At 34.6% G+C, this 72,089-nt stretch overlaps 4 protein-coding genes across 4 annotated transcripts in view; 2 read left to right on the plus strand and 2 right to left on the minus strand.

Annotated features, from left to right (window-relative positions):
- Nucleotides 1-291: 291 nt before the first annotated feature.
- On the minus strand, nucleotides 292-3,717 carry ox (ubiquinol-cytochrome C reductase complex subunit oxen). The gene is made up of 2 exons (XM_088241005.1): nucleotides 3,486-3,717; nucleotides 292-397 (listed from the first exon to the last, which is right to left on the minus strand). Exons 1-2 carry the CDS (start codon nucleotides 3,618-3,620, stop codon nucleotides 359-361), a joined length of 174 nt encoding a protein of 57 aa, XP_088097131.1. The 5' UTR covers nucleotides 3,621-3,717; the 3' UTR covers nucleotides 292-358.
- A 1,424-nt stretch (nucleotides 3,718-5,141) lies between these two features.
- Usp32 (Ubiquitin specific protease 32) lies at nucleotides 5,142-53,053 on the plus strand. The gene is given in 25 exon segments (XM_088241009.1): nucleotides 5,142-5,321; nucleotides 5,407-5,641; nucleotides 14,761-15,088; nucleotides 22,871-23,099; nucleotides 24,644-25,252; nucleotides 26,654-26,774; nucleotides 26,776-26,849; nucleotides 27,862-28,007; nucleotides 29,259-29,399; nucleotides 30,424-30,514; nucleotides 30,681-30,841; nucleotides 32,119-32,321; nucleotides 33,212-33,329; nucleotides 34,986-35,111; nucleotides 35,386-35,592; nucleotides 36,543-36,629; nucleotides 36,963-37,065; nucleotides 38,491-38,742; nucleotides 40,215-40,312; nucleotides 45,115-45,863; nucleotides 46,209-46,360; nucleotides 47,695-47,882; nucleotides 49,075-49,260; nucleotides 50,604-51,197; nucleotides 51,549-53,053. Coding segments are annotated over 25 exon segments (5,535 nt in total). The 5' UTR covers nucleotides 5,142-5,263; the 3' UTR covers nucleotides 51,828-53,053.
- Nucleotides 53,054-65,213: 12,160 nt separating this feature from the next.
- Nucleotides 65,214-69,244, minus strand: Hsc20 (iron-sulfur cluster co-chaperone protein HscB-like protein, mitochondrial). The gene is made up of 3 exons (XM_088241011.1): nucleotides 68,376-69,244; nucleotides 66,647-66,732; nucleotides 65,214-65,646 (listed from the first exon to the last, which is right to left on the minus strand). The coding sequence occupies exons 1-3, from the start codon at nucleotides 68,804-68,806 to the stop codon at nucleotides 65,345-65,347; spliced, it is 819 nt and encodes a 272-aa protein (XP_088097137.1). The 5' UTR covers nucleotides 68,807-69,244; the 3' UTR covers nucleotides 65,214-65,344.
- Nucleotides 69,231-72,089, plus strand: part of unc-45 (unc-45 myosin chaperone) — a 3,251-nt gene continuing 392 nt past the window's right edge. The window contains exon 1 of the mRNA XM_088241010.1: nucleotides 69,231-72,089. This exon is cut by the window's right edge and continues 392 nt beyond it. Coding sequence (XP_088097136.1) covers nucleotides 69,451-72,089 — 2,639 coding nt within the window. The 5' untranslated portion in view covers nucleotides 69,231-69,450.

The following is a 72,089-nucleotide window of genomic DNA, read 5'->3' on the forward strand; positions in this document are numbered from 1 at the left end:
TCTTCATACAACGCCAGGTCCAAATTATGTCCTAAAAATCATTGAATGCCAAGGAAAGCGGGGAGGCCGCATGCCGCACCAACATCGCCAAGTAAAATGCGCAGTAGAGTAAAAAAGATTCACTGTCTATGCCAGTTTAACGTGTTTTCAAAGTTGCATGTCACACCCTTTGACGTCTACGCGACTTCAATCTTGATTTGCCAACAAGAATTCCGACTTGGCCAGTTTTCGTTGTATGCTCACGATCAATGTGTTTCGAGGGATTAATAAAAAATCAGAAAAAAAAGCTAATTGAATTAAATAATAATATATTTTACAAAGTACATTTTCTATACAATAATATCAGCAAAGGAGTTATTTAATTTTCGTATTTATCCTTGATGTGCTTCCATAGTTTCTGAAAGAAAAAAAAAAACAATCATAAAACTTCAATTTGGTAGGTGTGAAACATTTTAATTAAGAACTGTGAGTAAAGCGCTGAAATATTTATCTAGCTATAGGCAGCTCGCTAAGCTAGACTTGTACTAGTGTAGTCTGTTGCATTAATTGCTACTCAACCCTGCGGGGTATGGCAAAGACCGTGAATGGAAGCTAGACTTGTACTAGTGTAGTCTGTTGCATTAATTGCTACTCAACCCTGCGGGGTATGGCAAAGACCGTGAATGGTTCCTTCACTTAAAGAGAAATAAATATACAACAACTTTGTTTTTAACTACTTATTTTTTATTTTCTCTACGCACCGGTTTCAAAGCTACACAAGTTTCTTTATCAAGGCATACTTAACTAACGAATTCTATCCTATTTTATTTTTACAGTGATTACTAAATATTACATTATTAATACATATTATGGAGCTAATAAGTCAAGCATTTTTGTCATGTTGTTCTTTTAATGACGGGAAGTGTGAAGTGAGATGGATATGATCTTTGAAACTAGACAGGAGTGAACTAAAGGAAATTTTGTCTATTTGTTTCTTTTTTGGGTGATACAGTGTGTGTTGGATTTGTTCCGAAGTTTCGGCTACCGTTGGAGGAGCCTTCTTCAGGGCAAACCGAGTGAAAGTCGGAACAAATCCAACACACAGGGTATCACCCAAAAGAGAAACAGATTGATAACAATGACCGTGAAAACCTTCGCACCTATGAAATTTTGTCTATTTGTTTTTTTTTCTTGTTACAAATTGCTTTTTTCATTTCTAAAATTTCCAAGTTGCCTGATTTTAATACTTTATTTTCAACATGAAGAACATTTTAATGTAGTTATGCAGAAAGCAGCTAGCCATAGAAAAGTGAAACTGAGATAATAGCACTTTTAGACTGTATAATCAAGTCTGCACATTAGTTGGAATGTTTTAGACTTTGACAAATGATAAACAATTAATTAACAACAAAAAATGAAACACTGTAAAATGAAACATTTGTCAGTGTGTAATAAGTTTATGTTCCTTTAATTATGTTTATTTTATTATAATATAAAAAAATTTAATTGGTCAGCTATATTATGAAAATCCCTCTCCTCCACTTTCTCCTTTCTCCTCATATTTCCTCATCCCTTAACATTCTTACGAGCTCTTTTTTTTTCTCATGTCTTATATAATATATTATTTTTCTCTTTACCGTGTAACATGTTCTCTCATTATATTTGTGAAAAACTTAAACTGGATGTATGTACAATTTTTTATAGTTTGTATTCTTATATAACAACTGTTGTTTTTTCTTAATAAATAAAAATAAGATTTTTCTAGTGCTGTGGGACCTGTGGGTGTTTTCTGCAAATTGAGAAATGCCGTTTTTGTGATTGACCTATTTTCAAAAGATGATAATTACAGTTTTTCGTATGAAAGCGGTCTGGCTATTTTAAGCAGAAAATAAAATTGACCTTACTGCACGCGATAACACCAATATCTATTTATTTTTTTTAATTGTGGCCTGGGCGCTTTCTGCATAACTACGTTCATTTAATCTCCATAATATGTATCAATAATTCAATTTTTAGCTATCACTGTAAAAATAAAATAGGATAGAATTCATTAGTTAAGTATACCTTGATAAAGAAGCTTAAGTAGCTTTGGAACCGGTAGTTAGAAAAAATTAGTGGATGAAAACAAAGTTGTCTCATATTTATTTTAGTGCTTTAAACACAATTTTTTTTTCTCAATATAATAATTTAAATCAAATGACGAAACTGTGACTTGCAAAGCTTGGATGAATTTGGTAAACAACACAACAACAACAACAAACCATCACGTCGTTTCTCCGTAGGGGTAGGCAGAGAGGATAGAACGCCATATCACTCTATCTTTGCATGCAGACCTCGCTTCCTCTACATTCATACACCTTCCCATGCACGCACGCCGATTATTCCTACTTTTGACATGTCCATCTTCAGGATTTAGATGGACTTGATCATGCCATGTCTTTCTCAGTCTTCCTCGTTTTCTGCGTCCATTAACATTCGCATCGTAGATCCTTTTAGCAGTTCTTTCGTTGTCCATTCGCTCTACATGTCCAAACCAACGCAGCACCCCTTTTTGATTCCATCAATAATGCATGTCTCAGCCTTACACAGTTCACGGATCTCGTCATTTGCGCAAATATCATACATCGTTTTACCACACATTCACCTGAGGGATCGCATTTCGACCACATTTAACCTACTTTCATCACCAATTTTCCAATTCCATACTTCACTCCCATGCATTAGAGTTGGCACTTGAACTTAATTGTGAACTGCTAGTTTTGCCTCCTGAAATAAACATTTGTTTGCCAAAGTAGATTTTAGTGCACCGTTCACCCTGTTCCCGGCACTCACCCTCCTTTCCATCCTTAGTAAACATACTTCCTACATACACAAATTCTTCTACCTGATTCAGAATATCTCCGTTCACACTGATCTCACATTTAGTTACATTTTCATCCCTTTCAAAAACCATCACTTTCGATTTATCAACAGCAAATCGCTTATGAATTTATGTAAACAACACTTCATTCTGAATGTCAAATTCGCCTTTTTTTGTCAAATGAGAATTACAAATAATGGATGCGTTGCAGCCGATTGTTATTTTAGAAAACACTTTAATTTGGTCGCACATTGGGAAAAGGATATAGCATCATTCTACTCATTCGCTTCCTTTAGACTCATCTTCTCACAGTTCTACATAAGTTATTATTCAAACTTTCGACATGCCAGCTCTCAAGAAATTGTTAAGACTTGATCATGCCATGTCTATATCGGTCTTCCTTAGCTCCAGCTTTTATCTGAATTACACTTAATCTTTACCGTTATTTAACTATTCGCCACATGGGTAAATCAGTGCAGAAGTATTTTTCTAACAACTTTGTCAGTAAAGTTGATTACATTATGGACGCATCTCGCCATTGGTGTATCAATCGTACATAATAATGTCGATACCAAAAATAATTTAAAGCGAAAACCCTCGTATAAAAGCAATATCGTCCCCAAGTTACATAATGAACGACACTTACCCCTTCGTTTATTTTGTCGAAAAGGGCTTCAGCTCCAACGTCTGTGGCCCTTTCGAAGAAGAACGATGATACTACAATCGTGAGAAAGAACACTGAAGTTCTTTTGAATAATAAAGGATTTAGTTTTCCCAACATTTTGACCGATTTGCTGAAGAAACGCAGATATACGATATACGTCAAAAAGCAAAATCCAACAAATGGTAGAATGAAACCACAGATAAAAGTATCACGACCGATCACAATAGACAATTATTTTTTATTTATATGACACCGCATGAACCTATTTTTGTTTTTCTGAAAAAGAAATAACATTATAATTTGCAAGGTACTAGTACATTTACTCATATATTTATGGATATTTTTATATTGTAATCACACCTGAAGAAATAAGTTCTTTTCTGCCTCTAATTTTTTTTCTCTCTTCTATTGAAGAATTATAATCGTGATAATAATTCACGTCTTCAAAGAGACTCCAGGCCTCTCTGTCAGCCACAGCTCCTATGCATCCAGCAGGTCAGGTTTTCATATCATAGTTTCTATGTGAACCTGAATGTAAAGTAAGCATGCGTGGTTAAGACTTCGTCAGTGTGATTCTGGACCCTCTCTACCCTCCTAGCATATGGCTCATCCAAGCGTATTGCCTAAGCTTGAGGACACACAACTGTCAACTTATTTACAGTATGAAGTAAAGTCATTATTTGATTTAACAGAATTTTATTATAAACGATTAAATCGTTGGAAGACACTACATTGTTATCCATTTGTCTTGAAAAATTTTCTGTAATGTAATATTTTATGCAGCTGTATACAAATTGACTGCGTTTTTTTGAACAATTGCTATTTTATCAATAATTTGACAGACTAATTTGAATTAATATCAGTAAATAGAGCAATGAGACATCTCGTAGATAGTTCTAATAAGACCACACCAAAAATCCAAAGAATTGACTATATGTAGTGAAAAAATGGAAAAAAGAGTGATGGCAACCATGTATGAGTGTTAAATAGAAATATTACATTACATTTTATTACATATTTTATTAGTACGAAATATTCCCAATCAGCAAAAGTGCTAGTATGAGAGGATATTATATATAATAACACAATAGTTTAAATAAAAATTCAATAAAATAACATCACATATCACTCGTCACACGGGCTGTAAGAACTGTTTTATTTAGGTGTTTTTTAAGTACGTACATGTTTTGTATATTTTTTAGATCATTAGAAAGTGAATTGTAAAAATTTATTGCTGTATACAAAAAACTGTTTCTTTTTCTGTTGGTCCTAAGTTGTTCGCAAGTTAAATTATTTAATGCTCTTGTATTTATTTTATGTATGTTGTAGTTAAATATTGAACTATTATTAATTTGTGCAAATTTAAACAATACTAAAAAGCTTTATTTAATTATAAAATATCAGTGTTTATTTAATAACATCAGTTGTAATCAAAAATGATATGTAATATGCATATTTTAATTTTTTCTTTCAATTTATCCAAAATAAAATAAATTCATAAATAATTATTATTTATCAATGTTTCGCGGTACGTATTTTTATGTGCCCCATTTTCCTCTTGGCATTTTTTATGACGTTGTTATGTTTGTAATGAAGTAATAATAAATAATGTTGCCAGTAATAATCAACGTAAATATTCAATATGTCTGCTGATCTTTGCTGATCATCAGGTTTTCATCTGTCATTTCATAATTTTCGCGTTGTTTTATATCTAAGAGTGCACAAATGTGAAACAATCCCGTGTTGTTATTCCATCGGAAATGGGTGCTAAAGGTTCAAAACCTTGTTTCATCACGTACGAAGAAGCTGTCAAGCGCGGTGCGTAATTTTTTTCGCCTACGGAAAAGTGAAATGTAGTCTAAGGTGTCAGTGAGTGAATGATTAATTTGGTATTAATTTGCAGTGTCCGAGAGCGAGTTGAAGCGGATCGGCGAGGCTTTCAAGAAGTCTGCTGGATCTGCCGGGGTTCCTTTAAGCAAGAATGGTTTCGTTCAGGACGTGTTGGGCGACGGGGTGCCGACCAGCGTGTCCGACCTACTCTTCTCCGCCTGCGGAGGGACTCGGAGAGGAATAGCCTTCAAAGACCTGGTCTGCGGTCTCGTGGTGTTGACGAAGGGATCGCAGGAAGAACGGATTAAGTGAGTGTTTGATTTCTCTGTCAGGGCTTTAAATGAAGTCACCTTTCTGAAAAAAGACGTATTTTTTTATGATATTATGTAAGCTCTCTTAACTTGGCCCCGGTGTTGTTCTCTTATCTTCAAAACACACAAATCACTGGTTGGATTGTGTTGTCAGGATACATCATTTGAGATAAAACATGTGGAGTATGGACAATGAAGAATAATCAATTCTTTGTGTAACGTAATAAAACAAATCAACAAAAATGTTTCGTGAATCTTAAAATCTGATTCAGTACATAAATAATGATAATTTACTAGTTTATCTATGCCTAAGTAGCTAACTTTATCATTTGAATGATTGTAGATACTAACAAGAATCCTATCAGATAACAATGCGCTATTAAAATATCCCCATTGTTCTTTCTATTATGTTGTACAGTGCGTATTTATTTTTAATTATTTGACTTGAAAAATAATGTTCTCTAAAACCTTATCTTACTAAATCAAACAGGTAGGGCTCTAGGAGAAATAAAAATAAATACCTACTTGGCAAATCCATACTAATATTAAAATGCGTAAGTGTGTTTGTTTATTTGTTTGTTTGTGTTTCCTTCACGTCTTAACAGAGGACCGATTGACATTTTTTTTTGCATAAGGATAGCTGTAGATAGTTGTAAATTGGATAATTATTTTTCATAAGGAATTTTTTAAAAAATCAATAAAAAATAAAAAAAAACAATATTGAGCATCATTGATTGAAAATGAGTAGGCGGTTAGGTGGGATTTCAAAAGAAATCAATTTTAATAAAATAAATAAAACAATTTTTTTTAAATTTAAAAAATTGACTCGATTTATCAGTTGTATTGTATACTAAGTAGGTACTTTTTTTCCCTTTATTAGGGCCTTCTACCAAAACACGATAACACCGGCCAAAAACAATTTACATTAATTTACAATAGACATAAGAACAAAGTAGGTACTTTTTTCCCCTTTATTAGGGCCTTCTACCAAAACATAAAAACATCGGCCAAAAACAAGTTACATTAATTTACAGTAAACATAAGAACAAAGTAGGTACAAATGTTTAAATATAGAATAAGTCCTTTGTCATTAATACAAAATAGGTCTATAAAACATGTCTAATTATTATAAAGTCAAGTTCCTTATGAACAATTAAACATTGGTTAGTTTATTTACTTTATATTTTGGTTTTATAGTAGGATTTTGGATTAGTATTAGCTTGAGTCGTGGCGAAAGTGTGTTTGTGTTTTCTTCACGTCGCAACGGAGCAACCGATCAATGTGCTTTTTTTGATAAGGATAGCCGGAAAGGTGAGAAGTGTCAAAGGCTACTTAACGTCCTGAAAAAATACAATTCCTTTGGGAAAATTCTAAAACAGAATAACGATGCTACGTTGCCATAGACATAAAGATTGTAGTTTTTTGCATAACAATAGTTGAAGAACTGGCAATTGATACAGGCTACTTTTTATCCCAAAAAAATATATCATTTCACCTGGAAAATTCTTATTATCATTAACATATTGTTTAAGAGAACAGAAGTCTAGGCATCTACAGGGCTTATGACCTCTCATTGGCTGGTTTAAGTGGCCACTTTACACACTGTGTAACATTCACCATTCTGCCTATCTTTGAACATTATTCCTTCAATTCTTCCATCTGTTGTGGATTTTTATCAACAATGTTTTGAGTTTAAACCAGCCAATGACAGGTCATAAGCCCTGTAGATGCCTAGACTTCTTCCTTCCCTTTTCTTAAATGTTCTCCATCTCTGTTGTAATACGTAATGATTTTTTTCATACATTTTTTTGAGGCCCAATTACAGTGGTGAATTACAGCACAGTACACCCAGGCTTGAGAAAAATCACATTTATTTTTTTTGTGTTCTCACCGGGAATCGAACCCAGAACCTTCTGTGTGTGAGTCAAGTGTCTTAACCACTAAACCACAGAGGCCGCTGTTATATTTCAATATTAACTGCTCCCTAGGGGGTTAAAACCATTTCTTGTCTGCAAAAATTTGTACAAACTCAAAACATTGCCTTATTATCAAATGACAAAACTAATTAATTCGTTTTTTCCCTAATACAATGCGAGCGAAGCTACTGGCTAAAGCTAGTTTTTAAATAAAAGACAAACCATTTTTTTTTAAATATGTACTACTGTGAAATCCATTTGTGTTTTCCAAAATGATGCTTTTTCAATCTAAAAGAAATTTACAAATACAGTCTCACATGCTTCATTAGTACTTAGACCTTCAAACACTTATCTTAATATTTTATTATTGCTTATCATGGGATTAAAATATTTTGATTTTATGACGTATTAGAATGATCGCCATTATAAATATTGAGATTATGAATATTTTACGTCATGGGCTATCCAGCAATCAATTTAATATAATTGAAATCTAAATTGTAAAATTGTATAGCACCTAAAAAGAACATAGTTGAGGAGACTCAATATAATAATTATGTTACCAGTTTCAGAACTTTTCAAAGTATCAAAATTAAAAAATGTATATTTTTATGTATCGTATTATCAGCACTACGATTTTCTAAAGTTTTGTGATTTTGAAATTACTCCGCCTGTGACGTCTCAAGTTCTCCACGGCGCGTTGTCCTGATCGGTGGGTTGGCTTCCCGGTAACCGGAAATGTATCGCAACGCTCTGTCGTTGGTTGATTTCGGAGAACTAGTGACGTCGTCCTAACTAGTGACATAGTAGTTAATTTTTATTCATTTTTGAGAATCTTCGCCACACAAATAATGCTCTAATTTAGATAATAAAGAATTAAATTAGCCTAGCCAAGTCTACCAAATCGAAGAGAGCTCTGTCGGTCAACTTTTCTCATTCAGCAATAAGAAATTTTTCCTTGTATTTGGGTACCATCGAGGAGACCTACGTCCTCATCAAATACCGCACCTATAATGAGCGGTATTTGATGGGGGAGCTGTCTCTAGACTAGCACCCGAAGCTTAAAACTGATCACCTTAATTTTATGTAACAGGTGATCAATATACACTTTATTTGGTGAAACACACCGTCGGGTATGATAACCCTACAATGCCTAATGTAGAGGATCTGCTACATACCGATAGTTGGTGTATAAAAGTGATTTCATTTCATTTGATGTTTATACTCGTCGACGAGTTTATTATATTGTATACATTTACTAGTCATTATAATTTATTTTTAAAATCGCGACCAGGGTAAAAAAAAGTTATAAAATTAACTTACAAACGTTACAAAAAGTGACTTGCACATATTCTATCGAAAGAGTAATTTAGCCAATGTTCAAAGGGTGATTTCTATGTTTTTTTTGTTTTAAGATTTGAAGTTATAATTGTTTGTGCAACTGACATTATTATATAAAAAGGTGTTCATAAGAATCGTTATTTCTTGTTTTCCTTATATTCTTGTATTTTTTAACCTTTTAATGCATGATGTAGCGTATTGTCCACATAAACTAAAATATGAAATTAAAACTGAAAAAATTAAACTTTTTTTTTTCAATTTTTTTCCTAGTATTTGCATAAAAACATACATAAAAATCTTTTTTTAGTTAGGATTAGTTAAATTTGGCATTGAAGGGGTGATAGAAATGAATTTTGGTTTAAATAATATATTTTTATTAATCAGGAATATAGTTGAAAATGTTTTAAATGTTTAAAGTGGATTTTTACAATTCTAATGATATTTAAAAAAGAAAAAAAAGAAATAACCTGCTAAGCCTCTTAATCGAGGCTTGTAAGCAAGTGGGATGGAGGGGATATGGAAGGAGGTAATGAAAAATACACCATCAATATATAAAATCACAATATATAATAACTATCGATATATAACTGTTCTTCTCAATGTGTTACCCTGACCGAAAAATCTAAGATGAAATATCTGGGAATAATAATCGACCAAAATATTAAATGGAAAGAACAAATAGATTCAATGTGCAAAAGACTAAGAAAATTATTCCACATATTTTTAAAGCTTAGAGGTATTTTATCGACGGATCAATTAAAGGCAGTTTATTATGCTCTAGTACAGTCAATCATTCAATATGCAATAGTTGGATGGGGAGGGGCTTATAACGCTCATCTTAGACCCTTAAAAGTTCTACAGAAAAAAATCATTAAAATAATACTTTATAAACCATCCTTGTTCTCAACTACCGAAAAGAATTGAATGTTTTAAGAGTAGAGGATATCTACGAAAAGTGCTGTATGCTCCAGGTGCATAAGGAGAGCCTCCCATCGGACCGTATTACGGGAAGGTTGAGAACAGGATGCCTCGCTCTACAGAGAATTAAAACTACCATGGCCAAACGTCATTATACTTACATAGGACGGAAGCTTTTTAATAATTTACCACAAAATCTACATCAAGAAATGAATTACAGAAAATTTAAGGATAAATTAAAGAAAAGCTTCTTGACATAATTAACATTAACTGTATTTTGAAAAAAGAGATGTATGTTTAATATGTGCCTGTGTTTATAAATTTAGTGTTTTTATTTAATATTTTTTAGTGTTATATTTTCTCAATTTTTAAAATTGTTTAATTTTTTATTTATTTTATTATTTTGTTTTGCATTTTATGTTATTTTGTAAACTTGCCAAACACAAGAGCTAGACTCTTTTTTGGCAAGTTCAACCTTAAGTGTTCCATTTTTTTACTGAATGTATTGTTTATTTATGCTAATAAAGGTATTTATTAAAAAAATAAAAAACGAGCTTTCATTCATAACTTTTGGCTTTAAGCATTGCGTACAAGTATGGCGCTCTAATGTAATATGTGGCGTTTGTCCCATAGGGCGCAAAACATCTTCTTTTCGGGTACAATAAAACTGCAATTATCCTGGTTAATGAGTGCCAGACGTTATCCGGGTATGCAGATGTCTGGTTAATTGGACTAACCATTAAATTAAAGCAATGTTTTGACAGAAAATGCAAAATTTACTATAATTATTAATACAACAAATTGGAATTACGTTAAAAATTTTAATATGTCCAGCAAAGTTAATTGCTTTGACGAAGAAACTCCCCGGCCGCCAGTGCCTTTTTTTATTTGTTATTATAACATCTCCTGTATTTTTTTATTTCCTGATAACGATCCAGATATTTGGCAACCCGGATGACTGGAGTTCGAGTAAACGGAGTTGGACTGTTATTCAAAATATACGTTAAACCATTGTAGAAAATTTATCCAATGTTGGAAGAAATTATTATACAATTGCCATCGTAATCTTTTGCTTAATTTAAAATGGTAATGAAAAAAAGCGAAAATACACTATTCTTTTTGCTCTCCTGAACATTAATTTATTATCGGTTCTTCTATTATATTCATACACAAATATTTATCGTGTCTTCACGCTCATTATAGAAAATCACAGTATTAACAATTTAACTATTACTTAATTATAAACTGATGTTTGTTGGATTTTATGGCCTGGAAAGATAGGAGAAATCATTTTTCTCTTGGTGTATTGTTTAAACGCACATGTTGGCACCATACTCGGCTCGTATTGTGTTCGGTACGCTCAGTCAACATGGTGACAGATAAGATAAGGCCCATCACAGATTCCCGTATCCAAACACAGCCAGTGCAAATAGTAAATAGATTCTCAACCAATATCAACTGGAGTTTGCGCTGACCAAGTTGTAATGGCTAAATAAAGGCTCAAAACTCATCCCTACAATGGTTAAAATTTGTATTAATAACTTGAAATAAAACTCCGATTATTCGGATTAATGGGTGCCAGATTTTATTGCTTTTGAAACAATATTGGGAATTGAAATCACATTAAAAACTTACTAAAACACATTTAGCGAAGTTAATTGCGCAGTTAAATTAAAATGAAAAACTTCTCCCTTATTATTTATTTCCTGTTAACGATCTTGGTTATCCAGTAGCTCAATCACAAATAACTATCGACGTGCTAATAAGGGGCGAGATAACAATTTCTCACTATGGTTGTTTATCATATTCGCGATCGCAATGGGACATTCGTGAACACCTAATATTAAATGTCAAAATATTTACGTTTCGCGATGTATAATCCTGCTGCCCAATCACGTATTTGAATTTCACCGGTGTAAATATGGAAAATATTCCAAAACTGTCTGCCAATCAAAGATATATAAATGAAGTAGTGTTGTGGTCCTGTAGCTAGTGTCTCGGACTCACGGACCAATGGTCCGTGGTTCGAACCCCACTCTACTCCAACGTGAGTTATTTACAACTCGTTGAAAATGCCCCTAAAAAATTAATATTTGAGTAAATCATAAGAACGCAAATATTTATTTTATGATTTGCTGATTTTCGGTATTTCTATTTATTTTAATATAATTAGGCCATTGTTATTTATTTTGTAATGGTCGAATGCAGTTCATTCCAAAATATTTGCTTCACAGGTCAAATACTAAATAATTTCCTTTATTTAGCAAAAATTAATACGCTTCAAATAACAATTTATGCTATCGGCATATTTTTATGCTTATCAATGATTTATTTCTAACCATGCTCCTCTTTATTTCACACATTGTCAGGACCGTTCGAAAGTTGTGTTTAGGTATATTATTATGGTGTATTAAAAATATTTTATTATTCCGATTTTCAGCGTCGGATTGTTGAATAAAATTATTTTGATAGAACGAAAATATCATTTAAGTGTTAGCACAAAAAATTTCATATCAATGTCAACCAAAGTATGGAATTAATTTGTTTTAAATTAGGATTCAATAAAAAATATACTTCGTAGTCGCCTAAAAGTCCGAAGACTGTTCTAAAAAAAAAATGCTATAAGAAGCTGATTTGCAAAATTATAGATATTATAATTCTATTTTTAATTGACCTTCTGATTAGAAACAAGTCAATAACTCTAGAAAAAAAATAATTGATAGGTTTTCTCAAAAGACAATAAACAGATCGCAGCTGTACAAATCTATCTTCTTTTTCTCATGCCTTCAAGCTCATCAGGTTCTTTTTTTAATTTATCTATCAAGCCTCGATAAAGACACAGTCTTATTCTGAAACGGATCGGCACATTAAATTTATATTAGTGATTTTACGCAAACTTAATACGTTGTTAAGGAAAGTATGGTTAAAGAACTATACGAAGACAATTATTGGTCTTGAAATGAATATAGACAAGTCCCAACACCTAACAACATATGTACTCAAAATAAAACCATTGGTGCTGTTGACGAGTTTTTATTTAATTTTTTAAAATGGGAGTTGCAGTATCATTGACCTTGCTTATTGATGTGTTTTTTTTTCATCACAACAAGCCAGGAGGCCCAATGAGGAAGTTCAGTGTTTTTTTTGTATTTGTTAATAGACTATTAATCTAAGACAAAAAAAATATTCAGTTTTTATGTATCGTATTATACAGCGCTACGATTTTTAAAGTTTTGTATTTCTGAAATAACTCTACGTGTGACATCAGAGGTTCTTTTCTGCTTATTCTCGATCAGTTCTTCCCATTGGTCCATCCACGGCAAGCAAACCGGAAATCTCCCATAACTCTCATATCATAGGTTGATTCATATGAATCAGTGGCGTCATTCAAAGTAGTTCATTTTTATTAAAATGTTTTTTTTTTCTCATACATTTTCAGGAAACTTTGCCATACAATTTAATGCTCCATTGTATCCACTTTCCCGTTGGGCTGAATTTCCCCATTGCAGTGGTGAATTACGACACAGAACGCTCAAGACTTGAGAAAAATCGCATTATTTTTTGCGTTCTCACCGGGAATCGAACCCGGAACCTTCCGTGAGTGAGTCAAGTGTCTTAACCACTACACCACGTAGGTCGCCAATGTACGGTTTATTTTCACAAGTGGATTCTGGTCCTGGCTATCTATATCTAAGAAGTGTTGAGAAAGGAAGGGAATTTCGGCTGTGGACCTTTATAGGAACTTCTCCGCATTCGCTTAATGAAGAGAAAACCACAGAAAACTCATTCAAGAGAAGTCGGACTATTGATAGACATCAGGGCATTTTGTATCCTGTTTTTTATTTATTTATTTCACATAAAACTTTTATTTTTTCTTTAAATAAAACTTTTATTCCAGCAATGGAGTGAAACAGGGTGATATGAAGAAGGAAAAATATGTAGTTATGTTTAATGGTGATGTGATTTGCAGTGCCGTTCTTTCAAATAAAGTTCTGTCATTTACTCAGATTTAACATAATCTTTATGGTTATTGCATTGATAAATAGTGAAATTTGTGACAACAGCATCATGTTTATAGTTTCTAATCATAGATAAGTGATTGCAAGAATATTACACGGCTACCTTATCTCCTGATAATGTTGATGCTAAGCACTTAATGTTGCGATTGCGCCCATCAGCAGTCAATAACAGGCGCATTATCTACTCTCCATTCTCAATGTCTGGATGCTGTATATAAAATGGCACCTCCATACAAAATTAACCACCGACGCCTGCAACCATTAAGGCTGTAGTCTCATAAAAAATTTGCTTGAACTTGTGCTGCATTTTATTACTAGAACAACAGATATATATATATTTTTATCTTTCCTCAAAAACTACAGTGACATGCCTTTTTATTATGACTCTAGATATTGTATTTTGGACGCAAAAAGTTAATATAACTCATTTTATGTAAAATTGGAGATGCCACTTTCTTCCCAAGGATGGCTGGCAGTATAATGAAGGTGTATTGTTGGATTTGCATGTTTACGCAATTAGTGTCTTGACCTCGTATAATAATAATTTGCTAGAGAAGCCCTTTAGCTCTATCGCGTATAATAAAAGGGTTCCGAATTTTTGGTTTGGTTTTTAGTTTAACAACAACCGTGTAACGGACAGTTTCGCCTTGCGCTTGCAATTCTCAACCTGAGTACCTACGGCTCGTTGTATCGCTGTAAACTGTAGCTAACTTTGTGGTTGATAATTATAGAATTGTTTTTGTCCACATGGGTGTTTCTATTAACCAGTGGCGTATTATTGCTCTACTCTAAGGTCCTAACAAAACCGTTGGACATAGGAAAGTCGATATGTGACTATACACAATTATTTACTCACATTTAATAAAATGTTTGACCGAAAAGTTAATGTTGTCAGTATAAAAAATAATAATATTTTTTACAGATTTTTATGGACGCTGTACTGCAACGAGGCGGGTACGCACATACAGAAATGGGACTTCATATGCGCGCTGCAGGCCGAGAACGCCTCCCTCCATCCGCCGGGCGTGCGGCCGGTGGCCATCGCGTCCTCGGAAGCGCTGAGCGCACTGTTCGGGCGCAGCGGCGACCGCGCGGACTTGGAGCAGTTCCAGGCCTGGATACAGCTGCGCGCCGACGCCACGGTCCTGTCCCGCTGGATCCTGCTGGAGCCCCGGGTCAGGCTGACCTCGGATCTGGAGACGCCCACCTTCTACCAGACCCTCGCCGGTGTCACGCATTTGGAGGAGAGGGTGAGTCTTTTACGAAGCGTATTTTTTTATGCGGGTAAGCTGTATACCTCACGGTGTTTACCGCTGGAAACCGCCGCCTAGCATACCCAACCCTGAAAGTTCTGGGCGATGGGCTGCGGAAGTTTAATGTGAGGTAAGGTCTGTTTGACGAGAGGTATAATGGTGACTCACTTATAGCCAGGCTATTAGGGTGAGTTTGCATGGACTTAGTACTTGTCGTTAGTACTAATCACTTAGTGATATGTGAGAAGTAGCCGTTTACACGTTGGTATAAGCAGAATGGTATAGTGGCCTGACATGCGTTCGAACGTTCATTCAACGGTGATATACGGTCCCCAAAACCCCCCGTCCGGCGGTTGCAACTATGGCTCTCTCAAGGCATTAGGTACACCAACATCAAGCCTATTACCATCGCAGAGGGAATGTCTGAGGGCAGAAACTTCAGAGGTCGCTCAAGAGACGCCTACATGGACCGAGTGATCATGGACTGTGCTCTCTAGCAGCTACACGGATACGAAAAGTGTTCACAATGTCTTTTATTTCCCTGTCATAATATGATCTGTGTCTAGTATACGAGATTTAGGTATTATACTTGAGACTAACCTTTCTTTTACAATTCATATTAAACATGTTATCAATAAATTCTTAAAACTCCTTGGATTTATTAACAGAAGCACAACTAACTTCAAAAATATCAATACCCTTAAAATTCTCTTCTGTTCCCTAGTTCTCCCGCACCTAAAGTATTCCTCTGTTATCTGGTTTCCATATTATGATGTTCACATCAAAAATATTGAATCAGTTCAACATCGATTTTTAAGAAATATAAATCCGACCTTCTAGTCCTATTTAAAATTCTCAACTCACTCTTTGACGCGTCTGAACTACTGAGCTCAATAAAATTAAATATCCCAACTAGAAACCTCAGACAAAACTTACTCTTTCATACCGATAACTATAGAACTAACTATGGTTTTTATTCCCCTATGCCCAGAATTCTTAGGTCTGCCAACAAACATACCAGTCTTGATTTCTTTGATAGCAAGTTGTCTTCTTTCAAACGATCACTGAATCAAAATCAATTATAAGCACCTCTCTCCCGCTTCCACTCCCACCAAGTCTTCTATAAACCATTGTGTCTTTCTACTTTCCTTTATAATAATTTTCTATGCACAAATATGTCCTTATAAATGCCCATTGATACTCCAACTATCCGCATTAATGAGTTTCAGACATTATCCAGATAAGCAGAAATCCGGAAAATCGGAATAACCACTGAATTATATTTATATTGATTTATTTTTGCACCACAACAGGCCAGGAGGCCCAATTACAGTGGTGAATTACATCACAGAACACCCAGGCTTGAGAAAAATCACATTTTAATTTTTGTATTCTCACCGGGAATCGAACCCGGAACCTTCCGTGCATGAGTCAAGCGTCTTGACCACTACACCACGAAGGCCGCCCGTGTATATATAAATAAATGTTGCTCATTTTCATACATTAAGTGTATCCTAATTCAACAATGTTTTGAGTATGTCCAAATGTTTGCCGACTGGCTGGATTTCCTCTCCAGGGAGTTATTTAGTCTCTCTGTTGCAACAAATTTACATCCTAATTCAGTTTACTAAATGCAATTTCTCTTATCTGAGAAAATAATGTCTAAAAGCAATTGTTTCCTTTATCACTTCTGCATTCCTGTCAATATTTATAAATAATTTGAAGTATTTATGTTTCGCATAATGTAGTGTTTATCACTATGTAATGATAACAGAGTTTACTTGGAAATTTCGCCATAGCGCAAATCCTAATCAGGAATGTTTATTTGTAATCTTGATTTCACGCCAATAAACATTTTTATTTATTTTTTATCCAGGAAACATCTGTACAATTTCATAGTTTAAGAGTATACACAATTAGATTAATTCTAGACCAGTGAGTTTTCCATAATATTATATTTCATGCTGAGGTTATCAATGAACTATTTTTATTATTTTAAGTAAAATAATATTACTATAAGGCAGCGGTTTCCAACCTGGGAGGCGCGGACTATTGCCAGGGGAGGCGCCAAACATAAAAAAAATTGATAGAATTATCATGCGATAGCTCACTAAAACAAATGTTTCAAAACGAAACCTTAATTAAATTTTGGATGAATCTTAGCGGAGAGTGAATCTTTGTATTGTAAAGAAATGCGGGTACTTTTACCGTTTGTAACGTCTTATTTATGCGAAACGGGCTCTTCGGCACTGGCTGCAATGAAAACCAAATATCGAGCCAGGTTAGTAGTCCAAAAAAGAGACGAGAGTGGCACTCTCCACATTGCTCCCAAAAGTTGATAAACTTTGTGCCAATAAACAACAACAACCCCCGCATTCAATTTTTAGATTATGTACCATCCTCCAGAATAAATATATATGAACGTATATGTTATAGCATAATCTTGTTATTTTTCTGTTGATTGTAATTTACAGTTTTTCTTGTTGTTATAAAGTTTTTATAATTTAAAATGTGTCTATATAATTATAACTATTAAAAAATTAAAGATAGGGAGGCGCGGATTGTTTTTTATTTTTCGGGGAGGCGTAGTAGCATAACGATTGGAAACCACTGTTATTTATTTATTAATTTACATGCCCTATGGGCTTTTACATTTATTAGAAATACATTCAAGTGCAGGAGTGAAACATAAGTATGTACATTTAGTTAAAATTAAAAATAACATAAGAAAAACTAAAAGATACAATAATAAGGATTTGTACCAACATAGGTATATGGGTATTTAGAAAAATATTTAGTATATTTCCATATAAAAACATACACACATACCCACACATGCATATGCATACATACACACACACATATACATACACATATATGCATATACATATACATACACATATATGCATATACATATACATACACATAAGTATATACATTATTATAGAGATACATTAGAAAAAAAAAGTAAATAAAGAACAAACTAAAAAATTCAAACATATTCATTTAAAACCTTTTGAATACATAACCCATAATTATATAAAGACATACGAAATATATCAACTTCACCATACTCGTTCATACCTAGCCGGTGTAGTCTAGGTATTATTGAATTGTAATAATAATTGTGAATGCCAGGAGATTCAAAAAATAACTTTAGCCGCCGAGTATTTTGAACAGATACATAAGGTTATAAGGGAAAAAAAACACAACTGAAAGTAATTTAAAGATTAAATTAAAATTATTAAAAACATCAAATTAAAAGCCCACTTTTTTTTTTTTAAATTAACCAATAGTGTAACGTTCAACCACTTAGCCCCTCCCATTCACAACCGCCCCCCACACATTCTGCGACATATCGCTAAATATTATTAGCCTAATTTTATTGCATGTTTGGACATGGTGGTGTTTGCAGCCCCTTTAACTCTGCATGTAATTAATGTATTTTTACGTAAATACTAAGTATTCTACAGTGACAGTAAAGGTGAAATTGTATTTTAGTACTTGCATGTTGGTGTAGTGAGTGTCCTGACGAAGAGACATCAAAAGTCGGTATGTGGTTAAATACTAATATTTACTAACATTAACTGCCGTACCTTTGGGTTAATATTAAAAAAGTAGATAAAAATCTTCGGGTTTTTTTTCATAACAATACTTGTTTACAAATGTACCAGACAACATTTTAAAACAATAGACTCATTTATGACCCTTTTTTATATTCTTTGCAAGTCAGAGGTTCTCAACATAAGATGTCACCGGATAATTTTTTAGTGATTATTTTTTCAAATATATTTTGTATTGAATGTAATGCAAATGAGGTAGCCAGCGATTGTTGGTGTTCAAAATGAACACCGACACCTTTCCTTGGGCCATTTTTCCATTACACACAAGTTGAACTGCTAAATATGAGGAGGCTTGTGAATGATGACTTTTTACCGATTCCTTCCTCATACAAACAAAACACGAACCAGAACACAGAAACCACGTCCGTCTGCAACCACCAAACGGTCGGTATGAATGTAATAAAAACCCAAATAAGACATTGTTTAAAATTGAATATTAAAACTAGAATTATCGTATTGAAAAAAAAAAAATACAGTTCTATAAAAAAGGTTTTAACTAAACTATTTCAATATTTTTAAATTTTTTATGGTATTACCGATTGCATAATTTTACGTAGAAATAAAGGAAAATTTTACAAAAATTTATGTGATTTAAAATGCTTATATTTCTTTTAAAAAATAAGATTCTGCCGCGGCCACTTCCTTTTAAAATTTATTATCTTCAAATCATAATAATGAATTTTAGTTCAATACTTAATCTTTATTGAGATCCCAAATTAATAAGCTTAGTCTAAATTTGAAATGGCGTAATCTGCCGGCCTAAAAGTAATTATATTTTAGTTATATGAAACTTTTAAGTACATTTTTTGATAGAAATACCTATAAAAATATTGTTTTTATCTAATATATAATTTTTATTTATTTTTTATTGCGCGATTTTTAAAAAACATTCGTTTTAAAATGGCAAAATCGTATGACTTCCTAATTTTGCGTTCGTTTTACCCGACTACAGCCTTAACTTATGGCTTGTAGCATTCGAGCGATAATATCGCAGACGTATCACATACATTCGTATGGGTAGGGCGGTTAATTAGTTTTTTTTTTTCGGTCGGGTTTTGAAAAATGCCATCAAACTTTGTATCACATATTATTTGCCTAAATGTGAAGATAAACAGTATGCAAAGTGAGAACGAATGTCAGCACGTAGAGATAAGTGGAACATTATCAATATGATCAAAACACGAATAATGTATCAATATGTTACAATCAACCTTCAACTTAATTATCATTCAATAATGTCTAATCGTCCATTTCATTAACGCTATTATTGTATTTATGAGTCAATATAACACATTATGAAACAGAATGTCAACACTTCGAGTTGTTTAACTAAAATTTTCAAAACAATGCTATTTTCAATAAATTTTTATTTATTTATACTTTTACATTGTTTGCATTCTTTTTTTTATACAGAATAATGTTCCCTCACTGGGGTGTCCCGTGCCGAGGGAAACATTTTACAAAATGTGAAACATGCCTAAGATTAGCTATTTAACAAAGTTAACAAAATAATAACAATAAAAAAAACGTAATTAAACCAATTAACCTAATTATAATTAACATAAAAAACATAACCAATTTATATAGACTAATCAAAAAAATTCATAAACCGTGTAACAATAAAAAACAACTTTGTTTTTAACCACCTATTTTTTTTTCTACTAACCGGTTTCAAAACTACACAAGCTTCTTTATCAAGGTCTAATTAACTAATGAATTCTATCCTATTATATTTTAACAATTTTTACTAAATGTTACATCGAACCCATGGAGCCAATAAATCAAGTCTTTTTCTCTTCTAAGGATAGAAAGCGTAATGTGAGATGGGTACGATTTTTAAAACTAGACAAGAGTGGACTAAAGGGAATATTGTTTATTCGGTTATTTATAATTTTTTTCTTATTATGAATTGCTTTTTTAATTTCTAAGATTTCCAAGTTGACTAATTTTAATATTTTATTTTCAACATGAAGAACTTTTGATCCAGTGTCTTTATTGAAATTATGATTACTTTCTATCAAATGGTTTGCGAAATCAGAAAAAATATTACTATTTAGGCACCTTAAGTGTTCTTATTTATTTATTTATAGTTTTAGGATGTTTGTATTATTTTTTTATACAGAATAATGTTCCCTCACTGGGGTGTCCCGTGCCGAGGGAAACATTTTACAATAAGTAAAACATGCCTCAAATTAGTTATTTAACAAAGTTAAAATAAAAACTTAATTTATCTAATTAACCTAATTATCATTAACATAATAAGCAATATAAACTAATATAATCATAAAAAACATAACCAATTTATATAGATATTTATAGATTCTATCACTTATTAATTTTAGAGTCCCAGTAATGCAGACCAGAAACCAATCTCTTTTTAAAATTTCTAAATGTTCCACTAAATCTTTTCAAAATTCATTTGTAAATAGAACTTGCAATATGTGTAATCAGAAATTAAATTGTATTGATATTAATAACATATCTTTAACTTCCTTTAAAAATGAAATTTCCAAAATTAATTCAAGTTATGATATTGGGCCTTGAATCCGCAGCCTATATTATGAAGGTTATGTGCAGTTCTGTATGTAGGCACATAATAAATGTTCACTGTATGGTCAACTATAGTTGTATTATATATTATAATGTACAACTGTGTGACCAATATTCAAAAGTAGATATATTTTTAATAATATGTATTACATTTGTATTTACAATAACAATATTATGTGGAAGCCTCTAATTGAACTTTATGATATGTATTTATAGTATAATTGTTTCTTATAAATGTATAAATGTCTGTTGGCTTTCCAATGAAATAAAATAAATAAATATAGACCTGTAGATCAAATTTCATAAATAGTACACAAATTTTTACCTATTTGGCTTGATCCACTCATCGACACGTGCGCAACCCACCTCCACTGTCCATTTCTTAATAGCAATTTTATATTGTGAGTACTTACTAATTGTCCTTATGGAAGTAGATTGTACACTTTAACCGAGTAGTAGGCCAATCCTCTTTGACCGAAAGTCGCAGCATCAGGGTGGAGTATCTAGTAACTATTGTTTGTTGAAGGAGTTATGGAAGGTAGAGAATAATGTTTGTGTGCAGTAACGGAACTTTTACATAAAGTTGTTTTACAGATGTTACATTAAGGTTTACGAATGTACCGAGGTAGCTAGTTCTGATTGGGACTCTTAAGATAATTTTTATTAAAGCTTTTTGTGCAATTATTATTTGTTTGATCAATGTGTCATTCGCACATCCCCATACAATTATTCCATATTCCAAAACTGATTGACTTATTGCGTAATATATTTTTATATGTATAACGAATAACCACAAAGTTAGTGCTTCGAATATAAAAAATAATAAATTATGATACTATTTTCATTTGGTGCAACTTTTGACTGTGGAAAAATAATGCAATGAGGAACTTCAGCCCTACGGGAAATTGGATACAAAAAATGATTTCTTGCACCCGGTAAAAATTAGAGCATTAAATTGTACCGTGAAAATTCTTAAAAATGCATGAAAAAAAAAATTTATATATTTTGATAAAAATGCACTACTTAGAATGGCATCACTGGTTTATATGAACCATCCAATGATATGAGAGCATTGAAGGATATCCAGTTTGGTCACCGTAAACGAACCAATCGGGAAAACTGTCATAAAACAACCTCTGACGTCGACGCGGAGTTATTTCAGAAATACTAAACTTTAAAAAATCTTAGCACTGATAATACGATATAAAAAAAGAAATAAAAAAAAAATTTGGCTCAGTTTAATATTCTATTAACAAATAAAAAAAAGACACTGAACTTCCTCATTATGTGCGTTTTTTTATAACCGTAGAATTTAGGCGGCCTCCGTGGTGCAGTGGTTAAGACGCTCAATTCACACGTGGATGATTTCGGGTTCGATTCCCGCTGACAACGCAGAAAACAAATGTGATTTCTCTCAAGCCTGGATGATCTGTGCTTTGTAGAGCTAAATAATAAAATAAATATCGCCACAAAAATGGCAAATGAATACAATTTAAATTGTGTTGTATTTTGAAATACTTATAATTTTTAAGAAAACTGCTGTAATAAAATAATAGTGAAAGTATTTTTATTTATACATTAGTCTAAATAAATATCTCCATTCCAGGATATCTGCGGGCTGGAGAAGTGCTTCTGGTCCCTGCAGTCGCGTTCGCCCAGCGGCCAGCTGGACGCGGCGGCCCTCGGGCCTCTCGTGTCGCCGCCCGCGCCGCGCGCCGCGCTGCACGGCCTGTTCCTGGCGCTGGATGAGAACCGGGACGGCCACGTGGACTTCAAGGAGCTGTGCTGCGGCCTGAGCGCTGCCTGCCGGGGGCCCACCTGCGAGCGGATGAAGTGTGAGAGAGATTTATTTCTATTTAGATATTCTCAAAAAGTGGTATTTTTGATTGAAAAAATAACTGCAAATCAAGATCAGAGGTGCAGGGTAAGAACCACAGTTGGCTCCTAACCAAAAACACTATCAGTGTAATTCTTTACATTTTGTCTACTTGTGTTTTACGTTTAATAATATTATTATTATTTTGTATTTTATTAACATATTACAACAGAGATGAAGAACATTTAAGAAAAGGTAATATAGAAGTCTAGGCATCTACAGGGCTTATGACCTGTCAATGGCTGGTTTAAGTGGCCACTTTACATACTGTGTAACATTCACTATTCTGCCTATATTTGAACATCTTTATTCCTTCAATTCTTTCATCTGTTGATGTTTGTGAAGTTAAAGAGCTGAAACCTTTATTTATGCGGGTGAGATTCATCTAATTGAATTATTTCACCTACATACTAGGCAACGCCTGAAAATGTTATTTTTTAAGAATTGAAGGAATATAGATATAGATGTTCAAATATAGGCAGAATGGTGAATGTTACACAGTGTGTAAAGTGGCCACTTAAACCAGCCATTGACAGGTCATAAGCCCTGTAGATGCCTAGACTTCTATATTACCTTTTCTTAAATGTTCTTCATCTCTGTTGTAATATGTTAATATAAACATCTCCCCAAGGAGTTGAATCCAGTCCTTGTCTACAAAAATTTGGACAAACTCAAAATATTGTTTATATTTTATTTTATTTAATATAATATAAAGTTACAACATGTTAACAAAAAGAAATACATATTGAAGCAAAAGTACAAAAACAAAAAACGAAACGGAATACCACACCAAAAAAGAAGCAACTTCTTGTGCTTGCTGTGGGATTACAATATTAATAATTTAAGTACAAAATACACATATACATATATTAAAAAATTAATGAAAGTATATTAATCATTTTTTTATAAATAAGTGCATATACATATGCATGCAAATGAGCATGTATAATTACACACACATATACACGCACACTCACTCACACGCACATACACATAAAAAAATCTACCAGGATATAATGAAGACTAAGTATGTAATTGGGCCATCTGGCCTGTTGTGGTGCAAAAAAAAAGTATTCTCCAGTGTGAGTATCATCAGAAAATTCAACAAAAATGTAGATAAATATATTTTGAAATACCTAAACTCTGTCGGCCTTGTGGTGTAATGGTCAGCGCATTTGCCTACCATGCAAGAGGTCTCGGGTTCGATTCCCGCCATAGGACATGAAATATTGATTTAAAATTATGTTTTTACACTAGAATATTTCGTAGTCCTTGGACTGGCACCTGAAGCGTAAGACTGATCATCATACCTTCATGTAACAAAAAAAATGATCGAGGTATGCTGCAATTGGTGTACAAATGTAGTGCCCTGCTCCATTAGATGCGAAAAGAGAATAATAATGAATAAATAAAAGTACTTGAAACACTCGTGTGTGCTTCATATTATAATTAGACTTTGATTCTGTAGAAATATTTCACCTAATGTAAAATTATTTATTTCAGTTTCCTTCAAAGTGTTCGACACTGATCGCGATGGCTTCCTCAACGAGACCGAAGTCCGACAAATGTGTAACATCCTTTGCTCCGTAGCCACCGAATCTCTTCTCCAGCAAACCCAATCCTCCGGCTGTCAGAGGCCCCCAACTGACGCGGGACCGCACGATCCCAAGCTCGTGTTCAACGCCCTGAGGAAAACAATATTCACAGATAGAAACGAAATTCCCAGGCGGCGATCGAGAGAAAAGACTAAAAAAAACAGTACGGAGAAGTTTCAACTCGGAGACAAAGTCAAATCGGAACTGAACGAAGATGTCAACAACAGTTTGTCCTCGACTAGTTTTGTCACCTCAGCGAGTAGAGAGAATCAGAATTCTGACGCGGTAGAGCTTGCGGACAGTGGTAAGGTATCAGTTGTCGAGGATGGCTCGGCTTCCGAGGAGAGGGGCAAAGAGTGCGCGGACGAGGAATGGGGACTGTCGCAGGAGGAGTTCCTGATTTGGGGAGTTGAGAAAGCGGAGAACTTGGTGACTCCGTTCATGAGACTGATTTACGACGTGTGCCATATTGTATTAGGACTGAGACCGCAGTGCAAACATCAGGAGCATGAAATTGGTGAGTGTGTTTGTTGTATCGTATTCTGATAATACTCCTTAGATCCTTAGAGTGATGCTTCGATGTCCCCCCACTTTTCCATCTGAGACATTGTTTCAATTTATAAAGGTACTGGACAATAGACATTTTTTTTTGAAAGAGCTATTGACACATTTCTGGTCATGCAGCTACAAGAGTAGATCACAGCAGAATGCTCGTACGAGGTTTTCCTGTAATTTGAATTTTTAATACCTAAAACACGTAAAATTGTTGCTCAGAGAAATTTCTCTTTTGTGGCCCCGAGAGTGTTCAATGTCCTGGATATATTAGGTTCTCCAAAACGAAAGACATTTTCAGGAGAAGTGGACAAGTTTAAATTTTGTCCAAGGGAAGAGACCATTGCAGGAAACTGCTGCGAGATATTGCATAGATTTATATCCTATTAAGCTTGTTGTCCACATGTTTATTGAAATATATGTTCATGTAATAATTGTTATTTTTGGTACTGTTCAATAATATGCAAGCTATCACTTTCTATTATGTTGTATCCCAACTCAACACAGGGCTCTTGGCCTCATAGAATTAGGGATAAGTTTTTGGCTTGCCTGCCATTACCTTGGAAAAAGACTTTTCATTGAATCGGGTTGTGGTCCTGTGGCTAGTGTCTCGGACTCACGGACCAAAGGTCTGTGGTTCGAATCCCACTTTACCCCAACTTGATTCCCATTTTCTAATAGTGAGTTATTTACAACTCGTTGAAAATGGCCCTCAAAATTAAATATTTGGGTAAATCATAAGAACGCAAATATTTCTTTTTTCAAAAAAAAAAAAAAAAAAGTAGGAACCTAGGTACTTATTTATGGTTGAATTCCATTACATAAAATAATTCATTTTCAAAGATAGAATTCTTTTTGCAAATGTCAAACTCGGCTCTTCTCACCAACAGGGGTGCACTTTATTTGTGAATGCGATTTACAAAAATGTATTGAATGTCAGTTAATATTATTTTAGTATTCCCAAAAATTCAGTATAAAGAAATAAATGGGAAGAAATTATATGGAATGTAAGGAAAGAATCTGATTGCGATCCACAAAAAGCGAATGTTGTTTGTAAACATTAAAATAAAACTTTTTTTAAACACAAAAAAACAACATCCTTCCCTGGTAGGTTGATGAAAAAAAGATTTACGCTTGTACCTTTTTTATTACAGAATCGATTGAATATTTTCATATTTACGAACACACGCAACGCAATGATCTACATTTCGCTGAAAACCGCATGTAAATCGGTAAAGCCGTTTAGGAAGAGTTCAGTGACATCACACGTACAGAAGAGTTATATATATATAAAGATGTATTTGTTAAAATATTTTTTTAAATGCGTGAGTGTGATATTGCAGTTTGTACATTTTTCTGTTTTCAGTTTTGCGCTGGCTGGCGCGCGAGGTGTCTCGCGGGTATGCCGTGGGGCAGTTCTGGTACCTGGTCTCCAAGGCCTGGTGGTCGGGTTGGCTCGCACACACGGGGGCGCCAGGCCGGGGTGCCTGCGCGCGCGTGCGGACGGAGACCGCCGCCCGTGGACGAGGCTATCGTCTGCGACGAGAGCTTCAACTCTGCCGGTAACACTCGTTGAAAGATGTAATATTCCGGTAACCGGTTGAAAGCTGAAAATCATTTTTAATATTTTTTTCATACATTTTCAAGAAACTTTGCCGAACAATTTAATGCTCTAATTTTTACCGCGTGTAAGAAAACACTTTTTATATCCAATTTCCTGTAGCACTGATCTTCCTCACTATACTATAATTGATATTTTTATTATGAAATAATCATCTCGCTTAGTCAAAATTTCAAACCCAATACTTGCTACGCACAAATGCTTATATTTTTTTAGTTTTCAATTTCAATTCTGCCTTTTTTTGAGCATCTATCTTTATTCATTTCTATCTGTTTTTATGAATGGTGGTGACTTAATGTTGAATAAAATTTCTTGTAATTTCACAGACACTGAGATTGTGATTTATGAATACATTTGGCAAGATTACCTAAAAATACTCACCGTGCGATTGACGGTGCATTGTCTGTGGTCAAATTTATTTATTAACGGACACTGTCCATGTATACAATTTATAAGGTTTAAATATTACAATAAAAGAATAGTTTAAAACATTAAAAAAAAAGAAAGAAGCATTGACAAACTTAAGGGACATCGAGATAAGATCTGGACTATTTATTTAGTGCTCGTTTAAATCGTTGTAAACTTAAACCAAAAAAGTCCAGATCTTGTCTTGAGTTACGACAAAGACGGGTCATTGGAGAATTTAGGCCATAGTTTGTTCTATGCTGATCGATGAACAGTACTTCATTGTTTCTCAATCTACGAGTCGGAATATTGAATTTTACTTGTCCCAGTAATGATGGAACATCGATTATACCATTTAGTATGCCGAACATATATATGGAGTCAATATTAGTTCTACGTTTTTGTAGACTAGAAATATTTAACATTGACTCTATTTCAGCATAAGAATAATTATCTCTCTCTAGTCTGAGCATCCACGCTATTAAACAATCATTCCGCTATCAAATATAATCATTTCGCTTATTTATAATTTATCCTTGGCTCGTTAGCGGAATCCATGAGTGACCAGCTGGTCCGCGAGGAGACTGTCTCCCTGAGCAGTGGATCATCGGCCAGCGGAGTGTCGGTGTCCAGTAGCAGTCGCCACCCCGGACCCATAGACAACTCGCACCTTCTGCAGCCCAACCCTTATAAGGTACGAACGACGAACTGTGTAAAGATGTGGAAAAGTGAAGCCAGAACAATTTAAAATATGGTTTGCCCGACTGATAGAATTATTTTTTTAAATTGTAGTATCATGTGAAACAAATACAATAATTTCATAATTTTTAAATATGGTAAACGTTATTCGTCGTTCGAAAAAAAATTCCTGCTCTAAAAAATATTGTGTTTGCATTTACGTTACATATTATTTGTTTATTTATATATACGCCCAATGGGCATTTTTAAGGACAAATGTATACATAGAAAATTATTATAAAAGAAAGTAGAAAAACACAATGGTAAATAGTAGATTTGGTGGGAGTGGAAGCGGAAGAGAGGTGTTTATAATTTAATTTGATTCAGTGATCGTTTGAAAGAAGACAACTTGTTATCAAAGAAATCAAGACTGGTATGTTTGGTGGCAGACCTGAGAATTCTGGGCGTAAGGGAATGAAAACCATAGTTAGTTCTACGGTTATCGGTATGAAAGAGTAAGTTTTGTCTGAGGTTTCTAGTTGGGATATTTAATTTTATCGAGCTCAGTTGTTCAGGCGCATCAAAGAGTGAGTTGAGAATTTTATACAGGACTAGAAGGTCGGATTTATTTCGACGGTCTTGAAAAGAAGATATATTTAAGCTAGTTTCTACCTCATTATGCTATATATTATAATATTATATTATTTTATTACAAGCCTTCAAAATGGAACGTCAAGTACAATGAAAGCATCCAACCCTTTCCCGAAACTGTTTCGCATAATACTATCAATTTAAAAAAAACTAATTAATAAAAAATTTAATATTTCTTTTCAATCAAACTGCGAAAATAACAAAACAAAGAAACTTTAAAAACTTTCATTGTACCCCTCACTGCAGTATTGTCAATTTGTGATCAATCAAATACACATGGTCAGCACAATCACCTTTTTCTAATTTCCCAGTATGACAGTGAAGGAATATAGTGTTAGTTCCAAATTGAGACCGCGGCCGCATGCTCCAGATCCCGGAATGTCAAGTGGACAAAAGTGAGCATTTTCGACACCTTCTGTTCGCATTCAGTTGAGAGAATAAAGGAGAAAACGAATAAGGAGAATACATTATTGGCTAATTTGAAGTGACCGCCGAAGTTTTGGTTTCGAACAAAAATTCGCCGAAACTTCGACATGGCAAAATTTGCAGTCAAAAAAGCTGAAAAATTTTCAACCAAAGAGTTCAATTATTATAATCTCATCTTGAATCTTCTCAGGTGAGATCGCTGACTGGCGAAGGGGGCCATTTGAGGAGGGACCTCATGTTGGCACAGCACCGGGACTTCGAGCTCGTCCCCGACTCCCTGTGGAAGGCCCTCGCCCAGTGGTACGGCGGCCCGCAGCCTTTACCTAGACAGGTAACCAATTACATTACTTTTAAAATACATATATCTATATGGGAACAGTAATTCAAGTCTTTAAAAAAAAAAATATTTGCTTATCTTGTAGTATGTAACTATGTTCATTCCTGTTCCAAAACACATAAGTCAAATAACGTAATTAAGGAGAATATTATCAATGTACTTTATTACACAAAATAAATTTATTAGTTATCGACTACAAAAAAGTTTTCTCTAAGAAGAACCTTTTCTAACTTTATGCCTTAAACGGCGTAACATTGAAGAGTTATCACCTAACTGTGTATTCCCGATTATTGGCAATAATACAATTCCTAGAAGTATGGAGAAAAAAAGGACATTCTTTCAATGTTAGATTTGATTTTCGCAATGTTTGACACAAAAAACTGTCTCCTGAAAAGTTAGACATTTTGACTAATGTGATTGATATATTATAGATTTATTAGATATATTAGATTATTATTACTATCAATAATAATACACTAGCAGCTATTAAGCTGATGCGCGTATATCAAGTGTACATGGTTATTAAACATTATAAATTGATGTGGGCATCTAGGCGGTTTTTTAATACAATAACTGAACTAGCACCAATCACTTTCTCAGGAAGGCCATTCTATTTCTCCATGACTCAGTTTGTCAGGAAGTTCTTCCCGGGGTTGGATGAGAAGGAGGTAGTGTTTAGATTTAATGAATGACCTCTGAGATGGCGGTTTTCATTCATAGGGAACATTGATTTTAACTTGGGTACATTATATTGCTCAATTAAGATCGAGTCACCACGCTGCCTCCGCTCTTCCAGTGAACTTAACCCGAGCTCCCTTAAGCGGTCCTCGTATGATTTATTTCTTAGAGAAACTACCATTTTTGTTACTCTTCTCTGGACTTTCTCCAACAACTCTGTTTTTTTTTTAAATAGGGACTCCAGATTATATATATATTAGATATATTATATGCTATACAAGAGCAGTATTAGATAAAGCACATGTTTTATTATCTTTTAAACTTATATTTATTTATTTAGGTTATTCAGCCACCAAATTCTGATGTTGAACTGGAACTTTATCCGAGAAACTTGAGACTGATGAGACACACAACGCCTGGACAGCAAAATAGTAACTATATTTTTATTGACAATGCTTTTTCAATCGACATGTCGATACATGTTTTCGGTATGATGAAAATCGATGAATAAAATTAAATGGTAATATTTCTTTCTCTTTTTAATATGGACTCCAGTAGTCAGAACCAGGTTTTAAGCGTGACATTGAATATCCACAGACTCCGGTCCGTCATCTTCGTGGTCGGGTATGGTGGGGGGATACGGCGCAGCGGCCTTGTCCAGTGTGGGCATGGCCTCCTACCAGTCCACGGCCACGGCGCAGCCGGCCAGGTTCCTGGCCTACACGGCGGCCTTCTCTCGCCTGGCAACAGTGCGCCAGGTAACAAACAATCTGTCTCCCAATTCAATATTAACTAACCCTGCCCTGTGTTGACCTTTTCTGTGCTTGCTATAATATATTTTGTATTTTTTTTCGTATAGTGTTATAATATAAAAAAATAAAAATAACACTCTCTCAAAGTGATAGTAAATCAATAAAATTTATGATACTCGCTTAAAATTTTCCGTAAATTTAATTTAGAAGGAACACGACGGTCCTGCCATCAACCAACCTAAAGAAGAAAAATATCACTAATATTGAAAGCATTACCTTTGTGGTCAAACATTTTACTAAATGTTATTAAATATTTGTATGTAACCACCACTTGCCGACTTTTCTATGTCTACCGGTTTCGAGACGTAACCGTCTCTTCGTCAGGACGCATTAGGAAAGCTTTGAAAAATCATGCTACTTTGATCAATAATCAAACAACCTTTCAATATAGCCAATTATTACATATTCCACTGCGATGTTCACCCTATACCCATGAAATTCACGCCTCTTCCTTCATCCCCTCCCTCTTTTTCACCTGCCTGAAAACAATTTTTAAACTTCTTCTTGGACCAGTTGGTTTCATTTCAATATTTGAGTTTGTCCAAATGTTCGTAGACAAAAGACTGGATTTCACCCCCTCGGGAGTCATTAAGATAAACAAATTACAACAGGGATGGAGAATACCTTAAATAAATCCAGTATTTTGTCTACGAACATTTGGACAAACTCAAATATTGTAATAAAACATGTTGTACTTAACTTTTTAAAAAATTCCCTAAATATTGGGATAAAAAAAATTCCCTAAATATTGGGAAATTTTATTTATATGGTATCACTTTTTTTAGTATGGCACCACAGAATTCCAACTGTCATTTACATCGCGGCAAAACTGTTTCACACTTTTATGATAACTTTTTAAATTATCTTCTTTCCGTATTATGTTTATAAGTTCAATTAATATTACTATTGCCAAATTGTTCAACTTTCTGCATCGTAATTTATTGATGTAAAGACTATTCTTCCTAAACATGCGTCAAATGCATGTCACAATTCAGTAAAAAGTTAATTGGGGGAATATTTGAATGTATGGAAAAAAATGGGACCCAAATATTTTGGCGTAGAAAAGCAGGAAAACGTAAAATTGAGGAACGTAAAAATGAGGTATTACTGTAGTTTGAAAAACATTTTACTTTCCTAGGTAAAATATTTTTCCTTGGTTTTTTTTCAATAAAATCAATTTTACGAACAAGTAGCAGTTGTCTGATGTTGAGGCCGTTTCCCAGGTGTCGGACTTCATCTGCAGCCAGCTGGGGTTGGCGCGGGAGGAGGTGCGGCTGTGGCTGGTGGGCGGCGGCGCGGGGGGCGGCGAGCTCCTGGAGGAGGAGGTCTGTACCCTGGGCCAGCTGGGGGCCGAGGACGGCCAGAGGCTGCTGCTGGAGGTGCGCAACAAGGACCTCACCTGGCCGGAGGAGCTCGGGGCGCTCAGGTCTGTACGCACTGCAGAGAGAGTGGAAGCAGTAAGAGAGATACTAGGATTCGAATGAGGAAGTTCAGGGCTATGGAAAGTTGGATTAAAATTAAAGCATTAAAGCAAAATTCATAATAATGAACTGCTTGTAATGAAATTTTTTGGTGGCTACCATGAGCAATCATGATTGCAACCGGATTTCCAATCTTACCAAGGGTTTTCGACGTTCAACATGTTTGTGGCACAAATTACAATTGTACGGGGTTCAACTTTTAAATGTCAGAAACAAAAATAAACCATTTATCGTTCCTACAAACTAATCCGATCATGTCAAACGATGCTGTAGAAAGCCCGCAAGTCAGCAGTTTGTACAGTAAATGTCAGTTAAATGCATGTTTTCTTTGCTTCTTGTCAGTTATGTTTCACCGTTCGGACGTGGATTTCGATCACTCGCCGACCAGAACTTGTGACGTCGCAGGCGGTGTAATTCCAGAGTTTCTGTTGGGTTCTTTTATCAAACCTCATACATAGTAAGTTGTACTACTGAATGAAAAAAAAATTTTTTAGGTGTTAACATAAGATGTGTTTTTTCCAAATTTAAAAATAATCACAAAAAATGGTGTAAGTCATTTAAAAGAAAATTTTATGGTCTACAAGATTATGTTTGCTTTTAAGTTACATATAATATTTAATTTCATAATAATTCTTTAAAATGGAATGTAAAGTAGGCGAAAGTGATCATTTTCGACACTTCGTTCGCATTCAATCGATGAAATAAGTTGCTTGCGATATTTGTTTGTTTTTATTCTCTTTAATTGTAAAAAAACAGATACAGCTTTTAGCACCCAATATATTCTTACTGACTCTCTGGAAACCCCGTGCTCATGTTGTGTGTATTCTGTGTATAGGGCCGTCTCGGAAGGGCGCGGAAGTGTAGTATCCGTGATGACATCAGTCCAGCCGGCTGGAGCCACGGGGCTCCACAACCTGGGGAACACTTGCTTCATGAACGCTGCACTACAAGCGGTGAGACCCTATCGTGCTAGCTTTAATTAAAATTATCTTAAGAGTCCCAATCAGAACAAGCTCCCTCGGTATATTCGTAAATCTCAATGTTACATCTGTAAAACAACATTATGTAAAAGCTCCGTTACTGTTCGCACACAAACATTACTCTTTACCTTCCATTACAAATACAAGAGTTACTAGATACTTCACCCTGATGCTGCAAAAACAATTAAAAATTAATACAACTTTCGGTCAAAGAGGATTGGCCTACTACTCAGTTAAAGTGTACAATCTACTTTCATTATCCATAAGGACAATTAGTAAGTACTCTCAATATAAAATTGCCATTAAGAAATAGTTATTATTAAATTATTTTAGTTTATATTGCTTATTATGTTAATGATAATTAGGTTAATTAGATTAATTACGTTTTTATTTTATTATCATGTTAACTTTGTTAAATAACTAATTTAAGGCATGTTTTACTTATTGTAAAATTTTCCCTCGGCATGGGACACCCCTGTGAGGGAACATTATTCTGTGTAAAAAAAAGAATACAAACATTGTAAAAGTATAAATAAATAATAAAAATCTAAATGGGCCATATACTGCGGATACCATATACCTTAACCACGCTTGCCTAATTTAAAAGGCATCAGGTTCTCGACGTCCTGGACGTCCACTGCTGACTGTTCATAGGCAGTTTATATTTTATATTTATTTATTTATTTGGTTCTATGTAACATAGTCTAATATATATTTACAACACAATATTTACATCTATACTTATTCTAACATTATTTATCACTATTATACACTTAATATCCTAATTTATAATATTAACTGTTTCATATGTACATTTTTATTAATTATATTCACTATTTACACTATATACTACCTAATATTTTTCACATATATACTTTTTACATTTAATTTTAAATATATTTACATTAATTTCATTTTTTATGCTTTCTGGCATATCTTCAAATAGTTTTATTCCCTTGTACATGCGACAGTTCGGGGACATTGCTTTTGATTTCTTTTCCAGTCCAATTATTTTTTAGTTTATTTTGAAAATATCTCGGAACTATTCCTTTAATAATTTTGTTTATTTCATTGGCAACATTGAATTTGATTCTTTGATCAATTGTCATGATATCTAGAAGTTGAATCATTTTCTTAACTTTTGTTCGTCTCCCACATCTTAATATTATCCTCATCGCTTTGTTTTGTATTATTTGGAGTCTCTTTAGATCTCCTTCATTACTTAAATATAAAATACTGGAGCAATAATCAATGTGGGGAACGATAATACTTTTAAATATCAGCAGAGAGGTTTTAATGTCTAATTTATTCCTTATCCTTCCTAACAGGGATACCTTTTTTGCGATTTTCTTACTCATATAGTCTGCATTTTTTGAAAAAGATAATTTATAGTCAATCCGAACTCCTAGATATTTTATTTATTTAGTTTATGCCAAAACTACGAGACGGTAACCTGACTAAAAAAGGAGCTGGCAGCCGATAGAGATGCACGGAGGCTCTTTGCGAAATACCATATGCTCCAACTAGGGAACGGACATGGAATGATGATGATTATTTATAATTTATTTTGTTGTGACCGACATCATCTGACGAACATCCATATTGATTTAAATATTTGTATAATTTCAGGTTTGGAATACTGGTCCCCTTACAAATTACTTCACTCAGGGCATGCATTTGTATGAACTCAATATGGACAATCCGCACGGAACAAGAGGCACCCTGGCACAGAGATATGGAGAGCTTTGCAAAGAGGTAATCTTCTTCATTTTTATATTTTTATTGATTTTTTTTACTCACCTTTGCCTGCCCGAGGTTTAAAAAACTTTGTTTCATATTAACATATTACAACAGAGATGAAGAACATTTTAGAGAAAGTAATATAGAAGTCTAGGCATCTACAGGGCATACGACCTGTCATTGGCTGGTTTAAGTGGTTATTTTTATTTATTTTTTCTTAAAGCTGAACCAAATTGTTTTATTCATAAAAAAGAATACAGCCAAAGAACATGGAACAATAACATTTCAGGTGTGGTCGGGAGGGGTGCGCTCTGTGGCGCCGCTGCACGTGCGTTCGTGCGTGCTGCGCTACGCCGCGCGCTTCACGAGCGGCGGCCAGCACGACTCGCAGGAGCTGCTGGCCTGGCTGCTGGACACTCTGCACGAGGACCTGAACCGCAGCCCGCGCCAGGTGCCCTACCGGGAGCTGGCCGACTCCAACTGCCGCCCGGATCAGGTGAGAATACCCACCGACTCGATCCGATGAGTGCCGTTATTCATATTTTGAGATGCCTTAAACCATTTCATAATTTATTTTAACACATTTAATGTCTATATTATACATTATCCACACAAAGTTTCATCATCATTCCCTTTCTGCACCTAATGGTGCATAGGGCACTGCATCGGTACACCAATCGCAGAGTATCTTGATCATTTTCGTTACATGAAGGTAAGATGATCAGTCTTACGCTTCAGATACCAGTCCAGAGCCCCGATTACAATGGGAAGTTAACAGAGTTATCTTCGACTGTCCATAAAGAAAAACCATTATCACTTTTTTTTCTATGGCATCACTAAAAACAACTGTCATACAGATCGCTGCAAAATTGTTTCCACTTTTATGACATCTTTTAAAACCATCTTTTTTATAACTTTAAATATTTCTATTATCTTTTAAACATCGCAATTTAATGATATTAAAACTTAATTGTTTCTAAACATTTGTCAACTGCGTATCACGATTTGTACAAGTCAATATGACGTTTTTGTTCAAATGAAAACTAAGACTAACCCTAAAGGAAGACACTTAAACAAAAAGGTCAATTACACTGCACCTGCTTTGAATTTAGGTTAACACAATAATTTATCCTTTTTTTTTTTTTTACTGTTTTACGTTTATCTGTTTTTATTCTTCATTCGCGTGGCACACGCGGTGGCGCGCGGGCCGCGGCATCATTATTACGACATAATTTTGGATTTTTCGACACATCTAATCAATTCCAGGGTATAGAAAATGTAAAAAACTTTGATTGGAGGGAATATTTGTATGAGAATATGTGAAGAAAAATGGGTCCTGAACATTTCGGTGTAATAAGCGGGAAAACATAAAATCGGGGAACGTAAATCCGAGGTTTTACTGTAGTTATAAATACAAAATTAAATTAATCTCTTTCATTTGTTTAGGAAGTGGCACAAGAAGCTTGGGAAAACCAGATAGCCAGGAATCATTCCATTATCACAGAACTCTTCTATGGGCAACTCAAATCCAAGGTATACTTTCTAATTATTTGAAATAATGTAAACTTAGTATTTTTTGGGATTTGACAAGAATTCAATGCTCGTACAGTGATGCTGTCACATTGTTTTCAAATACATATTTTTATTGATATTTGCAATGAGGATGTTCATTGCTATGACAAACCGAGGAGATAGTGGAAAGGAAAATAAGGAAATTGATGAGGCATGGTGAAGGATGAATGAAGGAAAGTAGGAGTGGAAAATTGCAATGGTTTGTTGATGTGTTTGACGTGATGATACTAACCACAAGACCCCAATCCAGTTTATTTACTTTGTACTATTGTTGTATGTTCATTTGGTTTCCAGGTTACGTGCGCATCCTGCGGCCACGAATCCGTCAAGTTCGATGCCTTTAGCATGCTCAGTCTCCCCCTTCCCATGGAGAGCTATATCCTTGTTGAAGTTCTAGGTAAACACTTTATACTATTAGCTAGTTCGCCTACCATTCTTCAGGTTCCGGGTTCGATTCCTGGTAGGGTGGATGTGAAATATTGGGTTGAACTGCGATACTTCGTTGTTTCTGGACTGAAACCTGAAGCGCAAGACTGATCACCTTACCTTCGAGTAACAGCTGATTAAAATACGTTGCATTTGGTTTTCCAATGCAGTGACCTATGCACCACTGGGTGTGCAAACGGGGATAATTTTGACTTATTTATTTATTATATTGACAGCCTAAGCCAATTACGACAGTTACACGAAGAAACAAATATACGAGTGTGTTCAGAAAATAACAGGAATTTTTAAATTTGCGAGTTTGGAGAGTCCAATTGTCTATTTTTTTTTCGTTTTGTTGGTATACATGCCCCTGAAGTATGCTAAAATTTTCATCTGTATTCATTGTTTACTTTGTGGCAGCCGCTAAGGTTAGATGTGTTTTTTTGAGCTCAGCAATTTTTATTTGTTAAAATAATTCTTTGATCCATATTTTTTAACAAACGAAAATCGCCAACAAAATGAAAAAAAAATTGGCAATCGGACTCTCCAAACCCGCGAAATTAAAAAAATCCCGTTATTTTCTGAACACACATCGTTATATACAAGAAACTAAACAAAAATAACATAAAACTATGCAGCAAAGACAAACAAAAGCAATAAAATAATGGTATACAATATTTATTTTTATTTATTTATAAACGCCCAGAGGGCTCTTATAATATTTAGTTAAAAAGTACATAAAGTATCATATCAATTGCCATAAAATATAATCATTCAATGTATTCATAATTTCATGTCAGCCTCGTGGTGTAATGGTCTGCGCGTTTGCCTACCACGCAAGAGGTCTCGGGTTCGATTCCCAACATGGTTGATTTGAAATATTTATTTAAAAGGGTGTTTTCACACTAAAATATTTCATAGTTTCTGGACTGGTACCTGAAGCGTAAGACTGATCACCTTACCTTCATGTAACGCCTAATGCAGTGCCCTATGCACCATAAGGTGCGGAAAGGAAATGATGATGATGATGTATTCATAAACACGATAAACATATAAGACTTTGGGCTTAACCATACCAATCCATTTTCAGAAGTGATCAACGAAAAGCCGGAAGATCTATCCCACAGAATTCCAAGTTGTGTGATGAATTGACCAATCTACACATTTTGGACATTGGGGCATAAAAACCAAAGTTGCTCTTAGAAGATTTTATAAATAGCAGATTTTGACTTCTGGTGACATGACTTACATTCCTAATAAAACAGAACACGCCTATTTTGTGAAAGGAGAAAATTTATTATTTCAGTTCACTCATATTATCTATGTCTTCGCCTCTATACATTTACGGAATCTTTCCATCTAATCGCCAACACAAATACTTCCTTTTCCCGGCCAGTGATGCTGCTGGACGGCTCCGTGCCGGTGAAGTACGGCGTGCGGCTGAACTGGGACGCGCGCTGCTGGCAGCTGGCACGCGCGCTGGCGCCCCTCTGCGGCCTGGCCCCCGCCTGCCTGCTGCTGGCGCTGCGGCCCGCGGGCGGCGCGCCCTGGCCGCTGCGCCGCCCTGCGCCGAACGCGCGCCTCGCGCCGCACGCGCAGCTCTGCGCCTATCAGCTGCCGCCCGCCGCGCCCCACGCCAGGCCCCCCGGTGAGGAGACGTGTTAGCCTTACTAGAGCGAAATCTCGTGCATAATTTTACACATCCAGAAGCCGTACGAATGCAAGTCAGAATTCACGCATCAATAATTCGCTTGCTGAATATGGCTTGACGTAACAGACATATCGTCAACGTTCGGGTAAAAGTTACTGACCCTAAAAAGGAGTTAAGTGTTTAAAGTGTAACATTGCGTTATTTAAGTGGCAAACGTCACCATGATTACTTTGAAGTTTCGTAAATTGTATTTTTATACTTTATAATGGTTATTATTTAGTTTACCTCTTTGTTCTAATTCTCAAGGTGTTAACGAAAAGGCGGACTGTTAATGAAGATCGAATTTCATTCAGTTTTGTGATTGGGAAATATTTGAGAAAGGATAGGAGCATGGAATGGATACCTACCTTTAATATGATCTGAATGTTCTTCAATTTCTGGCACTGGATCACAAAAGGAACTATAAAATATAACAATGTTTTCCACGACGCGCGACGATTCCAACCACTTTTTATCCGATTTTATGTGAAGTCAAAAATGTTGTTTTGTTTTTGTCTAAATCCGAATCTTCTAATTTTGAATATCTTCTATCTTGATGTAAGGTAGGTACCATAAGGATGGGTCAAAGGAAGGATGGGAACGAAAGGTAATTGGCCAGGAATAGTATCGATAAATGCTGTTATTTACTTAACACAAGGCACTCTCTTAATACCCATCCACAATTCCTCTTTCTTCTCTAACTCATATAGTGTCCATGCGGCTCGACTGTGGAATCATCTCCCATCCACCATCAAAGATGTTACTACATTATCTCTGTTTAAATCACGTCTGAAGAAACATCTCCTTTCTATTCCTTAATCTCTCCTCCTTTCTTTTTTCCTCCTTTTTCCTTTTTCCCATTGAGTAATAGTTTTGATTTAAGGTAATTTATAAACAAATACGTTTATTTCTATTTTTATATATCTTTAGCTTTTTAATATATTTTTTTATTGATTATGTTCTGTAACTTGAATTAGAAAAATAAAACTTTTATTTTATTGGTTGGTTGGAAGAAATTGCCATTTGGCAATGTACAAATAAAATTATGTACAAAAAGTTAAATAAATTATTATTATTGGTTATAGACAGGCAGCCTTTGAATTTAGTTTGAGACATTAATTTACACATTTTTTTATTTACATCGATTTTATTCTCCATCCACGCAGCGACGCGCGGCTCGTCTTTTGACCGATCGAATGAGTTATGAAAAAAATTCGACGCAAAACCGGGGTTATGAAAAACGTAAAAACATTAATTGGGGGAATATTTGAATGAGTGTGTATGGAAAAAATGGGACCTAAATATTTCGGTGTAAAAAGCAAGAAAACGTAAAATCGAAGAATGTAAAAACAAGGTTTTACTGTATTACTTACGCGCAAAGAGATGCATACATGATCTTTGAATATATTTCTTACAGTTTTTGTTTTCAGTTTCAGAGGGAGACAAGGAAGTAGTAGCCCCTCCCGCCGAGGTAAGGAGACCACCCCCCACCCCCTCCTTGTGCATGCCTGCTCTTTTCTGCTTCAAGGTATATTTAGTCCACTTACACTTCAGCCTCTCCCGCCACCCAGGTTCCCCTACATCCCCGTGGCCGTGACCACTCAGCAGATAGATACTTGCAATTTATTTAAACGGGGCTCGAGATCATATTAACTAATTTCGTATTCGCTCTTTTGATACTGTTTACAACTAGCTCGTCAAAATGAGGATGTTCAGTGCTACGGGCTAAATTAGAGCATTTGATTATACAGGTGTTATTTAAACCCTGTCACATCCGAAACCACAATGATCAGTACGGGCAAGAAGACATATAAGCATATTTTTAAAAGTATTTAGAACAAAGAATTTTTTTTTAAGTAACATATTAAAAAAAACAAATGGTTGCTTACTTCTGCAGGGGAGAAGTGAGGGGAGCGCAGTGCAGTATTAGACTCCCCTCTCCCCCCACCTCGTTTCACCCCTGCAGAAGTAAACAACCATTTGCTTTTTTTGATATTTTAATTTTTAATTTTTTTTTTCATTCTAAAAAATTATTTTAATGTGCCAATATGTCTTCTTGCTCATACTGATCATCGTGGTTTCGGATGTGACAGGGTTTAATGAACACCCTGTATAGTGAACTTTCGCAAAAATTAAAAAACATGAACTACTTTGCAACGTCACAGGTTTTAGTTTGTAATAACCTATAAAATAATTTATAGCGGTGTTATGTTGGGCAACAGATTTCTGGTTTCTGGAGTAGCCATGTTTTTGCGGGTACAAATAATTTGCACGGGGTCTAACTTTTAAATCTCAGAAACACTCGCTGACCTGAATTCGTGACTTCGCGGGCAGTGTAATTTCTTTCGGTTTCAGTAGGGCTTTTCAAAATTCACCATCATTCCGTGTCCGCTCCCTAGTTGAAGCACATGGTGTCCACAAAGAGCCTCCATGCATCTCTATTGGCTGCCAGCTCCTGTGCGTCTTTCCAAGTCAGGTTCTCGTCCTGAAGTTCTGACATAAACTGCCAATAAACAGTCAGCAGCTGACGTCCGGGGCGTCGAGAACTTGATGCCTTGTAAAGTAGGCAAGCGTGGTTAAGGCTCTCAGGAGGCATCCGCAATATATGGCCCAGACAACGGTATCGCCTCCGCTCGATGTCAGTTGTCGCCGGAGTTTTCTGCGTCCGTTCTCTTATTACATTTTTGACATCGATAATACGATACATGAAAAGAATTGTTTTTTTTTGGCTTAGTTTGATAGTCTATTTACAAATAAGAAGAACCACTGAACTTCCTCATTCCTCTATCTGCCTATCTATGGCCGGTGTACCTGGTTTACACCAAGCGCAGCCTATCGTGTTCATTTGTTACACGGAGGCGAGATGATCACTAAGATGCCAGTCCAGAATCCTGGAAGTATTGCTGTGAAAAGCTACCTTTTAAATTTATATTTTATGTTGACTTTGCCGAGAAACGAACCCTGGACCTCATGCGTTGTAGGAAAACCCCCTAACCAATGGTGGTCACACCACAAGGTCAACTAGGGAAACTTAACTATCATAGTGTATTTTAAAACCGGCCGAAATGTAATCAAAACCTTACTAAGATTTTACCCTTCGAGGTTCTTACTCTACTGAATTTAAGTTACTTACTTATAAAGTGATTAATTTTCATTAACATTTTTATAATTTTCTTTTCTGGCAACACTAATAGAGATAACCTAAAAATAACTAAGAATTACTTTATTAACGTTTTCAATTTAAATGCAAATCGCTAATATAATGAAACTAAACAAATAACAATATGCAGATTTGATGAATTCTAGATACTTCCTTCAAAGTGTACTTTTTCGCATATTTATATCTCTTTTCACAAGATTTTTCTGTGCTGGTTGCTAAGGCTTACTGTAAATCCTCATTTAGATTCTATTTCTAATTGTTTTAGAAAATGTGCTTTACTTTAGCCTCTAAATGAGTATGGCAGTTTAGTTAAGGGGCTGTATCAAAAAAAAAATAAAATATCTATCAAATTTCAATTGAAATGTAGTTCTGTCTAAATAAGTCAATTTTTTTATGCTGCTGTTAAGGGATGTTAGTTTTGTGTTTCTTTTTTTGCTAAGGAATATACTGTGGGGAATATTTATTATTTTTAATGCTTAAACCACAGTACATCACCCGTAGAACTTTGTAGTCTTATCTTGACTTCAGGCACAATAATGTAGATATGTATTTATTGAATTGGTGATTAATTTATTTGACTCTGTATTATTATTGAATAATTTCACATGATTTTATGGTTACACACTGATTAAATAAATTTATGTCAATTTTTATGATAATGCTAATAAACGCGTCACAAACTTTATTTTTATAAAATTAAATTCAAAGTAGAAATCACATCCAATTTTTTATTTGGAAACCCTTTAAAAAATATATAATGGGTGGTTTGCAGTGCATTAGATGCTTATTTTGGTTTATTTATAAGTGATTATGAATGATTTTTGAAAAATTTTAACATAAAATTGGGTTTGTCCAAATTTTTGTAGACAAGGACTGGATTCAACTCCCTGGAGAGCGCTTATATTAACAGATTACAACAGAAATGAAGAACTTTTAGAGAAGGAAATATAGAAGTCCAGGCATTTACATGGCTTATGAACTGAGTTGAGTTGAATCCAGTCCTTGTCTACAAAAATTTGGAAAAACCCAAAATATTGTTGATAAATTCACCTGATCTATGAAGAAGTATAACAATTGAAAAATTAAAATTTCAGGCGTTGCCTAGTATGACGGTGAAATAATTCAAACACCCGAATCTCACCCACATAAATAAAGGTTTCAGCTCTTTAACTTCACAAACATCAACAGATGAAAGAATTGAATGAATATAGATGTTCAAATATGGGCAGAATGGTGAATGTTACACAGTGTATAAAGTGGCCACATAAACCAGCCAATGACATGTCATAAGCCCTGTAGATGCCTGGACTTCTATATTGCCTTCTCTAAAAGTTCTTCATTTCTGTTGTAATCTGTTAGTAAAACTGGGGTTATGAAAAATGTAAAAAAGCTTTGATTTGGGGAATATTTGAATGAGAGTGTATGGAAAAAATGGGACCTAAACATTTCAACGTAAAAACCGGGTAAACGTAAAAACGAGGTTTTACTGTAATAAGTAAATTACCTATGTATCTGCTTCTATAATAAGTTAATGCAGATAGATTTTCATCCCTCCTCTTACCTTTAGTTCATGCACTTGGAAAAACCGCATTATATATGGGGTGACCTAATATTTTGTCTCTTATCAAATAAATCTATAAAAATATTTTTCTATGTATGGAAAGTGGACTGTGCCCATACAATGGTCGTAGTTGGTGTAGTGGTGTTGTACATATGTATGTAGTAGTTAGAGAAAAGAGCATTAGTTTATGTAGTTGTTTGAATTTGTATTATAGCATGCTTTTGTTTTTAAATAAAATTTTTCAACATGTCTTGAAATTTATGGAATATGCATATAAAATTATTACACGCATTAAATCTTTATTATGTCACTTTGCCACTTAATTTGAGTACTTTGCAAACTTGTTTTCTGGTGTACCATCCCATCATAAAACACAGAGAAAGTAGTCCAATAATTATAAAGTGTTGTAATGTCGTACAGGAGGAAAGGTCTTTAGATACTTCAAATTTTACATGAACCCTTTTACAGATATTTTTTTATGGTTTCCTATTCTTGGCGTTAATTTTAATGAATACTCTTAGTATTTTAGACTGTTAAAGGGTTAATTTTATATATCGCTATGATGTCTCAATTTTAAAAATCTAAATTTGCAAAAACATTACTTTTCTACTTATGCCCAGCCATACTCATATACAGACTTATTCAAGCGGTTACAACTTGTTACAATCAATATGTATCTTTTTGTGTGATCCCGTGTAAGTTGGATTCGTTCCGACGTTTCGGCTACCGTTGGCTACGTTGCAGAAGCCATCTTCAGGGTAAACTGAGTGTTTTGTAGAAAAAATATGTGTTAATGTACTAGTAATTTGTACCGTGTCACAGTCGGCATCCGGCGCATTCCGTGTCGTTTTTGTAGTGTCTAGTGCCGGGAACAATGTTGAGTTTAATTTATTGATAACAGCGACCGTGAAAACCTACGCACCTTGTTACAATCAGTCGGAACTCGTGACAGATTCTCGTTTCTTCTCATCTGTCTGTGTATGGCTGGTCTGACGCAAGCTTTTCATTACACGCTGACTTAAAAATTTCGCTTAGCAATCATTAATTTACTGGATGAAGCAATTATATCAACTCTAGTTTTACGCAAAGAATCGTAAACTGCAAATCAAATATCTTTAGTAAATAATTAAAAGTACACAGATTTAGTGATAGTAAATAACGTCATTGCACATCAAATATGGGCTATGTGACTCGGAGCACATTCTGAGAAAATCATAAAATTGCGACTTTTTGGCATAAAGTAATTAATATATTACTTTATTGAAAAACACTGTATTTTTCCTACTTTGTCCATACACAGAAGTGTTATTTTCGGTTTTGTTTTTTTTTTTTAAATCGTTTTTATCAATTTTCTCAGAATGTGCAACGACGATATATTAAAGCGAGTTTTAACAAATTTTTTTGGATAGATATTTTATGTATTTTTTTTCTTTGTTAATATTTTAAAACAAGTGCCATCAGTAGCCAAAAGACCGCGAAACTCCAAGAAGTTTAAACTTTTCAAAATTTAAAAATAAAGTATTTTCTAGATACCTACGATGCTTTGCGTAAATATGGTCAGTATTTAGATGCCTTTTGTGTTCCTTTCTATATTATATCAAAATTCCAGCGTTCTTCCGTATCCAGTGAATATGGTGAGAGTCCCACAGTCAATAACTTCCTCAATTCCAAAAACATCAAGGCTCTAGACAGCAACAACGGATCTTCGGGGTACAACTCCATACAGGAACTAGACAATAGCAGAGACAATGACAACTATACACCTCCGAACTATGTCTCCAGTGACTATTATAACAATACCAGCCCCAAAAAAATTAAATCCGAGTTCAAAAAACACAATGGCAACATTAAAGGCTCACCGACACTCAGCTCTAAATCTTTAGAAAACAGTCCGTGCATGAAGAAGAAATATCTCGAATGTAATGGCCATATAAACTCGCAACCGTCAAAACCCACGCGTACGAACTCTCCTCTGTTGACGTCGAGAAAAAACATCAGCAATATTGAGCACTCTCCCACGCTCAGCGCTCGGAAGCTGAGTCTCGAGAACAGGGACGACATGGGATCGAAAGGGGACGAAGATGTCTCCTCCACCTCGTCCATGTCGGGGGCCCGGAGCGAGGAAGACCTCATCCCGAATTACTTGATCGCCGTGCATCGAAAGCAGTCCCGGCAGGAGTCGTACTTCTTGTCGCAGCAGAAGCGGAAATGGGAGACGTTCGGCTCGCCGCTGGTGGTCCCCGTGTGGGAAGGATGCGGGGGGCGCGAGTTGTACGCCGCTGTGTGGAAGCAGGTGGAGCGACTACTCAGCGCTCCGCCCCCTCAACCCCCGGACCAAGCGAACCACGCAACTGACTGGTTAGAATTTATTTATATGCACGTTTATGTGCTTTACAAAATATATATTTTATTCCTTCACCATCATACAATGAAACTAAAATAAGGTGAATGTACTGACCGTGTGTATTTGGTGACTTGCAGTAATGGTAAAAAAAAAAAACAAATAAAACTTCTAGGAACTCAATTATTATTTATTTTTTTTAAGAATAATTGGTTCTTTGATTTTGACAAAGTTACAGCAAATAAAATGCATCTATTTTTTGGTCATTTGTGTGTTTGTTCCCGAGAGAGTGAATTCTCGGTAATAAAAAATTAATGTGCAAATTTGACTTAGATGTATTGATATATCTATTATGATTCCAGCGACGACAGTTTGGGCTACTCGTTCCCCTTCACTCTGCGCGCCGTGGGACAGAAGGGGCTCCGTTGCGCCGTGTGCCCCTGGACCAGGTTCTGTAGGGGCTGTGCCCTCCCCTGTACTGACGAGCCCCTCATAGTCAATCTCTACCCCACCGGTGAGAACACTTGTGATATAAATTCCCTTATCTTGCCGTCAATGAGTAAAAGACGGATTTCTGTCTTATATCATGTTATTTTTTTGCTACTCATATCGGCACCCAATAATGGGTAAGGTACTGCATCGATACTCCGATTGCAGTGATAATTTGTGATGTAATGATCAGTTTACCCTTTTACATAAACGCCCTAAGGGTTCTTACAAAGGGACAGAGATATATTATAATCCTTTTAATTACCTTAAGTAATAGGGTCCTTTCACATATTATTTTTGAATTAATTGAAAACGAGATATTTCACGCCCTATGGGACAAACAGCACATATTTTATTACCATACCATACTTAATGCAATAATTGTTTGAAGCGCACTTGGCAAGCATGATGAGTGACGTCAGAATGTTGTAACGCAGACTGCGAGCCGTTTTGCATGTGTTCATTTTCGGACCCGAAAATTTTGTTTGAAAACTGTTTTTTTTAAATTGTAAACATGTTCAAAATATATTATTGTTATTAAAAACATTTTTCACTTTGTGGTATGACATTTTACACTTATAAGTTTATACATTTGTATAAACCACTTTAATTTAGAGTTACACTTCGACCGGTTTCGAGGTTACTACCTCATCGTCAGGAATTAAACTAACTTATAATTACTCGCGTTGCTATTTAAATTATAAAATCTTGTAAGAAAGAAGATAAAATGAATCATAACAGGAATATTTTCAAAAGAGGACTCGAAGATAAATTTAATTGATTATTTATTATTTGAAGTTTTTGACTAATGGCTTTACTAATTTCTAATCATTCTAAATTGTCTAAACGAAAACCATTTTCATTGACATGTAAAATTTCTATGCATTGAAATTAAAAACTTTGAAATAAACGTTGAAAATATATTCGAAATATTTTCAACGTAAATCCCGATAAAATACCTTGTTGCAAAGAATAATAAGAAATGGTGGTTAAAAAAAAATAAAAAGAAAGAAAAATTTATTAAAAAGTTGAAGAATTGCAGCAGGAATGGTGTGTTAAGGGTGAGACCAACAGTTCTGCACAAAGTTCTGTGCATCCGAGCCAGGGGCGAATGGTGAGTGTAGTTTGTGCTATTTTACTCCCATCGTAGCATGTGTCGAAGTTTTGTGGTTCTCGTGGGTGCACGGAAATTGATCAGAGACACCATTGGAGTGCAGACCGCCTTGTGCATCGGAGTGAGGTCAGAGATTGTCCTTCTTTATTTTGATTGTAGAGCCAGGGGAGAATGGTGAGCACAATCACATACAGATCTCTCGGGGATAATATCCAGTATTTATTTATCGCGTTCGTGTTTCCCAGGTTCGCCCCCCGAGCACCGCTACTGGGCCCCCTTGCCCGAGGGGTCCGAGGACGGCGCGCGGGAGGCGACGCTGGAGCGCCTGGACATGGAGGAGCTGCGCCAGGCCGGCGTGGCCGACCACCTGCACCTGGCCGTGGACTGGGAGCCCACTGCGCTGCACTTGCGCTACCAGGCCAACAGGGACTCGGTAAATGACCAGTTAGTTACCTAGGCCCAGAAAACCAACCGTCTATCTGCAATTCAGATTTACCATCACCCCGAAACAGCAACCTGTCGGAAACATTCCCTCTGCGTAGAACTCATTATTCTGTACTCTTTGACTTTCCACGCTCGCAGACCAATCACAGACCAATTAAAACAGCACCCCGCAAGTTCGAAAAATACAGACTATCTACAATGACATTCACATATAACATTGTAAATACGATAGCTTTATCACGTCTATTAAAGACTTTCTAAATTGTAATAAACATGGGCATAATACAAGAATATCAGAATAATACCACATACAACATTCCAAAACAAGACAAGGACAATCGAAACTAATAAATCAGAGACTAAAATTATACAATAAACTACCAGACAAAACTAAACAAAAGACTCAAACAAACTTTTCAAAGGGTGTTAAAAATATAAATATCAACAAGAGAGTATTAATAAAAAATGATATACCTATTATTTTTGTAATAATCCGTTAAGGTTAGTAAAAAAATTTCAAATAAAAGTCTTCTGCTTAACTTTGGCATATATTACACTACCTATATTTGATGAATAGTTGGTTGTGAAATTTTAATTATAAATATAAATGTACATGGAACCAGAATCTGATATGAACGTCGAATATTAAGGATCTGGGCTTTAGATTTGTAAGCACTTTGAAATTTTATGATCACGAAGAGGCAATCTGCAGTAAAGCATTGAAGATGTTAGGATTCGTTCTGCGTACTGTCAGGGTTTTAAAAAATCTCCGCGTACTGAGAACTCTTTACAACTCATTAGTGTGAAGTAGACTCGAGTGGCCCGATGATTTAGGGGCCACATGAACTTAAACATATGGTTTCAAGTGCAGTGTCCATAGCAACTGCGGTAAATAAAATGTATTGTTTTTCCGTTTTAATTACCTTTATTAACTGCACTTGTACGAGACGCGTTTCCGCCTCGTGTAAATAATTGTGAGACTGTAAATCTCTGCAAGGCGCTGGTATTTCTACTGCGAGCTGCGATAGGTATCGGCAGCCTGTAAGTATGAATATTTCTTCAAAATACTGTCGGCTGACAGTGGCGACTAGGGGTTAGAAGTAACAGATTTACAGTACTTAAAGATGTTTAAATGTATAATAAAATAATAGTGAACAACATTTGCGTGCATGTCGATCCAGATGTACACGGAACACGAGTCGGTGCGATGGTGCCTCCGGGGGCAGGCGTCCCCGGCGCAGTTGCAGCACTGCCTGCGGGCCTTCACCAGCGAGGAGCGCCTGGACGAGCGCTACGGCTGCTCCGCCTGCCGCTCGCGCCAGCCCGCCACCAAGAAGCTGCAAATCTGGAGGCTGCCCCCCGTGCTGGTCAGTAGATTTTTTTTTTTTTTATGTATTGTCATTTTTAAGGGGTCCTGTGGGTTCAGATTTAAATTTAAAAAACACCTAATTTACAGAAATATTTATTTAAAAAACCAGTAATTATAAACTAATAGTTTTAACAAATTCAATAACATGCATATTAGAAAACCGAATATCTTTAATTTTTTTCTTGAATTCACATGTAGGTATAATGGCTGTTTTTAAATATCCATAAAAAAAAAACATTATATATGTGTAATTACAAAATTACAACAACTAGGTAACTTTAGAATCAGCATTTGTGAGTTACCCAATAAAACACATTTATTTTATTCTCCTCCATTAATATTACCAATAGGCAAGTTTTCATTCATTGAAATCATATTTTGATGATTTGAATGCATGACTTGTCTTTTTGTAGCAATCATGGAGGATAAAAAATGTATTTTTCATAGGTAACTCGAAAATGCTGATATTGAAGTTAGGTAGTGAGTAAGAACGACAGTATCCATCGTAAATCTTTCATACAAAACGCTTAACTTTAGTGAAAAGGATTATAAAAGCAGTCGAGATAAATTTATTCAAAATCGAGATCTATGAAATGTATTTTTTTGAATAGTATATTTATGCATAGAAAATGATTATAAAGGAAAGTAGAAAGACACAATGGTATATAGTAAACTTGGTGGAAGTGGAAGCGGTAGAGAGGTGTTTATAATTTAGTTTGAAAGAAGACAACTTGTTATAAAAGAAATCAAGACTGGTATGTTTGTTGACAGACCTAAGAATTCTGGGCATAGGGGAATGAAAACCATAGTTAGTTCTATAGTTATCGGTATGAAAGAGTAAGTTATGTCTGAGGTTTCTAGTTGGATATTTCAGGCGCATCAGAGAGTGAGTTGAGAATTTTAAATAGGACTAGAAGATCGGATTTATTTAGACGGTCTTGAACAGAATATATATTTAAGCTAGTTTCTAACTCATTATACGTATATTGGTCTCTGGATAGGCCCAACCTCGAGCCTATCTTTCTTAAAAATCTAAATTATACTGATTCAATATTCTTGATGTAAACATCATAAAATGGAGACCAGATAACAGAGGAATACTCTAGGTGCTGAATACTCTACATGAATGAAACTGATTGGAAAACCCTCAAAACGGTTTTAGGTCTGTATGCTTTTACATACTTTCGCTGGTACGAGATTCACACAAAAGTTTTATGACTAAATGTATTGTATTGTTCTGTTAAATTTGGCAGTAAATGTTTTGAACCGCGGTATAGCGAACATAAGTTTATAATTTAGTAGCTATTTAAACAATGATTAATGTCAACTTTTATGTTCTAGGTGATTCACTTAAAACGATTCCAGTACGTTAACAAAAAATGGGTCAAATCACACAAAGCTGTTAACTTTCCTTTCGAAGACTTCGATCCCACTTCGTTCCTCGCCTCCGTACCTCAAGAGACCATCCTCCGGCACAATGACATACTCCTCCACCGAGCTCACAAACTACTTAAGAAAGGCACCCGGCTCCTGAGCGAGGAGTCGGCGGAAGACAGTGACAACGACCGTCTGGATTCTGACGGAGAAACGATACCAAAAAAAAGTGATATTAAAGATAGTCCGAGAATGCATCATCTCAGTCGGGAAAGCAGCGATCTGGATCGGGCTAAAATCGCTAGTGTTTTAGACGATTTAAAAGAAGAAATGGACGATTTCAAAGACGCGGGGTCGTCGAGGAATTCCGTTGCGGAGAAGAGTAAATGCGACAAGTCTTCTAGAAAGGGTTCCATCATTGCTAGCACACGGGAGCGGCTGGCTTCCTCGAGTCTTAGCAAGACTCCCGTGTTGGATGGAGAGTTTGTTGATTACCACCAGCACAAGCTGAAGCCGGGAGAGGATCCCCTGAACCTCAAATATCGACTCTACGCTGTTGTGGTGAGATCTTTATCTATATGTTTATTCGGGATGTCTATTGGACTGATGAGCACAGTTCTGTGTGTGAAATAGAACTAGTAACTCGGACGAGTGTTTTTTAATTGATGACCACTCTCAGGTAAATTTTTTTTAAAGCAAACTGAGTAGAGATTAGTTAGCCGGTGTACTGGTTAGTGCGTTTGCCTGCTGTTCCCGAGGTTTCGGCGTCGATTCCCGGCATGAGACTTAAATATTTATTTAATATGTGATTTTTCACTACAATATTTCATGGCCCCTCGACTGGCGTCTGAAGCATAACCCTGATATAGGAGCAATGATGACTACACAATTACACAATCGTTCCTTTTCCAGAGCCACTCGGGCATGATGAACGGGGGCCACTACGTGGCGTACGCTCACAACCCCTCCGGCGCTTGGTACTGCTACAACGACAGCTCGTGCCGGGAGCTGGGAGGCACGGGGCCCCCGCCCATCGACGCCACGTCCGCCTACATGCTGTTCTACGAACGCACGGGGCTCGACTACGCAGCCTACATGCCCGACACCGGCGGCCGCCTGCCCTCGCCGCGCCACCTCGACCTGCAGGAAGGGGAGGAGAACGACCTCAAGAAAATGTGCTCCCTGAGCTAGAACTAGCCGGAAACAATACCTTCTTGCGCGAGAAGCGAAATTCGCGGGTATAGCTTGTAATCTTGAACTAACACTGCATTCCTTTACTGTCATACAGGGATATTAAAATAAGGTGAATGTACTGACCGCATATATTTGGTGACTACTGCAGTAATATTTCTAACTTTTATTATTTTTCACTTTTTGATCATTAAGAAATATGAAATTTTCTCTAAATCTGTATATGAAAAAATTAATAGTGAACCGAGGAAAGACACTAGTCTTTATGAACAAACAAATAAAGTCATTATTCATGCTATTACCCGGGAGGGGGGGGGGGTAAAAGCTCTTAATTTCAATTGATTTATCAGTTATGTTTATGTACATTACAAAATATATTTTCCAAGGCATACATAACACGAGAAAAATTAACAATACAATTTGCATTTTAAAAATAAGCCAGTTAAATTAAAATAACACTTGCGTCAGTTTAATTCTAGATTAAACATTGTCAAAATTTTACTTATTATAATTAGAATGCAGTCTATCAAAATTAAAATTTAACCACTTGATACTTTTGTGCAATTTTTTTTCTTTATTTACAAACCCGAGTCTCGTACGGGCAAATCTTGTGTCCACTTGCTGGGAGTGTTTTTTTTAAATTCAATATTTGCATTTTTATAATTTGCCCATATATTTTAATTTCGAGGTCTTTTTACGCTTTGACAATGAGTTGTAAAATAACTCACTATTAGAAACAAAGGATTCAATAAACAAGGGTTTGAACCCTGGATTTATGTCCGCGATATCAGCAACAGGACCACAAACTGGTTCTCCCGAGCGTCATGGTTAAGTATTTTGGCCAAATCAACAGTACCTTTGAAGTAACTACCCGTATTGTATTTGAGTGAAACGATTTACATCGAAGGACACTCCCGAGCAAAGGAAAATACAGTTTATATCAATGTTCGATTCTTCAAAAGATTTTATAAAATTTCAATGACGTAAAATAACTACTTTTAAATATGATTGACGCATGACCACCAATTTGTGTTATATAAATTGGGGCAATCGAACCACTTTTTGTAGATATTACAACAAATAAAAAATGTATTCTGGATATAAGTGCCCAGCTATGGCAGTTTGATCATAATTCTATACATTATAATATTTTTTAACAATGTGTCTTTAAACATGTTTTCTCTATTTATTGCAAAAATTAAACAACCTTACATTCAAAAAATAAATTATATACTATTAATTATTATTCAGTTTAATTCCACTTTTGTTTATAATTTTCACCTGTGACTCAGTTTCGTCATGACCGACATCGTCAGACTGATCGGTGACGATGAAACCTGGTCACTGGTGAAAATTATAAATAAAAGTGGAATTAAACTCAATATTTTTTAGTATAATTAAATTACAGTTCCACCGGGAAATGTCAGTAGAAAAACTCAATCGTAACCTTATTAAATTTAAATGATTTCCTCGCATGTAATAAGTAATTTATTGCATTATTTACTAAAAGTACTTTTTTACATCTATTTAACATAAAATTTTTAAATTGTGATACAAATTCATCAATAATTGTAACAAATGTATTAAAAAGTATTGCAAAAATTAAGTATTAAAATAATCTTATGAGCCATTTAAACTGTAGCAAAATTGATATATTTTATATATTAACTTCGCAAGCCATAAAATTTTGAAATGGTTAGGTTATCTAAACAGTATAATTAGGAGAATGGGCAATTGCGCTCGCTATCGAATTGAGCAAAATATTCAGCTGTGAAATAGCTGAAAAAAAGATTGTTTGCAATTAAAACAATTGAAGAAGGCTTGCAAGACAGATGTGGTAAAATGATAGTAAAACGAATGTTTAAAAAATAAATTTAGATGTTTTTAACAATTGAAAATATTGATCGCAACACCTCATGGTGATGCGCAATTTAGGCCCTTATTGGGTGCATCTTTCATACAAACTATGAATGATTTAATTGTAAATTCACCTAAAAATTGAACACCTATCACAGCACACATTTATTTCTTCAAATGTCAGAATGGTGTCGGAACTAATTCTCCAATCTCAACACGTGTTCAACGCACGTTCATCGTATGTTCAAAACATGTTAAATAAAATGTGATGTCTTGTACGTTGACACTTTCAAAATGTCAGCTCAGTATTGCAACTAGCATTAGTTATGAAGATGTTTAATATAACAAAACTGTGTCGCGCAGTATTGACACAAGATGGCGTATTGATGCAGTTGAGGGTTAAGCCTTCTATATTATGTACTAAATGTATCAACATTCTCAGTGCTTGTATTGAAATATTACCACATAAAGTATACTCAATGGTTTGTAAATATTTCCATGTGCTTTTAAATATTGTAATTCATACATGTTCGTTTTGTTTGTTCCGGCAAGGACGAAAAAAAGATGGCCAGTAATATGTTTTGTTTTCACTGTATTAAAATGGTGTTTTGCACTTTGTTATTGGAAGCATTGAATCTTCGCACTGCGTATTGAAACAACAATGATTTCAATAAAAGTTGGACGTTTTTGCATGTGTTAGTCATTATATTGACAAGATATTTATTATGTTTGTAACAATGTGCGATATTTTGATTATATCATATATTTGTACCCAAGTACTGGTTTTAGAGCATTTTATTTATCATGTGTAATTTTGTTTGTTTTTTAAAATTTAAAACTGGGTAATCGATGCATTTTCTGGTTGTGGTAAAAACAAACGACTGCATTCCAAGCCTTAAATTTAAATGGGGAAAAAATTACAATAAATCTTAAATATTACGACTGATATTTACGGAAAATTACCAGGACTTGGCTATAGACTTCATAATTATTAAAAATTATAAATCTTTGGTGGTTTTAAATTTTTACTATCAAAATAAGGTAGAAAATGTCAGCATGCCTTTGGGTCACTTTCAAATCCCTATCGCGGAATTAACTTTTAACTAATTCTTCGTCACGGTTCTCCATTGGTTCTGGAATTTTCCGCTTAAATGCGGAAGTTCAGAATATAAACTGCACTGATTTTAACTAAGCCAAAATGATTTTTTCCATGTTTTGATGCTGCTACAATTATTTTTTTAAATTATAGCATCTGCCCGAGGAAATACAAGATATAGAATGCACGTTTAAAATGTATTTAATAACTTATAATGATATTATATGTGATGTAAATTAAATGTTTGTGAGTTCTTAATAAGACCCTTATATACTTTTAGATTATCTGCTTCTTCTTAATGCTCTTGGGGGTGATCTTTTATTTAATTGTAAATGTCTCAACTTTTCTAAAATTTATTACATTATAAATTCACACCTGTAATTATTAATTATTTCCAAATGAAGATTTCTTATGGAAACTAAAAGAATAGAGCAACAAATGGTTGCGCCGCATGTAAAAAAAAATGGGGATTTGAAAAATCTTAATCTTTAAAAATTATAGTGCTGTCAAAATAATCTGAATTAAAAAATTGTTTTGGCTTTAAATATTGTAATAAAAAATTTCAAACATTCAATTTGACATTATGTGATAAGAAACTAATTTGTAAATTTCAAGCGACCAATTTGGATGCATGCGTATATCGTACGCCGTCTTGTGGTGAAAAGATCCAGGTAAAGAAAATCTATCATCCTTTTTGTGACTAATGTTTTCGTCTTCAAGATTTTGCCATTTTAAAACACTGTTTTTTCAAAATTGCATCATTAAAAAAGTTAAGTAAGTAAACATTAGATAAATACATACATTTTCTAAGGTATTTCTGATGCAAAATATACTTTTTATATAACTAAAATATAATCACTTTTTGACTGTGCAGATTACCCCTCTTGCAATTTAGACTAAACTTAGGTACATTGGTACTCATGTAATTTAATTATTTTATTTTTGTAAGATTAATATTTTAAATATATTTATTTCTACTGTATGTTTTTAGCGAAATTTTAATGTTCGTTTTAATAATCGGCCTTTCAATGGCATTTAAGTATATTTTTATCAGAAATACCTTAGAAAATTATTGTTTTTATCTAATGTTTTTTTTTCAATGGTACGATTTTGAAATAATGGCTATTTAAAATAGCAAAATCGTACAAATCTCTTACTTTACACAGCTCCTACAGCCGTAACCTGTTGACTTAAAAATGTTCTTTCTCAAAACTATGATATTGTGGCTTAGTTCTTTCCGCCGCCAAGATGAAAATAATATTATAAGATCATTAAATTTGATGGTGCTATAATAGATTTGTTAACAGCTTTTTTATTTTAAAAAACTAAATTGAACACTAAATTTGCATTCCTAAACATTTACTTGCAGAAATATTGCCATATTTTAGATGGTACATATATTTTTATGCATAATTTTTTTATTCTGCGGTTATTTATTTACGAGTTATTTATGTTTTAAAATAATATCTATTGTTGATTATGTAAAAACTTTATTAATGATTTTTATTTACAAAATTACTTAAAATGGCCATACACATCTCTGGTCATTATAATGTTAACCAAACATTTTATTTGCATACATTGCACACTGTTAGTTAGCTTTGGTATATTTGTAAAACAATAATGCGCTAATTGCATACTTTAATATTATGATACTTCTTCATTTTAAAAAACTACGGTGATTTATTTTAGGACAAAATGTAATATTATATTTATTTACATTTTTATACTTGGATTCGTTTAAACTAATATATGTGCTATGATGTAACACGAGTCTACATAGGATACAATACTTGATATATCTCTATTGTTTTCTTCAATGATGAAGTTGTTTTTTTTTTCTAATCTTCAAATGGACATTTTCACTCCGGATTTGGATAGTAAAATTTATATAAATATGCGGGATTTTAATATCAAAAATATTTTTCCTTGCTATGTGAAAAATAATCAAATGAATGAAAGTGATACCAATACAACAATAAATCAGTTTCTTTTCTGTCGCTTCTCAGTTCTGAGGGTCGTGATCGTTGACAATGCCGGCCATTCTATTGACAATGCGTCTCCACTAGGGTGGGCCGATAATTTATTTTTCCAAATTTTTAAATGAAAGGGGTCTAAATAGTTGCCTTTTAAATTACTGAAAATGCAAAAAATATTTGATACTACTTTTGACCCTCAACCAGAGCTAGAAATTTTTGAAAAAGTCGATTTTTTGCACTAAACCGGCTGTCGTTTCGTATTTAAGTAAGAAAATCAGTCCAATTAAATTTTATAATGTCAATTAAATCTTATTAAATAAGCATCTAAGGGCGTGAGTTGCACTTTGTTGTGTAATAAATGGGTAGCATTGTTTTAATGAGCCATTGTTTTCGTCAATATTCGCCGGGCGCTCAACGGAATCAGTTGCGCGGAGTGTAAACTGTTTGCATTTCGGTAGTTTTAAAACGTGTTCAAATTTGTATTGTGATTAAGTTATATCTTTACTAACAAAAAATAATTTTATCAGTATAGATAATTAACAAAATGTTCAGACAGTGATAAACTTCAAACCTCAGTTGAGGGCCAAAAGTAGTATGGAATATTTTTTTTAATAATTTTCACGTTCAATGTGATCCAAAATGCAACTTTTTAGACCCTTTCACTTTCATGTCTAATAAAATAAAAAACTTCATACATCATCGGCCCACTCTAGTCTCCACCCTTCACGGCTCTGCGCCCTCTCCACAGCTCCATATAGGGTCGCCCGTGAGGTTGTTTTCACCCGGCCGATCCATCGAGCTGCAGCTCTGCCTCTGCTTCTTCGTCCTGGCACACTGCCCGTGATTATTATTTTCGAAAAGTGAAAAGTTGACAGTTTCATCATAAGATCAGACTACACGTGCGCCATTTAACAAAAATATGAATGTAGCCTGTTTTAATGTAGTGACAAAATACTATCTTGGAATGTCACCAATAGTGCGTACGATGATCGGAGGATCTCCTACCCCATGCTTTGCTTCATTATGCTTCATTATGCTTCGATGTGTATTTATTACATGTTGAATAATATTAGGGGGATTGCTGACTTTACTGACTGGTTAACTGACTAAGTGACTTATACCCGTATGCAGAGACAAAACTTAAGGTGAGGAAAGTACATTCTAATTTTATATGCAGAGAATAACCCGAAGGTGACGACAATAGAATGTACTTTCCTCACCTTAAGGTGTGTCTCTGCATACGGGTATTAGTGAACTAGGTGAGTGTATCTAAGGATGCTACTGCTTTTATAGTTATTTTTTATAGTGTTTCCTTTACTTCCGAGTGGTGGATTGAGGTCATTTTCTATTTCCCTGACTGTCAGCAATTTGACATCCGTGCCAAGTAATCAGTAATTTTGATGTTTTGATTATTTATTGTTTACATACAAGAAATGTATGATTCACCTTCTGCACTGTCCTTAATACGATAATAGGTCAGATGACAGTGGACATTGGTTTCCGGGTGAATCCCACAAATATATTAACAAAATAATCCCACTAAAACTCTAGACTTTAATATTAGATGATTAAACGAATCCTAGTATAATTATTGAGATTATTTATTTAATATGTATTTTAAAACAATCAACAGATTGGTTATAAATCCTCATAATAAATAATATTTATGCTGTAATAGTTCGTGGCATAGAATTAAGAATAGTCCAGAAACCGTAAACGTGCATCCAACAGAAGGCGACTAAACTACTCTTAAACGAGTAGTTTTACGTTTTGACCCATTAGTTTCTTTGTAGACGTTGCTCAGTATGCAACTCCCGATTTGAATTCAACTATGTCACGTTGTGTTGTTTTAAAGTGCAGAAATGCTGCTGGGATAAAAAAGAAACAGGATGGTTCACGTTTAATGTGTAAGTAGCAAATGCATTACTCAAAAAATTTATTATCTTTCCACCTGTCAGATTGTCAAAGAAAACAAAATAGACATTTTGTTAGTGTTGCCAGGGTAGTAATTTTTTTTTACGCTACTTTTTATTAATAAGAACATTGGTTTTAATTGATTTAGTGGAATTTTAGCTTATTTTTTGCTCATCTGATGAGAGAACTAACAAAAATTGGACCTCTCGGATTAAACAACGCTGTGGCGTACATTTGACCGACATTATTTTTAAAACATCTAATATTATTTAACATGACAAAAATATTCATTTCATGTAAAAACGGGTTGTGGTCCCTTGGTAGTATTGTGGACTCACGGACCAAAGGTCCCAGGTTCAAATCCCACTCTACCACAACTCGATTTCCATTTTTCTAGCACAAGTTATTTACGACTTTCAAGAAATGGACTGAAAATTAAAATATTTGAGTAAATAATAATATTATTTCTTTTTCTTTAAAAAATAAATAAAATTTGTTTTATTTTTTAAGTTCATTAATTAAAAGTTTAGATAAGTTCACAAATTTATGGTTATATTTTTCACGATCTGGCAACATTACGCGGCGACTTCAAGCATGCGCGCGGCGAAAGTGGGGCAAAGTGGGGGGATTTTCGGACACAGTCTGATGTATTCAAATATGATTCTACGCTCCTTCTGGACTATTTTTGATTCTATGGTTCGTGGTGTAATTACTACAACTAGGTAACTTTAAAATCAGCATTATTTTATCCTCCGTGAATGCTACTAATAGACAAGACATGCATTCCGATCATAATATGATTTTAATGAATCACGACTTTGTGTTTTTAGTGGCTAACTCAAAAATGCTGATTTTGAAGTTAGCTAATTGTACAGATTAATAATTTATTTACACACCAGTTTTTTAAATATTTCACTTTAACTATAATTTTACAATACCGCTTGTATCAATCGATGGCCCATTCGTGAAGTTTTTGTATCTTCCACACAGAAAAATTATACAAATGTCTAGTTTATAAAATCATATTATTTAGTTTTAAAAAACATTTAAATATATATTTTTAAACATATAATATTCGATCTTAGTTCTTTTTAAAAATTTAAGTTGTAAATACTCTCCTTAGTGAAAATGTTTATATTATTTATTGAGTACATAAACCGTACTTTCAAAATGTATTTTTAACTAAATTTTATTATTATTAAAACTAATATTAGAACAAATTTGTACTAACTCCGAAGACTCTTAAATCATTAAGCACCTTATAATATTTTAAAAAAACTAAATAGCTGTCAAAATTTTAAGAAATCAATTGAGGGCGCTAGTGTTCTAATGGTAACATTTTAAATGGATCATTGTGACCAATCGCAGAACAAACTAGTTGTAATTTCGTGTTGCCAGTGTTGAAATCACTTGTAGTTCCTACAAAGACAATTTATTTGATGGTACTGGAAAAACAAATGTATTTTTAAAATGGTGCTTAAAATGCTGTGCTCTTTAGGGCCGATATACAAAGTTTTAGCACTTCTTTTGTTTGTGGTATATTTTCAAGGCTCATTATTAATCAATGCATTGTGTGGTGTACTATATATTGTTGCCTACAAAGAAAAATTGAGATGTTTTTTAATCAGATAATTTATTTATTATTTAAAACAAATGTTTCCTATGATAAATCTTTTGTTATTAATATTGTGGGGTAATTACTACGACTAAGCAACTTCAATATCACCATTTGTGAGTTATCCACTAAAAAAAATCTTTTTTATTTATCCTCCATAAATGCGTTCCAATATGTAATAAAGGCGTGGAGAGATAATAACAAATCAACAAAAGTCGGTTTGGAACAAGACTATGCTAAATTAAATAAGTGCAAGAGAGCCAATTAAAATTTTGATGCATACAAATTCCACAGACATGTGACATATTTTGACGTTGATCCATAAAACATTTTAAAGACAGTCTTGTTCCACTGGCATTTTTCTACAACACGCCACACCAATCATGGGACCTGCCTTGAGATCCGAAACATCGGCAACAAGTGCGAATGACAGCATAATAACCCAAAAAATGAAATCAGCAGGTTCAATATAATTTTTCTATTGCATGTGATTTTTTTGCATTCCAAATTAAATTTTTCGAAAAATGTTTTATTTCTTGAATTTAAATTTGATTACAGAGCACTCTTAATGGCACGATCTAAATCCTTTTAATTTTCAGTAAAATTAATTGTAATCATTACTTAAATTAAAACAAATTTTTGTAACAAGCCTAAATGTTTATTAACATTAAACCATAATATTGTTTTACTAAATTATTTTACCAGTTTAATATTAGCAGAATTAACATGATTAAATTCATAAATAATGTGAAATAAAATTTGAGAAGTTTAAAAATACTAATACTGTCAATTTTGTACACATCTCAAATAATTCGTGTAATTTTTCTGCACATTCATTTTTTATTTGATGTGCCTTTGTATTGATATAATATGCAACTAAAAGTCTGTTAATTCAAATTACTTTGGTTACTGTTTTATTACCATTTTGTATTTTTAAACCGTTTTATTTCAATTATGTAAAAACACTGTTATAATTATTTGCTATGGTAATTGTAAATTATACTTTTATATTATAAATTGTAATATATTTCTGCAAAGCTGTACATTAATGGAACCAAATACTAAGAAATATATTGAAATGAATATTATTTTTGTGTTTATTTTTAGTCCACAAAATTATCTTACCACATAATATATTTCCTTTTTTTTTATTATTCTATTTACATAAGTAAACTTATAAAAACTTATATATTGCAATTTTCGTAATATAATACCTCAAGGGCACTTTTCAAAGTGATTCTATAAATAATTCTGTAGATAAATTAATTTCATTTCAACTTAAAACGACAAACCAGTATACCAGTGTTTTCCAGCATTCTTTATGCCATGCCCCACCATAGTCTTTTCAAAAGTCAGATGCCCCACCGGCATCTTTTTTAATCAAACAGCAGGTAAATTTTCAAATCATATTGTAATATGTTTGTAAACATATGAACCCCTAATGAAATGAAATAAAACCTATTACATACATACATATATTATAAGTGAAAATATTACAAAACACAAATTGAAAATGTAATTAAGTAAAACAAAATGAAAATGGAAACAATAATAAAACACAAGTGACAATTGAAATTGAGTACAAACACACACATATCTCGACGCCTAATTCATGATTAAATTCAGTTACCCTTGCTACAAAGAAATTTGATGTCCGGATCTAACTTAGTTATATCCAATCGATTTAGTTTTTTAATGAGTAAATTGCGTAAGGCGCTAAAACTGCATTCCACCAAATAAGACGAGGGAAAGGGAAATATTTATTTTCTGGCATGCAAAGTAATATTAGGATATTTTGTGTTAGTTTTTTCGCAAGCAAATCCATTCCTTTTATATTCAATAAATTTGTAATCGAATCATCATTTTGCATTTCTAAAAGTTCCTCTTCATGCAAGTTGTTCATTTGAAATATCTACCAGCATTGGTTGTGTCAACCGAGCTGTAAAATTTATTTCCTTTAAATCAGCAAATCGTTCTTTAAAATCACTTAATAAAGTTTGCAGATGGTCGAAAATAACAAGTTTAGCATTATCAGTCACTTCACAATTTGGCGTATATTTCAATTTTGTACATCTGAGGCATTTTTTTGTATGACCGATAAGTATTCCCCTTTATATGTGGAATGCCGACGTGTCTCATCCCTGAAGCGTGGTGCCCCACCTCTGAGGCGTTATGCTAGGCTGCAGTATACGGTAACTATATTAAAAATTTAATTAAAAAATAACAATTTTGATTTTTTATAAAAGTAATAATGTTTTTTATTCTTGCTAATTATAATATTAATTATGTACAACAAGTAATGCGGGCTTATTGCCAAATGGCGATTTCTTCCAACCAACCAATAAAATAAAAGTTTTATTTTTATAATTCAAGTTACAAAAACATTTTCAATAGAAAATAAAAAAGCTAAAGATATATAAAAATAGAAATAACTGTATTCGCATATAAATTACCTGAAATCAATACTATCACTCAATGGGAAGAAGGAAAAACAGGAAAAGAGGAAAGGAGGAGAGATTAAGGGAGAGAAAGAAGATGTTTCTTCAGACGTAATTTATTTATTTATTTATTTATTTATTTATTTATTTATTTATTAACGGACATTGTCCATGTATACAATTTATAAGGTTTAAATATTACAAATAAAAGAGTAGTTTAAAACATTTAAAGAAAAAAGAAAGAAGCATTGACAAACATAAGGGACATCGAGACAAGATCTGGACTATTTATTTAGTGCTCGTTTAAATCGTTGTAAACTTAAACCAAAAAAGTCCAGATGCTGTCTTGAGTTAACAATACGACAAAGGCGGGTCATTGGAGAATTTAGGCCATAGTTTGTTCTATGCTGATCGATGAACAGTACTTCATTGTTTCTCAATCTACGAGTCGGAATATTGAATTTTACTTGTCCCAGTAATGATGGAACATCGATTATACCATTTAGTATGCCGAACATATATATGGAGTCAATATTAGTTCTACGTTTTTGTAGACTAGAAATATTTAACATTGACTCTATTTCGGCATAAGAATAATTATCTCTCTCTAGTCCAAGCATCCACGCTATTTTTCGAAGCAAGCGATGTTGGACTGATTCAATGTGATTTATGCGATTGACATAGAATGGAGACCAGACCACTGAGGCATATTCAAGAAGAGGGCGAACAGTTGAGCAATAAAGAGTTTTGATTGTACGGACATTAGTAAAATCAGAGGATATTCTGTTAATGAAGCCAAGTAATTTCAGTGATTTATTTACTGTATTATCTATATGCTCGTTGTATGTCAGTTTATAGTCCAAAACAACTCCTAAATCTCTGATGGACTTGACTACATCAATTTTGGAGTTTTCTAATAGGTACTCGAAGGAAATTGGTTGTTTTGTTCTATGAAATGACATTATTTTGCATTTTTTAATATTTAGTTCTAATTTATTGACTTTACACCATCGGTTAAAAGAGTTAATGTCTGATTGAAGAAGAAAGCAGTCTTGTAAAGTTTGAATTATTTTGAGAATTTTGTTGTCGTCCGCGAAGAGCCAAAAACGAGAGTAAGAGAATGATTTAGCAACATCATTAATAAACAAATTGAAAAGCAGGGGTGCCAAATGAGCACCCTGAGGTACACCCGATGTAACATCAATACTGGTTGATAAATAGTTATTTATCCGAACATTTTGTGTCCTACTAGTTAGATACGATTTAATAAATGATAGTAATGGATCTCTTATTCCCAAGGCATGTAATTTATACATGAGAATTTTATGATCTACTTTGTCAAATGCCTTAGAAAAATCTGTATAAAGAACATCAATCTGCTGACCATTTTCGAGTGCTTTGACAATAACCTGGGTATAATCTACCAGGTTAGAGGTGGTTGATCTGGCAGATCTAAATCCATGCTGTTCATCGATCAGTATATTCTTAAACATGGGCGTGATTTTGCTAGCAATTATAGCTTCAAACATTTTAGGGATACAAGATAATGTTGAGATACGCCTATAATTGGTAACATTAGATTTATCGCCTGATTTAAAAATAGGCCTTATATAACTTATCTTCCATAAGGATGGAAACTCACCAGATGACAGAGAGAGATTAAACATGAATGAAATTGGTTTAGAGAGAGTGTAGCTACAATTTTTTAATAATAAATCTGGAATACCATCAGGCCCAGTGGTCTTATTACTAGTTAATTTGTTCATAGAACGGAAAACATCATTATTAGAAATTGTGCAACTGTTTAAATCTATAGTATTTGAATATTGTAAAGGGATAGCGATAATTTAAACAGAGATACTGTAGTAACATCTTTGATGGTGGATGGGAGATGATGATTTTCGATTTGTGAACAGAATAACGATGCTATGTCACCATAGACTAATGGATAATCGGTTTTTTTTCATAGCAATAGTTGGAAGACCAAGCTATTTTCAATCCTGATAAAATATATCATTCCATCGGGAAAATTCTTCATCATCTCAATATAAACGAAAACTCCTATTGATAAACGACACAACTAATTCTTAACCCAAATGATTCCTCCCTTATACCACGTGAACGAAGCTGAAGGCAAAAGATAGTATTTTATATGTAACTAGTGATGAAATAATCATGATTATGTTAAGAAAAAATAGTGAAATAATACATTTGGTTTTGAAGATTGCCAACTTGGCAATTTTGTTTTGAACAAAATAAAACAAAAAGTTTGCAACAAACCCCAGGATTTGAAAGTCAAATTCTCACAAATAAAGTCGTATTTTGAATTGATAATGTTATAATTATTGTAAACAATTGTATTTTGAATAAGTTAAAATTCATATCTCATTTTTTTAAGATTTTGGAATTTGCCAGATTTGCAAGTAAGCCCTCGTGTATTAGTGATGTAAACAGTGTTAAAATAAGATTATACTAATTTATAAATTACACCTCGATGAGGGAGCACATAATAGCTCCAAAACCAGTCTGTAATTAAATAAATAATATGTGGGTAAAAAAGTGTTTATTTTAATTTTAATTATACTTTGAAATAAATTATGATTTATTTAGTCAGAATACTATTCTATGACTTCCATTCTTCTTGTAATATCTTTAATTTGGTTTTCTATGCTAACGAAATATTTCATTCGAATCAAAACTTTTATTGCCGAGTTTAAATCGTCTGCCTTGAATGCCGCTGACAGCTTCGCAATTAGTTCTGAGATTATTTGTTTGTTTTCCGTGTTGATTTTCAAGATTTCTTCTACGGTTTCAGCTTCTTCCACCGCTTCATTTCTCTCCATTATCTGGTGGAGAAATTCACTTTCCACTTGAGTTTCTTCCGAGATCTGTAGACCTTTAAGACTCAGAAGGTAAAGTCCTGAAAATAATTTATCAGTACAATAGTAAATCAATTCTGCAGATATTGATCTGCGAACATTCGATATATTTTTAACTATTGAGTTAAAAATATATCGAATGTTCGCAAAAAAAAATAGAAGAAATACGGGTATTGAGAAATACTGATGCTTGGTATCGGTCTAACTCAATACTGAAATAAAGATAAAAAATGTTATTAAAAAATGTATTGTTTATTTAATAATTATTTAAAAATATAAGTGAATAAAACTCTCGATGATTTGGATGATTTTGAGTTCTTAAATCGCAAATCTTTTTGATATAAGACACTTAGTGAGTAGAATTCTTACATATATCTGTTGTGGCATCGAGCCTGTTTCTGCAATTTGACTTTATTGAAGTATAAAAATTCCACTTCGGATAAATAAGTTGTAGAAAACGGAAGTAAAACAATAATTGTTTTGACACATTGGTGTACTCTTCTAACAAACTCCTGTATTTTGTTTTAAATAAAAATCACTGATTAAATCAATTAGATTTTCATAATCACTTGCGCTTAAGCCTACTTTATCTATCACAGAAAATGGATTCCGATCACAGGAATCGTTTTTACTAGTTTTGGGAAAATATTGCAAAAAAATTGTTTTTGCATAGAATGACTAAAATTTTTCACGGAACACCTATTCAGGCTCCATGGAACACTGGTATTCCACGGAAAATAATTTGGAAAACCCGGGTCTTGAAACATAGCATTTTATTTACAATTTAGTATGGCTTTAGTACACATTTTTAAAAATTAGATAATGTCTCGATTTAAGTAATAGTTTTCTTTAATTTTCCAACAATTGAGTTCACTGACTTTGATACAACATGATATTCAATCACTCGCATATTAATTGAATAACTAATATTTTGTTGATTAAAGTGTCATTTGAATATGAATTACTGTCACTAGATAGTTTAATTTTGTAAGTATATATTTTGCACTTGAAATATCAATGAATTGTAATACAAGTACTGACCTCTGGACAATGGCTGTGACAGCGTGGAGTATGCCTTGTTCACAAGTGATGAATATTCCGCAGAAATCTGTTGTTCTTTTTCATCCCTGTAAAATATAAAAAGATAATAATATAAAGTGTATTGAAGATATATGTAACATATTAATAACAAAGAGTGTACGATTATTTATTTTGCATTATATTATGGGACAATTATTTATGGTACCAATATTAGGAGGAAGCCTCTAATTGGACTTTATGAAATGTATTTATAATAATATGTATCTTATATTTTTATAAATGTCTGTTAGCTTTCCAATTAAATTAAAATAAAGTTATAATAACTAAAAGCAGAATTTATTTATTTCTTTTATTACAGCGGGACAGTACAAAATTAAGCAGTGTAAATATGAGCGGGTACCCAAAAGAAACCGAACGAATATTGTGGTTGGTGGAGATTTCATATATTTTTACAATAATGCTTATCTCAGGCTTACATAATGTACAGATCTCCACATTTATGCGTCTATCGTACATAGTTTTACCACACATTCACCTAAGAGATTGCATTTTGACAACATTCAGCCTACTTTCATCCTTGTTCTTCCAAATCCATACTTCGCTACCATACATCAGGGTCGGTACCAGGACTCCATTGTGAACTGGTAATTTTGCCTCCTGCGACAAACATTTATTTGTCAAGGTTACCTAAGGGCACCGTTCACTCTGTTTCCGGCACTCACCCTCCTTTCAATATCTTTCTTAGGCATTCCATCCCCGGTAAACATATTTCCCAGATACACATATTCCTATACCTGCTTCAGTATCCCATCCACAGTTATCTCACATTTAGTCATGCTTTCATTTCTTTCAAAAACCATCACATTCTATTTATTGATTTATTAACTAACTTAGTCCATTCAAAAAATGGCAAACAAAAATCCTTATAATGCATACAGGCACAATTAAAATATAAAAAAATTTGACATTCATCAGCAAATCGCTTCCCTTGCATACATCGAAGATTTTTATTACTAAAAAACTAGTTATTTATCATTGAGGTATATAACTAGAGTAAACATGAGCGTTTGAAATATGGTCCCTCAACCTGCAGCCAATTGGCATACATTTGATAGAAAGGACTTTAGTCTGTTGCGAGCAGTCCCCGGCTACTTTTTTCCTCGCAATTACTAAAATGCCTATATGTACGCTAAGATACTGCACAAATCAATCTGGAAAAGCGATGGTATAACCTTTCACCGGTAAGTAATGTTCTTATCTTAATCAATACTTGTTTAAAATAGCTATTTTAATGTCAAAAAACGTCTTATTAGTATGTTACCAATTCGTGAGTTATCTCATGTCTCTGTCCTGCTCAGTTAGTCGGGCGTATAGTGAAACGACAAACAAAGGTGATGCGTATGCGGAAGGGAGCGACATACTGAATAGAACTTACAGTAGACCGATGTAAACAGTCCGTGCTTTTTACTGTACTACGTGATATGATGTGATGACACTTGCTCCCTCCGCTGGTCATTCCTTTTCCTTTGGGGATGACTTTTTAACTCGGATTTGTATGGAGTATCGTCTCTATATATATCTCAATGTTATTTATAATGTTTCATATTTTATATAATACAAAAATGAATAAATAAATATTGTAAATCCATACTTTGTGATATTATGTGGGTAAGTACTAAAAAAATATCATTTTACAAAAAAGTCTCTTTCATTCAATACTATTATTTACCTTATGCTAAATTTATCAGGATGCAGAAGTTTCTGGAGATTTTTATATTTTTTAGATAGCGACAACTCATCTACATCAAACCCTTCGTGGATTCCGATAACATTAAAGTAAGTATCATCTTTGTTTGGCTTCTGTATCGTATTGCAATGAACACAAAATATTGCATCGGTGTCAGAATTCACTTTATTGCAGCTCCAGCAAGTTTGACTTGGCGCACTTGAAAGATATTTTGTCAGAGAGATTTTAAACCGTTTCTTACATGATTCTACATCGGGATTCTTTGTTTCGAATATGCTAAATCTTGAATAAAAAGATTGAAATAAATTAGAATTTCTCGCCAGAACTACTTTCGATGTAGTATTTTCGGCATTTGATTTTATTCTGCAAATGAATGTTCGTAATAATTTTTTACTATTTGTATTTAAAAACATTTTTATCTTTAGAATTGATCTCTAATACTGAACCGCAAACAGGCACGCATAAATTATCATCGATACAAAACTGAACGCACTTAACCAATTACAAAATAAATAATTAAGTAATGGAATTTCTAGATCTAGATGAAAACTTTTCGAAAATAAAAAACGAATTCCTTATGAAAATGAAACGTCAAAATGACAGCTGATAAATGTTCAAAGACATGGCAAAAGCGCTATTCAAAAATGCACCTTACTGACATAAATCTTACAAATTATATGTTTTCGATAATTTAGTATACCTAATCGATTGATTGATTATGTTTTTATCGGAAAAAATTCAGGCCCGTAAATAATTTCAAAATAAATAGTGAAAAATACTAAATTACTTTTCTTGTTTCTAACCACTTTAAGCTTCTAGCCGTTAGGGGTTAATTATTATTTGACACTGACAGCCAGAGTAACTGAGAAGGGGGCTGGGTGCAGTGAAGTCTCATGTGTGTGTTTATTCCGTTAAAAATACATTTCTATTTATAATACTCATGCTCGAGTATGAGAGAAAGTTCCCGAAGAGCGTAAAGTTTTATAAAGGCTGAAGTTTGAGCTCCGCGCGCTTACTCGATAAACTCACTGAACTCAACAAGATAATCTAACTAAATATGACGATGGGTTCGACGACTGCCGACGCGGAAGACTACAAGAATAAAGGCAACGAAGCGTTTAAAACGGAAAATTATTCAGAAGCCATCAGTTTATACTCTAAAGCCATCAAACTCGCCGAGAAGGATAGCAGAGATATCGCGGTGTACTACAAGAATCGAGCCGCTGCATTTTTGAAAGAAAATAGCTACGAAAGCGTCATTAAAGACTGCGACGCCGCTCTCGCGATCGTTCCCGAGGACCCCAAGGCGTTGTTCAGAAGGTCACAGGCCCTGGAGAGCTTGGAGCGCTACGAGGAGGCGTACCGAGACGCTCGAGCCGTCCATAATGTGGAGCCCGGCAACAAGGCCATACAGCCGGTCCTCGCGAGACTCTTCAACATCGTGCAGGAGAGGGCCAAGGCCAACTCCCAAACCGCCAACAAAGTGGACCAAATGTTCAAACTCGCCTTCGACTTCAAGGCTGACAAGGAAAAGAGGGAAACGGCCACGAGCAACTTACTCGTCCTCTCTCGCGAGAAGGCGGGTGCCGACATCATGTTCGCGAACGGCGTATTACAAAAAATATTCGCCCTTCTCAAACTCGAGAAAAATGAGAACATATATTTAAACGCCGTCCGAATAGTGGGTCAACTGTGTAAAGGAAATATCCAAAGAGTAGCGGGAGTCCTGAAGATATGCGGCATTCCGTGGTTCCTTCAAATCATCGACAGCGATGTCGTGGAGAGAGTGAACGCCGCCCAGTACTGCATGCAGACCATCCTCAACACGTTCTCCGGTATGACCAACAAGCCCGACAGCAAACCCGACCAGAAGTTGTGCGAGGAACACAAGAGTGAGATCGATACTCTCCTGACATGTCTCACCTACTCCATCACCAACCGAGCTATCACAGGCATTGCGAGGGACGCCATCGTAGAGCTGGTCATGAGAAACTGTCACTACACAGCCCTGAGTTGGGCCGAAAGGTTTGTGGAGATCAAGGGACTTCATCGCCTCCTGGATGTATGCAGCGAGCTGGAAGAGTACAAGTACGAGTCCGCTATGAATATTACGCCATCTTCGAGAACCATTGCGGCCGTTTGTTTGCAAAAGATTTACGAAAACATGTATTACGATCAAGCCAGAGAGAAGTTCCTCGGTCAAGTAGATGAGTTCATAAAGGACAAGTTGCTGAATCCCGATATCGAGTCTAAGGTCCGAGTGACTGTGGCCATCACCTCACTTCTCCTGGGACCTCTCGATGTCGGTAATGCCGTTATTTCCAAAGAAGGAATTGTAGAAATGATTTTGGTCATGGCAAACACTGAGGAAAAACTTCAGCAAAAGGTCGCCTGTGAGTGTTTGATTGCAGCAGCTTCCAAGAAGGATAAGGCGAAAGCTATAATCAATCAGGGAGTGGATATTCTCAAGAGGCTATACAAATCCAAGGATGATAGCATCAGAGTTCGAGCCCTTGTAGGATTGTGTAAGCTCGGTAGTTCCGGTGGTGTGGATGCTTCCATCCGACCTTTCGCCGATGGATCCACTAGTAAATTAGCCGAAGCCTGCAGAAGGTTTCTCATCAATCCGGCGAAAGACAAAGACATGCGGCGCTGGGCCGCTGAAGGCCTTTCTTACTTGACTCTAGATGCCGACGTCAAGGAAAAGCTCGTAGACGACAGAGCCGCTATCCAAGCCCTCGTGGAGCTCGCCAAAACCGAGGACCAATCTGTTATCTACGGCGTAGTCACCACACTTGTTAATCTCTGCAACGCGTACGAGAAGCAAGAATTAGTTCCTGAGATGGTGGAGCTCGCCAAGTTCGCTAAACACCACATACCAGAGGAACACGAATTGGATGACCCCGACTTTGTAAACAAAAGGTTATGTATTCTCGCTAAGGAAGGTGTAACAACCGCCTTGGTTGCCCTTTCCAAAACAGAGAGTAATAATTCAAGGGAATTAATTTCTAGAGTATTTAATGCTCTCTGCAGTCAGCAAGAACTTCGAGGTATTGTAGTTCAGCAGGGAGGAGCTAAAGTTCTATTACCGATGGCAATAGAGGGAACTGACAAAGGTAAAATTCACGCCGCTCAAGCTCTGGCTAGAATAGGAATCACCATTAACCCCGAAGTCTCTTTTCCCGGGCAGAGGGCTTTAGAAGTTGTGCGTCCCTTAACTGCTCTGTTGCATCCTGATTGTTCAGCACTGGAAAACTTCGAAGCCCTGATGGCCCTTTGCAATTTAGCCGCCACTAATGAATCGACGAGAAACAGGATAATGAAGGAGTGCGGCCTCGCGAGAATTGAAGCTCAGCTGTTCGAAGATCACTTGATGCTGAGGAGAGCTGCCACGCAAGTTATCACAAACCTTGTTATGTCCGAAGATGTGGTCAAAGCTCACGAAGCCGACAATGACCGCATTAAGTTCTTATGCCATCTGTGCCTGGATGAAGACGTAGATACTGCCATTGCCGCGTCCGGAGCTCTCGCTATTCTGACATCATCGAGTCTAAAGTGTTGTTCCAAAGTCTTAGATTCAAAAACATGGCTAGAAGTTTTACACTGCCTCCTCGCAAACCCCAGTTACGAAGTGCAACACAGAGGCATCGTAATAGTTCACAACATTATTAACAGCGACAAGGAGACTGCTGAAAA

This window comes from Micrasema longulum, unplaced genomic scaffold (genome assembly GCF_059751315.1).
Source record: "Micrasema longulum isolate JH-2025_06_02 unplaced genomic scaffold, ASM5975131v1 h1tg002695l, whole genome shotgun sequence".
NCBI classification, from domain to species: Eukaryota; Metazoa; Arthropoda; class Insecta; order Trichoptera; family Brachycentridae; genus Micrasema; species Micrasema longulum.

What these genes read in the sequence shown, in the direction of transcription:
- ox (XM_088241005.1), bottom strand. Translation starts at nt 3,620, where the DNA reads ATGTTGGGAAAACTAAATCCTTTATTATTCAAAAGAACTTCAGTGTTC. An exon ending in TCGACAAAATAAACGAAGGG is followed by an intron (nt 398 to 3,485) that starts GTAAGTGTCGTT and finishes TTTTTCTTTCAG; the next exon opens with AAACTATGGAAGCACATCAA.
- Hsc20 (XM_088241011.1), bottom strand. Translation starts at nt 68,806, where the DNA reads ATGTTTTTAAATACAAATAGTAAAAAATTATTACGAACATTCATTTGC. An exon ending in CCTGATAAATTTAGCATAAG is followed by an intron (nt 66,733 to 68,375) that starts GTAAATAATAGT and finishes TATATTTTACAG; the next exon opens with GGATGAAAAAGAACAACAGA. An exon ending in GTCACAGCCATTGTCCAGAG is followed by an intron (nt 65,647 to 66,646) that starts GTCAGTACTTGT and finishes AATTATTTTCAG; the next exon opens with GACTTTACCTTCTGAGTCTT.